Here is a 62,629-nt window from a genome sequence, read left to right as displayed (position 1 = left end):
TTTATACGAAAAAGGGGGAGTGGGGCGTGAGGGCGCTAGTGAAAGCTTAAGAAATCTAATTAGTGAATATTTAACACAATGTGTGTCTGTGTAGTCAATGTCTGCTCGACTGATTACTCTGAATATATAAAACCAATTTCTATCAGTGTGTATTTATATGAGTATTGAGTTATAGTTTGTGTTGTATAACGTTTTAAGATATAGTATGACCATTTATCATGATTTATAAAAATGTGAATGAAGTGCACTGTGTGATAAATCTTGTGCACCCAAAATTCTTTGATTATTAATATACAATACTATATAGAATCAATGCTACTCCTGAAAATTTCATACGTCTTAGATTTTGTATTTCAAAATGTGTTAACTTACAAATTCTAAATATACCGATGTTCAAAAGTATCTAAATTCAAATACTCTATAGGTATCTCTATTTCATACAAATATATACCAAAAAACCGAAGAGGAGAATAAATCTTAATAAAAGTTATTTATTATAACAATATAAAATCAGATTTGATAAAGGGACGTCTCCCCAAAATGTAAAAAATAAAAACTAATATCTAATAACAATGGAATCTAAATCCCTAATAATTTCTTGCAACTCTGTATAACAAGGGAGTCTTTGCAATCAGATTTCTAAGAATTTCCAATTGCCGTATTTTCTTGACAGAAATATTTCTTGTTATGGCAATTTAAAGTTGTTACAAAGTCAGTAAGGTTGTATAGTATGCAGTCCCAGACTTAGCGGTTCAAAGTAAGGCTAGATGAATGTTATGATACTTAGCGTATGAGTTACCTTCTCCCTTACAGCCGGTTCAGTCACTGCTGTTTTCCTCAATGCGACTGCAAACTCAGACTCGCCGCGTGTAGTCGGCGTCTGACGTCACTGCCTGGTCTTTGATCTTCTGAATCCGTTACTAAGTAACAATCAAAGTCTGGCATCAACTATAAATATCTACACTCAGGACTCACAAGTATCTTGATAAAGCTCTGAATAAGAGCGAAACGCGTCGACCCTTGTGACCCTTGGTGGCTTCCAGTGATTCCTGTGACCCTCAGTGGTACTAAGTGACTCTTCAAAAAGCTTTTATTCTAAGCAATTGGAAAACTGTTATGACAGTATAACCCGGGTTATTTCCACTACTAACAACTACCACATAACATCTTTCAAGCATCCCTTTCCTGCGTGTACAACACTAAGTGCAGGATCTTGTTGGAACACAGAGGCTCTGAAAAGTTAAAGAGCCAAATTGTTACTTAGTAACGGATTCAGAAGATCAGAAGATCAAAGACCAGGCAGTGACGTCAGACGCCGACTACACGCGGCGAGTCTGAGTTTGCAGTCGCATCGAGGAAAACAGCAGTGACTGAACCGGCTGTAAGGGAGAAGGTAACTCATACGCTAAGTATCATAACATTCATCTAGCCTTACTTTGAACCGCTAAGTCTGGGATTGCATACTATACAACCTTACTGACTTTGTAACAACTTTAAATTGCCATAACAAGAAATATATCTGTCAAGAAAATACGGCAATTGGAAATTCTTAGAAATCTGATTGCAAAGACTCCCTTGTTATACAGAGTTGCAAGAAATTATTAGGGATTTAGATTCCATTGTTATTAGATATTAGTTTTTATTTTTTACATTTTGGGGAGACGTCCCTTTATCAAATCTGATTTTATATTGTTATAATAAATAACTTTTATTAAGATTTATTCTCCTCTTCGGTTTTTTGGTATATATTTGTATGAAATAGAGATACCTATAGAGTATTTGAATTTAGATACTTTTGAACATCGGTATATTTAGAATTTGTAAGTTAACACATTTTGAAATACAAAATCTAAGACGTATGAAATTTTCAGGAGTAGCATTGATTCTATATAGTATTGTATATTAATAATCAATGAATTTTGGGTGCACAAGATTTATCACACAGTGCACTTCATTCACATTTTTATAAATCATGATAAATGGTCATACTATATCTTAAAACGTTATACAACACAAACTATAACACAATACTCATATAAATAAACACTGATAGAAATTGGTTTTATATATTCAGAGTAATCAGTCGAGCAGACATTGACTACACAGACACACATTGTGTTAAATATTCACTAATTAGATTTCTTAAGCTTTCACTAGCGCCCTCACGCCCCACTCCCCCTTTCAGGTATATCACCTACACTGCGCACTGTGAAGCGGGTGTAACCCTTACACTACCTGATCGATACAACATCATACCTGATGTTTTAAAGCACGTTATTCCAAACAATTTAGGAATGTTAGGTTATTTATGCCCTTTATGGATTAAAACCAGACTCTGCATCAACTATGTAATTTTCCATGGGAGTTTTGCCATGGATCCCCCTCCGGCATGCCACAGTCCAGGTGTTAGTGACCTTGAAACAACTTTTCCATCACTATTGTGGCCAGAAAGAGTCCCTGTGGGTTTTAAAATTCGCCTGCCTATTGAAGTCTATGGCGGTTCGCCCGGTTCACCCGTTCGCAAACTTTTGTGGAAGTTCGCGTTCGCCGTTCGCGAACCCAATTTTTTAGGTTCGTAACATCACTATTACCAACGCGTTTCAATGGCTTACACCGTCTTTATCAAGAGCTTTCAAAAGTAATATTGCTTACAAGAGTTGCACCGTTTGTATATAGAATATGTAACAGCGCATTTAGTTCTATTGTTTGTACTTGCGCTAATTTATAATTTCCGCATAATATGTACTAAACTATTTAAAAAAAAAAAGTTGTGTTTGTACTAGTTATTTGTGCCTGACTCCTTATGCTGATGTCAGTAGGAGAGCAACATCACTTGAGCTCAGAACTGGTAATCAGCAGCTTCGGAGCCTACCTAGGTATCCTTTTCAACAAAGAATAGCAAGAGAACAAAACAAATTAGATAACAAATAATCCCATTGTTGAATACACACTACACGCTGTGGAGCCAATTATGAGTGAAGGGTGTGTCTGCACAGGCCTATCAGAAGTGCTGGTCGTGGGAAACAGATCTCCTCCCATCTGGATGTACGTCAGCGCTCTTACGATTGGGGCTAACTTCCACTGATCGAAGGAAACGTCTGTGTGGTCCGATTAGGAGTGGATCCTGGATTGGGGAATAGAAACCTCCTCCCCTGAAAGCGTAAAATTTACCTCATATAATTAAGGTGAACCTTTAGGCTTCCTTTGATTTTTTTAGTTTTATCTCCTTGATGTCATATATATATATATGTATAAATAAAAAGAGCATATTTTTCTATGTGAAGAACATTGGAATGTGAATTATTTATATTTTCTTGTTGGGTTAGCGCATTTGAGAAAATGGGATTGGGATTGCATGCGAGTAGGGTGTTAGGTTTTTTCCCCAAACTTTTTTTTGCTCCATTGACTTCTATGGGGGAATAGGTTAACGCACACGCAATATTCTAAATTCAGATTTTTGCATGCATCAGGATATTTTACAAGTGAAAACTTTTTATTTTTAACTTGTAATGCATGCGCTACCCGATGCGTGCAAAAGCTTACTTCTAGTGGAGTTAGCTCAAGAAAAGGATAAAAGTGATAAATAGAGCTCCACTTGTAATATAGCCCATAGTGCTGCAGATACACGTGCACACTCCTGAACTCACCTTCATGTTTTTAGGGATAGTTCTAGACTTTGCGAGGCCTTAGACGAAACTTAAACATGAGGCCCCACTGATGCCAATAATAGAAAAAATGCAAGCAATAGAAATTAACTGTATAAATTGCAAATGACAAGCCATTAAATCCTATGAACTTACAATTCACAGTTTCTAGAATTGTATTTGTCTCATAACCAATTATTCTTTAGTCAAATATCTATAGACAAACATAGGGTATAGATAAAATGTGTGCAGCTGCACGTATGTAAATATGAAATAAATCTGTTAACGAAGGTTCTAAAGAAAAATGAATCAATCAGTTTACAACATATTATCCCCCCAGTCCCCCTGTAATATATTATGCCCAACCCGCACAGGCATAATACATTATGCGCCCCCAGACCCGCTTCAGTAAATTATGCCCCCAGCAATAAATTATGCCTCCCAGGACATGCGCCCCCAACAATAAATCATGCCCCCAGTCCCCCTGTAATAAATTATAATTATACCCCTAGCCCCCCCTGTAATAAATGATGCCCCCTTCAATAAATTATGCCCCCCAGCCTCCCTGTAATAAATTATGCCCCCAGCTCCCTGAAAGAAATTATGCCCCCAGCCCGCCTTCAATAAATTATGCTTCCCCCATGAAGTCTGTGATTATATTATTAGCCTTAAGAAAGAAAAAAAACTTTTACTTACCATCTATCCTTCCGACGGTGAACTCCTCCTTTAGCTTCAGATCCTCGTGCGGTGGATGGGGGGGGTGACGCATGCAATGTTACTCCTCATTGGCTGGCAGACAGAGAAGCTGATTGGATAAACTCTGTGAGGAAACTGAGTAATCAAATCAGAGAGGGAGTGTGACAGGGCTCTTAACGCTGCCTGCGTACAGCACCATTAAGGTCCCCTGTCACATCAAATGCAAACTAAAGAGATAGGCAAATAAGGTGGCCGCGAGGCCCCTGTGAGCACGAGGCCTTAGGCGACCGCCTAATTTGCCTAATTAAAGAGCCGCCTCTGCATGCTTTTACAGAAAGGATAACAAGAAAATGTTATAATAGAAATAGATTGAAAAGTTGTTGAAAATTGTATTTTCTATCTGAATCATGAAAAAAAATGTTGGTTTTTATGACCCTTTAAAGTTGGCTGACAGGAGGAGAGATCCTATAAGCTGCAATCAGGGCAGCTTTTGTTAGTTGTTTTGACATAATCTTGGACAAAATGATGCAGCAAAAAGAGTAAAAATACCTTTAATATCTAATCTAGATTATATTTCTATAGCAGTTCATCATTCAAAATAATAGTAAATTAATTCAGATTGCAGTGCTGACTTATGTGCTAAATTAAATGCAATACAATAGAATACAATACAATAGAATAGTAAATAATGGAAAATATAACAGAAAAAATATAATAGTAGATAAATCATTTAAAGAGTCATGAAACCCCAATTTTTCTTTCATAATTAAAGGGATACAAACCCCCCATTTTTTTTCTTTCATGATTCAAATAGAGCATGCAATTTTAAGCAACTTTCTAATTTTCTCCTATTATCAATATTTCTTTGTTCTTTTACTATCTTTATTTAAAAAGCAGGAATAGAAAGCTTAGGAGCCGGCCCATTTTAGATTCAGCACCCTGGATAGTGCTTGCTTATTGGTGGCTACATTTAGCCACCAATAAGCAAGTGTAACCCAGGTTCTGAACCAAAAATGGGCCAGCTCCTAAGCTTTACATCCTGTTTTTTAAATAAAGATAGCAAGAGAACGAAGAAAAATTGATAATTTACTTCTATTATCTAATTTGCTTTATTCTTTTGGTATTGTTTGTAGAAGGAGCAGTAATTCACCACTGGGAGTTAGCCAAAAGCCAATAACAAGAGGCATAGATGTTCAGCCACCAGGTATACTTTGCAAACAATATGAAAAATAAAATGATACTATACAACACTATGCACTATATGTGTAGATGTAATATTCTCAGATGATCTTCCTTGTAGCACAAAGACAATGGAAAGATACTGTCATAGTGTAAAACTGTTATAAAAAATTCCCTTTAAAAACAGGTTTACACTATGAGCGTTTCTTTCCAATTTCTTTGTGATACAAGGAAGATCTTCTGAGAATATTCCATCTACACATGGTGTATGGTGTTGTATAGTATCATTTTATTTTTTATATTTGTTTACTGGTTGTATTTTCTAATACTGATTATACTATTACTATTTATGTTTTCATTTTTATACTTTTCAACAAGAGACACAAAGTGAACAAAACAAATTAAACAATAAAAATCAATTGGAATGTTTAAAATTGCATGCTCTATCTGAATTATGAAAGAAAAAAAATGACGTTTCATTTTCCTTGAATTTTATAGCAAGTCGAGCATATTGCTTATCATGGCCAATCACCATTTTTTATCTGAGCAATTACAAACTGACAGAAACAAACTCCTCCTTTCAGATGACTGGGAACCTCATTGTCTTTGAAAGGAAAACATTTTCTGGATAAGCAACAAGCATATTCAGAAGAATGTTTGACAATGGCTTTTTCCCACATAGCAGTAGCCAATGCACTTCCGGTTCCAAAAGTTATCTCCAAATTCTGCATGCATTTTTTTAGACATGTGATGTAGACAAAGAACAGCTGTCCTTTGCTTGGGTAACCAGCCAGGATGGAAGTCTTCATCAAAAGTAAGTTTGCACGTCCAGTGCTTTTGATCATCTCTTTGGTTATTTTGTTTAACTTGTACGCATCCCATTTTTCAAATCTGGAAGCTTCAATAAAAATTGGGGAAAAACTTAGTGGAAGGCATAAAAACCAAGCATAGTACGTGAAACATGAGAAAACAAATGCCATTAAAAGCAGAGCGAAAAGGAGACCAAATGTTATTGATAATAATACTATTACCATTTTAGAATTAAAGATGCTATTAAAAGTGGGGGTTGCATTGAGTATCCGAATGGCTTCCTTGTACAAATCAGAGTCTTTTACAACTGCTTTGAGTGAGTCAGGGACAGAGGCATCAGAAAATATTATATTATTAGCTTCCAGATCATTTTTATTTACTGCAGCCAACGTGAGCAGGGACTTCCCATTGTAGAGAATGGATGACTGGTAATGAAACATAACGTCTTCATCAGATTCTGGCTCATTTCCATTTAAAATGGCATTGATAAGTTTCTCAAAGAACTGGTCATCTTCAGCATCTATGTAAGTAAAGTGGCTGAGATGCAGAGGCACTGGGCAAGGTTTCAACATAATGGGAACAATGGCTTTGTGCCCCAAACAGTCCTTGAACATGGAGAGGTTGGTCTCAAAGAGACACCAGTTGCTGCGCACAAAATCCGGACTCAGCACTACCAAGATTTTTTTACTTTTTTGGATGCAGTCAATCATATTATCTATGATAGTCCTTCCAGGGATAAAGTCTCTCTCATGATAGCAAATCTGAAGACTTGGCAACATCTTCTCGAGTTTATGGATAAGACCAATGACCCAGATTGAATCTCTGCTGCTGTAGCTGATGAATATATGGTATCTCTCATCCATGGTTAGAGAAGGGGCAGTCTGATACAGGACATGTTCTGGGCTCTCTGAGACTTCCATGTTGTCATCATCCAACCCTAGATCACCCAAGTAGCATGCCATTATCTCCGAATTACGCACGGATATTATGCTTTATATAAATTGGACTGGAGCTGTGATGAAATAGTAGAAATACATGTGAGAAATATAACAACGGCATAAAAAAAAAATAACAATTCTCTAACAGATATTATAGATACTGGCCAGATTACAAGTGGTGCGCTAATGATAGAGCAGGACGCGATATGCGATATTGCTGGACCACAATGACATTAGTGAGCAACTTGATATTACAAGTCCATTGTAAAGCACGTTTACCAGAAAAGGGTTAGCGCAGAAGACATCGCTCTAGCGCAATCTATGCTTTCAATTGATATCGTGATCATGAACGCGCTAATTTGCGCTCATATTACAAGTTAGTTTGCGCTCGTGCGAAAGCTGAAAGTGCACTAAAATATTTAGCGCAACTTGAGACCTGGGCCTCTATTTATGAAGCTCCGTAAGGAGCTTGAAGGCCTCTGTTTCTGGCGAGTCTTCAAACTCATCAGAAACAGCAGTTATGAAGCAGCGGTCACAAGGACCGCTGCTCTATAACGCTGTCCACCTGCTTTGAGCAGGCGGACAGACATCGCCGGAAATCAACCCGATTGAGTACGATCGGGTTGATTGACACCCTCTGCTGGCGGCCGATTGGCCGCGAGTCTGCAAGGGGCAGCGTTGCACCAGCAGCTCTTGTGAGCTGCTGGTGCAATGGTAAATGCAGAGAGCGTATTGCTCTCCGCATTCAGCGAGGTCTTGTGGACCTGATCCGCGGTTTCGGATCAGGTCCGCAAGACCTTGTTAAATATGGGCCATGAAGTAAAGTGTAAGGGTTAAAAAAAAGTTGTACAAAACACACAAAAAAAAAATCAAGTATTACACACATATATACACTTTCTATTAAAAATATATAATTTAAAAGGGTACAGTCAAAACTAAACTTTTATGATTCAGATAGAGAATGCAATTTTGCACAAGTTTCCAATTTACTTCTGTTACCAAATTTGCTTTGTTCTCTTGGTATCTATTATTGAAGAGTAAAACTAGGTAGGCTCATAAGAGCTCAGGAGTGTGCACATGTCTTTAGTACTCTATGGTATCCGTGTTTTGCAACATTGTATAACAAAGCTACAAATTCTCCTGAGCTCTTTTGAGTCTACCTAGTTTTACTCTTCAATGAAATATACCAAGAAAACAAAGCAAATTTGATAACAGAAGTACATTGGAAACTTAAAATTGCATGCTCTATCTCAATCATGAAAGTTTAATTTTGACTTTACTGTCCCTTTAAGGGATGTGATATATGGCAAGGTGTTTGACTGGAAAGGGCTCCAAAGTATATATATATATATATATATATATATATATATATATAAATAAAAATATGTGTGTGCGGCGTGTGTGTGTGTAAGTATATATTTGTATGCATGTGTTCTTATGTGTTTTGATGTATAAATATGTATGTGCACACATACATATATACACATATAAACACCTGTGTATATATATATATATATATATATATATATATATATATATATATATATATATATATATACAGTGAAAACTGTCCAAGACGGACTCTGTATAACACGGAAACCTGTCCATGTCGGAAATATCCCTTCGTCCCGGCGCTTAGTGTATACTTTCATTGTTTTACTACCTGGATAAGCCGGAAACTGTCCAATGCGGAAACGGAATGTGTTCACAGTGTTAATTGCATATACATTTGGTTCACTTACCTGGATAAGCCGGAAAATGTAATGCGGAAGGGTGTGGCAACGCTGGAACGGAAGTGAGGTGGAAACGAGACGACGGAACAGACGCTGCCACGGAAGTGATGTGAGGACGCAGAAACGGAAGTGGTGTGGGAAGGAAGCGGAAAGGGTGTTGTAAGGACACTGAAACAGAAGTGGTGTGGGAAGGAAGCAGAAGGGGTGTTGTAAGGATGCTGAAACGGAAGTGGTGTGGGAAGGAAGCAGAAGGGGTGTTGTAAGGACGCTGAAACGGAAGTGGTGTGGGAAGGAAGCATAAGGGGTGTTGGAAGGACGCTGAAACGGAAGGGGTGTTGGGACGGATGCTGAAACTTAAGAGGTGGGAATGGCTCCTAGAAAGTGCAACACTCTTACTCTCGCTGCGAAAGTTAAAGTTATTGAGGCCTACACAAAAGATAAGTTATCTGTAAAACAAAGCGTTGAGAAATTTAAGTGTGGCAAAACGCAAATTCATGAAGCTATCAAAAATAAAGAGAAAATCATGGAAGAATGGTTAGCTGGCAATGGTGAAATGAAGAGGAAAGTGAAGGCAACTGGAAATGAAGATTTAAACAAGCTCCTGTGGGAATGATTTGTAGCCGCATGCTCTAAAAACGTACCAATTTCTGGTCCTATACTACAAACACAAGCCCTCGAACTAGCCAAAGAATTAGGCAAAACAGATTTTGAGGCATCTAATGGCTGGTTGGAAAGTTTTAAAAGGAGGCATTGCATTGTATGGAATGAAATATGTGGAGAAGCAAAGGATGTAGATCAAGCAACTGTTAGCCAATGGGAAGAAAAGCTCAAAATGCTTAAGGAACCATACGCTACAAAATATATCTACAATGGCGATGAAACTGGCCTATTCTTTAGGTTGCTACCTTCAAAAACTCTAGCTGTTACACGTGAAAAATGCACAGGAGGAAAGTTATCCAAGGAAAGATTGACGGTGTTCCTCTGTGGAAACATGGATGGGAGATTGGAGAAGCCTCTTGTGATTGGTAAGGCAGTAAAGTCACGTTGCTTCAAAAACATAGAAACTACACAGCTTCCCGTTATTTGGCGTGCAAAAAAAAAAAAGCCTGGATGTCAGCAGAACTAATGTCTGAATGGCTCAGGATTTTTGACAGAAAAATGAAGAGAGAAGGTCATAAAGTCATCCTGTTGTTGGATAACGCTACCTGCCATCCGCATCTGAAACTTAGCAATGTAGCTGTAATTGTACTGTATTTAGAAGAGTTTAAGTTTGTGTACTGTATTACTGTAATTGTGAACCAAGTTGATGCAACAATTACAGTTAATCTTTTACCGGTAATAATGTTCAGTACTGTTCCATTTTCTGTTAGAATAAAAAAGTACTTTAGTACAGAACTGTAAAAATAAATCCAGATACAGTACTGTACAGTACAGGTGTACACTAAAAAATAAAAAGCATGTACATGTAGAGTACAGTATTGTACCTGTATTTTTATTTTTACAGTATTTTACTGAACATGTTATTTAAAATGTTTGCATAAGGTGTGATTACTGTACCTGTATTTGGGGGAATTGTGCACAATAGATACTGCACCTGTAGATGTTGTTGTACTGCATACTGTACAGTTTAGAAGACTTAAAGTTTGTGTACTGTATTACTGAACAGTAATTGATGCAACAAATAATCTTTTAATACAGTATTGTACTGTGTTTGTATACAATTTATGTTTTCTCACCCATTTTCTGTGTTAGAGAAAAAAAGGTAATCCAGATAAAAACAAAATAAAAGACTGTAATGATTAAGCAGAAAAATTGTACTGTCTTTGTTACTTGCATGCAAGAAAAACAAGAAATTGATTCTGATTAGGGATGCACTGATATTGGTACTTTATGGTATAGTGCTGATCCTGAGCATTTGCGCCAAAATGCTCTGATACCAGAACTGACAGTCAGAGGGAGACCTGCAATGCCGCGAGGGAACATGGAAACGGCTTCCCAGCCAATCAGGAAACTGGACGGCAGGAATCCAGTCCTATGCTCCCTTGCGGCACTGCAGGTCAGACTGGCTTCATGACCAATACAGTAACATTATTCTGCCATTTTTGAATTTGCACATGTCAAAAGATGCTCCATCAGTTACTAACTGTATAAGATGGAAACCTGTCCAAGACGGAAAATTTCTGTTGTCCAATGCCATTCCGTCTTACGCAGGTTTCACTGTATATATATATATATATATACACACACACACATATATATATATTTACGTATATATATATATATATATATATATATATTTATGTTTATATATATTCCCTATTGAGCCCCTCCCAGTCAAACACCCTGAAACATAAAATATCATTAAACAATTTTTATATGTTTTGAATAGCAATACTGGAAATTCCTATATTCCTATTGGCTGATTTTCAATTTGAAAATTAAAATCAGCCAATAAAAATGCAAGGGTACCCCTATATAAAGGGGGTACCTTGTATTCACAATTCAGTGTGAGGCGGGTGACCGCATGAAGAGGACGTCAGGGACGGAAGATTCAAATATAAGAAGAAAAGAAGATAGACGAAGATAGAAGACTGCCGCTGGGATGAATATGGGACACTGCTACTGCCATGAAGATGAACTTGATGAAGTTTGTTGAGTACCATCTTTGGGGTTTATTAATAGGCTTTTTTGGGTAATTTTTTTTTTAAAATAGGGTTTTTTTTTGGGCAGCAAAACAGATAAATGCCCATTTTCAAGCCAATTTTTAGAGTAGGTTTTTTAGATAGCCTTTTTTGAGGGGTGGGTGGGTTACTTGCAATGTAGAACAGGGTATTATTATTATTTTTGTCCAAAAGAGGGACAGTATACACTCATTTTCATATAACTGCATGTAATAGACATTACTATAAAGAATAAGATGCACAGATACTGATATAAAAATCCAGTATAAAACTGTTTAAAAACTTACTTAGAAGCTCTCAGTTTAGCTCTGTTGAAAAGGTAGCTTGAAAGCCCACTGCAAGTGGGAAATAAGACCCTCCCCCCTTCATTTGCATATGAAAAGACCCTTTACACAAACAGGAGCAAGCTGGAGAAGGAGGTAGCTGACGGTATTCACATAAAACTTTGGGACTTGGTTAGGAGTCTGAAAATCAGATCAATGTTATTTAAAAATAAGCAAAACTATACATTTAAAAAAAAATAAAAAAATTATGGGCTATATAAATAGATCATCTACAAAACATTTATGCAAAGAAAAAAATGAATGTATAATGTCCCTTTAATCACCATAGGGCAATGCCCTACAAAAAGCCATTCTAAGGGCTATAGCTATAGTGGGGAATTAGTTTTAGAATAGGCCTAATTGTTTTTGTTTTTTCTGCAATGGTAGGTTTTTTTATTTTTTTGTAATGGTAGCTTTTTTCTTCTTAAAAGGGAAGAGTCCACAGCTGCATTCATTACTTTTGGGAATTCAGAACCTGACCACCAGGAGGAGGCAAAGGCACCCCAGCCAAAGGCTTAAATACCTCCCCCACTTCCCTCATCCCCCAGTCATTATTTGCCTTTTGTCACAGGAGGTTGGCAGAGAAGTGTCGGATGTTCGAGATAGTCTCTTATGGAGGGTAGTACTCTTCGCAATGGGACTGGAGTTTTAAGTAATCCTGTCAGCCTCTCAGTGAGAGCATGGATGAAAGTTAGAGTCCGGAGATGCAGTGAGAGTCTTTCTGCGAAACCATCCCGACTCATATTAACAGCTCCTTGGTAATCAGCGTTGACGAGTTTCGCTGCCTACCTTTCTTCACTCAAGTCCATGTCAGAAGCGAGGCTACTATCTGTCACATTTGAAGGGCCGTGTTCCTGTTCCATGGCGTAGATTCCGGTAAGATTGTTTAATTTTATTTCAATATGAGATGTATTGTTAAAGGGACAGTCTACCATAGAATTGTTATTGTTTTAAAAGATAGATACAGGTGGCCCTCGTTTTACAACGGTTCAATTTACACCGTTTGTATTGAAAAGCATTGAGAAGCAGTGCATTTATTAAAATAGCCAGTAAGTGGAGCTGTCCGCTTGTGTTGCAGCAAAGCCAAGCAAGCTGAAATTAATCAGTTTAACCAGACCTGAGCTATCGAGTAGATTTCAAAGGAACAAAATCTTCCTGTCTATAAATCAGTCCAGATTGGAATGCATAGAAAAAAACTGTTTGCAGAAAAATGCAAGTGAAGTCTGTTGTGTGATTATTTTATTGGGTTTATAATACTGTTTAGCAAATGTTTTTGTTCATTTAACTTGGTTTAATTTTATATTCTGTGTTGTGTGATTATTTTATTAGGTTTATAATGCTGTTTAGCATTTAAAGTCTTCATTTCAAAGCTTTAAAAATAATGTATTAGGTGTTACTTATGACAATTTTGAGAGGGGCCTGGAACCTAACTCCCTCACTTCCCATTGACTTACATTATAAACTGGGTTTCAATTTACAACGGTTTTGATTTACAACCATTCCTTCTGGAACCTAACCCCGGTGTAAACTGAGGGCTACCTGTAATCCCTTTATTACCGATTCCCCAGTTTTGCATAACCAACACAGTTATATTAATATACTTTTTACCTCTGTGATTACCTTGTATCTAGGAACCTTCTTCCAGCCCCCGGTCACATGACTGTGACTTTTTATTATCTATTGTCTTAAATTTAGCATTGTTTTGTGCTAAATCTTAAATAACCCCCTGTGCCTGAACACAGTGTTATCTATATGGCCCACGTGTACTTTCTGTCTCTTTGTGTTGAAAAGAGATTTAAAAAGCATGTGATAAGAGGCAGCCCTCAAAGGCTTAGAAATTAGCATATGAGCCTACCTATGTTTAGTTTCAACTAAGAATACAAAGAGAAAAAAGCAAATTTGATGATAAAAGTAAACTGGAAAGTTGATTAAAATTAAAAGTCCTATCTGAATAATGAAAGTTTAATTTATACTAGACTGTCCCTTTAAAGAAACAAGGTAGGGTCCCAATGGACTCCTTTTATCTTAACTGAGGAATCATGGGCCATGGGTTAATATCTCCTGAGGGGGGTTATTGAACAGGGGGGACTTTAATCATAAGAAACATAGAAACATAGATATTGACGGCAGATAAGAGCCATAGGCCCAGCAAGTCTGCCCGATATTACCTAATAGTGTAAACTTATCTAGTTTGTAGGATAGCCTTATGCTTGTCCCATGCATTTTTAAAATCCCCCACAGTGTTTGTCGCTACTACCTCTTGAGGAAGCTTATTCCATAAATCAATCACTCTTTCTGTAAAGAAGTGCTTCTTCAAATTACTCCTAAATCTACTACCCTTTAGCTTGAGATCATGACCCCTTGTTCTTGAATTTTCCATTTTATGTAAAATACCCACAGCCTCAGTTTTACTAAGCCCTTTAATGTACTTGAAAGTTGCTATCATATCACCTCTTTCCCTTCTCTCCTCTAAGCTATACATATTTAGGTAATTGAGCCTATCCTGGTAAGTTTTATTCTTTAGACCATGTACCATTTTGGTAGCCCTCCTTTGCACAGATTCAAGTTTGTTAATATCCTTCTGAAGATATGACCTCCAGAACTGCACACAATACTCAAGATGAGGCCTAACTAATGATCTATAAAGTGGCATAAGAACCTTAATATTTCTGCTGCAAATACCTCTCCCAATACATCCAAGCATTCTGCTAGCCTTACTCGCTGCATTACTACATTGTTTACTAAGTTTTAAATCGTCTGATTTGTTATGTGGTTCTATCTGCAATGTGTAGCTATACTTAGGCTCACGGCCTTTACAGAACATAACGGCCTTCTTTTAATGAGGCGAACTCTCAAGATTGCGTGCCCTTTTTTGTGACTAGCACGGTGCACCTCGTGACGGGTGCGGTTATGTTGTTTTTCACTTTCATATGCTGACTGTGTGCGACTAAGGGAGTCTAGCTCATGGGTTGTCTGGTTCACAGTAGGTGGTGAGTGGCCCAGCCATTGCGGTGTCAAAGTGTGCCAGTTAGTTTAGTTTTTTTGTAATCCCAAGATTATGGAGGATTCTGATATACGCGACACTGATGCCTCCGATACGGAGGATGTGTCTTGTGATGAATATGATATGGCCTGGGTAATTAATGCCCATCAATTATGTTCCGGGTGCTTTTCTAGAGTACTTTCTTCTCCTGACTCTGGGAGCTTAGAGTGCATTGAGCCATCCACCTCCGAGGTTTCCATGACCCGTGAGGCGCGTGCCCAAGATCCTTTCCCGGCTATGCATGCAGGTGTCCCTATAGCCTTCACTCCTTCTCCGGCTTGTTTCCACCGGAGTTTATGGCATGGTTCCGCATGGCCATTTCTATGGCGCTTCCTCATTTATATCTCCCAAGTGAAGTATTTCTCCGATACTGTCCTTGCTCCGTTAACCTAGGTCCATTGAGCATAGGATCACCCGATTCAGTTCAGCCTTCTGGGGAAACATTGGCCCCTGAGGCTTCAGGGGCCCCAATCTCAGAGCCGAGGTCTACAGTAGATCCGGCAAGAGATGATTTTGCCTTCCGTTATAGGCTGGCGCGCCTTCGGGTTCTTTTAAGACATGTTTTGGCAATGTATGAGGATCCCAGTCCTAGTAGGCAGAGGGATCCGAGGCCTTAGTAGCTGGATAGCAAAATGGATATGACATTAGGGGATGAAGGCAATCTCCTTATCGTCTTCATTTTATGTTTTTTCGGTTCCATTTCTGAGCTTGGGTGAATGGGGCCTCTACTCGGCTGGTCCTGTTATTGTTTCATTCACCTTGGGGGTTCAACCGATGGCTGCTGTCTTTCATTTATTTGTGATCTGGATGGATGTGTTTAATTTGTTTTTTCCTTAAGCTCAGGTCTGTTAGATTTTGTTTTTAGGAATGTTCTTCTCTGGAACCGATATTTGCGACTAGTGGTCGCCTGGGCACTCCCTCGGGAGTTGCGCACTTGTCGAATACTAGACTTTTAATTTTCTAGTTCATTTATCGATCCTTCTGGACAAATTTTCTTGGACCTTGAACAGTTCCAGAGTGTCCTTATACCAGGCTGGTACTGGTAGGGCGTTTTTCAGCTGTTACCAGGGTTCATGTCACCTTTGTGGTACGGAGAATACCTCTTGGCCTATTCTATGGACTCCGGGCTTGGATCCTACAGAAGTATAAGGCCTGTGGTTTATATGCAACTTCTCCAGATGGAGGGTTCTGCGTGCCAATCTAAGTTTGGTCGGTTCGGGCTACTCGCCTGGGCTATGAATCTGCTTTTTGCAGATGACTTCTAGGTTCTTCAGGTCCCCGGGGACTTATAACTATTTTCATTAAATGGAAGTTGGGAGACGTGTGTGACCTGTTTGGTCTGGTGTGCCGGGTGATTAACGTTTGGGTTTTCACTCGAGGTTCTTCCGGACGCTGACTCTTTTGCCTATTGCGCTCTTTCTTGCGGTGGTGAAGTGTCATCCTTTCCCACTTTTGGGGAAATTGTCTGGTCAGCTGCGCGGGCATGTTTTTCTCTGTTCCGAGTCATGTTACTCTGAGAGGTGTGCAGGGATTGCCTGCTTTCTGTGGGAGCTGCGGCTCCAGCGTTTGCCTGCTTAAGGTAGTTTTCCTTCAATAATAGCTTCTTCAAGCTCTCTGACTGTCGTCTATTCCATCTAATACCCTTGGTCAGACTACGGTCTTTGACGTTCAGGTGTATGCGTCCTCGATGTTACGCTAGCCTTGGGGCTTGTCAGTAGAAGTGTCGAGGTTGGGTATGGAGGGCCGCCCTTCGAAGGTCAGGCAGTTATCCATTTTTCCTCGATACTCCGTTTGGGGTTTCTTGGGCAGTGCCTTTAGTTAATTCTCTGAGATGGCGAGCAGGGCCCTGGGTTATCATTTTCTTTCGGGTATAGATGTTACCCTGCCTGTGTGTGTATCACATGTTGCCACTTGCCTACAAGATTACTTGCGATCCATTTGCACTGCATGCTGATTATCAGACTGTTCAGGAGTCCTTCGTGATTCTTGGGTTTGAGGCTATTTATAGATCGCCAAGTCTACAGACTTTAGAAGTGCGCTCCTCCTTGGAGGGGGCAGTTTAGGGTTCTTTCGGAGATTAGATTTTTTGATTGTCCATTGTCAAGGACCCTGGACTTGGTCCATGTCTCTCCATGGACTGGTGTGGACGGTTCGATTCACGCTTGAAGTTTGTGGTCCCGTGGGCCCCTTTTGTAATGGCTGGGGCTCTGTTAAAGATGCCTATCTGATGGTGGCTTAGGCTTTAGGTCTTTCTGATGGGCCCCTACCTGTCTTCTGGTGCGTTTCCGATGTTCCTGTAGACTCCAGATGCTTTTCAACTGGGTTGGCGATGTGGCTGAGGGGTCTCACCTCTATGGTAGGGGTTTTTTCTGTTGTTTTCATTCCCTTCTCTTCCAGAGTAGGGTTTGGGTTCTCCGGGTTCGGAATTACCTTAGTATTCGAGGAGTCCTGGGGATCTTTGTCCTGCCTTGCAGGGGATATTTTCCCTTCCTGTGTTTCAAGTTCCTGGGAGGGGAGCTGTGATGTAGTGTCTGGATCCTCCATTCCTGCAGCAGGAGGCTAAGGGTTGGCTCCCATGGAGGCTTCTGTTACATGTATCCAATATATGAATGCTAAGGGTTTTGGGGGACTTCTTCCCTCGGGAAGTGTGCCCTTTGTGCCCACGACTGTGTGTAGGGGGTCTCGTACCCGAGCACAATGTTTCTCCTGACTCACGGTAGCATGCCGTTTGTAGCAGCAGTCTAACAGGGAACTGCTGCTTCTTAACTTCCGTTTCAGGTGGACCTGAAACAGCATAATCCGCTGCTTAATAAAAGGAGCCCAGTTTCTCTCTCGCTGTCTAGGCCAACCTGCCTGTGCCTACTGCATCAATTGTGTCACTGAGTGCCTCTGCCAATGGTCTACTGCATCCAATGAGGCCTATTTATGAAAGGCCTGTCAGACATGATCTGACATTGCGGATCATGTCCGACAGACCTCGCTGAATGCGAAGAGCAATATGCTCTCCGCATTCAGCATTGTGCCAGAAGCTCTTGTGAACTGCTGGTGCAACTCCGCCCCCTGCAGATTTGCGGCCAATCGTCCGCTAGCAGGGGGTGTCAATTAACCTGATCGTATTCGATCGGGTTGAATTGCAGAGATGTCTGTCTGCCTCCTCAGGCTATAACTTGTGTTTCTGGCGAGTCTGAAGGCTCGACAGAAACACAGGGCTTCAAGCTCCATACGGAGCTTGATAGATATGCCCCTATGTATGTATGTACAACATGCAACCAAATAGTCCACAGAGTCAAACAATGTCTGTCTGATTGCCAATTCCAACTTGCCTGTACCCATCCCCTATTGCATACAATGTCTTTCTGACTGCCAATTCCAACCAGCCTGTACCCATTGCCTACTGCATGCAATATCTGTCTGACTGCCAAGTCCAGCCTGTCTGTAATCAGTGGCTACTGCTTCCATTGCTTCTCACTGACTGACAATTCCAGTATCCCTATTCTTGGGGCTTACTGCCTGTAATATCTCTCTGACTCCAACTCCAGCCTATCTGTGCCCACAGCCTACTGCTGACAATGTCTCTCTGATTGTCAAGTCCAGCCTGCCTGTGCCCAGGGAATACAGCTTCCAATGTTTCTCTGACTGCCAAGTTCAGCCTGCCTGTGCCCATGGCCTACTGCATGCAGTGTCTCTATTACTGCCATGTTCAGCCTGCCTGTGCCCAGGACTACTGCATCCAATGTATCTCTCACTGCCAAGTACAGCCTGCCTGTGCCTAGGGACTACAGCTTTCAACGTTTCTCTGACTGCTAAGTTTAGCCTGCCTGTGCCCGGGCCTACTGCTACCAAAGTCTCTCTGACTGCCTAGTCCAGCCTGCAATTCCACATGTGTGGTTTATGCATTAAAATGTCAATGTTGACTTTTATATATAGGGGAGACTACACACAAAAATAAAAGATAGGATTAGCCAACATAAATCAAATATCAGGAACCCTAAAATTACTAATTTACCTGTCCCTGCCATTTTCAAGAAAAGGGTCATCAAGAAAACCAATTGCGCTTTATGGTGTTAGATAAAGAACATAAGAAAATAGGGGGGGGATAAGAATATGGACTTATATAAGGAAGCCAGATGGCTTTGAAACTGGACTCCTTATACCCCAAAGGTTCAAAAAGAAAATTCAACTTAAAATCTTTTATTTGATTTATTTAATTCTGATTTAAAAATTTGGCAAGTGTTACCCTGATGTTGAGCACTTTTTCTTCCTTTGTTATTATTATTATTCTTTATTTATAAAGCACCAACAGATTCCGCAGCGCTGTCCATGGGTACAAAGATAAAAGTACAGTACAATACAATATAAAAGACAACAGACAAAGTTTAACAAACAAATACAGGGGGAATTGAGGGCCCTGTTCCCGTGGGAACTTACAATCTAGATGGGTAGGAGGGTGGGAAACAGGAGGTGGGGACTGCAAAGGTGAGAATGATGTTAGTGTGGAGTTTGATGGGGGCAGCAATTAGGCAAGTGAAATTCATTTGTTACTGATTTGGAGATAGGCTTCCATGAACAGAAAGGTCTTTAGGGAGCGTTTAAAGGAGGAAAGGTTAGGGGAGAGTCTGACAGCTCTAGGAAGTGCATTCCAGATGGTTGGTGCCGCACAAGAGAAGTCCTGTAGCCTAGCATGGGAGGAGGTGATGGTAGAAGATGCAAGGAGCAGGTCATTGTTGGATCTTAGGGGGCGGGCTGGAGTATATTTGTTGATGAGTGAGGACAGGTAGGGGGGGCTGCGTTGGTAAGGGCTTTGTAAGTCAGGATGAGAATTTTGAATTTAATTCTGCTGTGGATGGGTAGCCAGTGAAGGGACTCGCAGAGAGGTGCAGCAGATACAGAGCGTTGGGAGAGGTGGATTAGCCTAGCAGAGGCATTTAGGATGGATTGAAGAGGGGAGAGGTGAGAGAGAGGGAGGCCAGTTAGTAGGTTATTACAGTAGTCAAGTCGGGAGATAACCAGGGAGTGGATTAGCTGTTTAGTAGTTTCAACACTCAGAAACGACCAAATTTTGGAGATATTGCGTAGGTGGTTGCGACAGGAGGAAGAGAGCAATTGGATGTGGGGTATGAAGGACAGATTGGAGTCAAGTGTAACTCCTAGGCAGCGGACTTGAGGTGATGGGGAGATAGTGTTGTCACCAACAGTGATTGAAAAGTTAGGAAACGGGGTAGTATTAGAGGGGGGATTAGAAGGAGCTCAGTCTTGGACAAATTGATTTTTAGGTGGTAAGAGGCCATCCAAGAAGAAATGCCAGATAAGCAGACACTGATGTGAGAAAGGACAAAAGGAGAGAGTGAAGGGGTGGATAGGTAGATCTGAGTATCATCAGCATAGAGGTGGTAGTTGAAGCCATAGCTACTGATAAGTTTACCCAGTGAGGATGTATAGATAGAGAAGAGTAGAGGACCCAGAACAGAGCCTTGAGGTACTCCAACAGACAGAGGCAATGGAGAGGAGTCGCCAGCAAAGGAGACAGAAAAGAACCTATTAGAGAGATAAGAGTGGATCCAGGAAAGGGCAGTGTCAGAGAGCCCAAAGGAGCTGAAAGTCCGTAGGAGAAGGGGAAGGTCAACGGTGTCAAAGGCAGCAGACAGATCAAGTAAGGTAAGCATTGAGTAGTGGCCGTTTTTTTTTTTTAGCAGAAAGATCATTAGTAACCTTGGTGAGGACAGTCTCAGTTGAGTGTTGGGAACAGAAGCCAGATTGCAAGGGGTCAAGCAGTGAGTTGGAGGACAAGAAGTGGGTTAAGTGATCGAAGACTATTTTTTCCAGGACTTTTGAAGCTAGCGGAAGCAATGATATGGGGCGGTAGTTTGCAGGAGAATTGGGGTCAAGGGAGGGTTTTTTGAGGATGGGGGTGATTTTTGCATGTTTGAAGGAAGATGGGAATGAACCGGTATTAAGGGATAGGTTAAATATGTGAGTAAAAGCTGGAGTGAGGGTAGAAGACACAGAAGGTATTAGATGTGAAGGGATAGGGTCAAGTGGGCAGGTAGTGAGGTGTGAGAAAGACAATAGGGAACTCACTTCATTCTCAGTGGTAGGGGGGGAAGGTGCTGAGAATGGTGGAGGGGGTTGCCGGGGGCGGAGATATAAGGTTGCAGTTGTGTTGGGATATTACTTCGGATGGTAATTGTTTAGTGACGTTTAGGGTTTGAGGTGTGAGTAGATATAAGAAAATAGAAGTATGTTTGCTTGGCTAAGTGAAGGGCAGAGGAGTAAGAATAAAGAATGAACTTATAGAGGAGGAAATCTGATTCAGAGCGGGATTTCCTCCCGGCACGTTCAGCAGCACGGGAGCATTTTTGCAGGTAGCGTGTTTGCTTAGAGTGCCAGGGTTGGAGCTGACAACGTGGGGTTTTGCGTATTTGGGGAGGAGCGATTTCTACAGGTGCGTTTAGTACCTGTATATTAAGCTTAAAGGTGAGCAGATGGTGGTCTGAGATGGGAAATGGGCGACAGGTGGCGTCAGAGAGAGAGCAGAGGTGGGAAAATACTAGATCAATAGAGTGTCTGTCGCGGTGAGTAGGGAATAGGGTGGATTGTGAGAGACCAAAGGAGTTTGTGAGTGAGAGAAGCTTAGAGGCAGCAGGGGCAGATGGGTTATCAATGGGGATGTTGAATTCCCCCAGGATTAAAGCAGGTGTATTTGTAGAGAGAAAGTGAGAACGCCAGGCAGCAAAGTTATCAAGGAATTGGGAGGTTGGTCTGGGGGGGCGATAGATAACTCCCACCCTGAGGGAGAGGGGGGAGAATAGTCGGATGCAGTAAACTTCAAAGGAGGAAAAGGAGAGAGATGGATGAGGCTGCAGGTGCTGAAAGGAGCAGGAGGGGGAGAGTAAGATTCCAACACCGCCACCATGTCTCTCACCTGGCCTAGGTGTGTGGCTAAAGCGGAGACCACCATGCGTGAGAGCAGCAATGGAAGCAGTGTCAGAAGATGATAACCAGGTGTCAGTAATTGCTAGAAGATGTTTGTTTTTAATGTACCTATTCCTCGTGTGCTTGATTTGGCTTTTTTTTTAAAAAAAGAAGGCCTATAAATTTGAAGGAGTTAATATTTCTTCATTTTATGCGCTGTGAGGCAAGGCCCCTCCCCCATGAACCTGAGGGATTGGTTGTTCCTAATTGATGTGAATATATAGATGTGTGTGTTTTCATTGTATTATCAGCTTGATAAAGGGACAGAAGCCCCAAAATGTTGCTGTAATGGCAGTAATAGCTGAATAAAGGTTTTCCATGTTTTTCTATTAAGGAGTGCAACTTACTCTCTTTTAGAAATTGTAGTTCAGACATCAGAAAGGCTTAACTAACTGAATTTAACAAAAAAAAATGCGGAACTCTCCAGCACTGCAAGATCTCTCTCATTTATGTATGTGAAGCAGAGACAAGCCCAATGCAATATAGCACTGCATGATATGAGAGTTTTGTTACACTTACACTTTGTGCATTGTATTTTATATTACTATACATTTCAGATCGGGTCCTTTCAGTAATATTGCAATTACTGTTTGCACTGTCTCATTTATATTTGAATACATTTACATTTTGATCTAGCATTGATTTTACACATTCTGATTATGCTTTGAAAGTTTATGTGTTACTTTAATAACTTAAAATCATACTTTGTATATTTTTGTGTAGTTTTTACAAATTACATTTCACCTTGTATTTCCTGCATTGCAAATTAAAACTGACACTTTCAGGAAGTGGGAGGGACAGGGCAGTTCCCTGAGCTAATGTCATGCCACGCCGTTGCTAGAGGCGCAGCGTCCTCTCCATGCTCGTTGCCTAGGGCTATGTCGGCTCAGGAGGCGTGCAGCGCTGACGTCATCGCCGCACACTCCTGATGCCGGCCGGTCCCTTGGCGCCATTCACAGGTATGTAAGTGGACTGATACCTTGTTGCCTGAACCCTGCCTGTCTCCCTACGCTAACTGGTTAACCCCTAATCTACTGGACTGGTTCTCTGTTGCCATTTTCTGTCTACATAATTTGCCTTGTGCTGTCCAGTCTGTGGTGAGGGCCGCTCTCCTCATTTTCCTGATTTTCTCTGCGCTGGGATATTCCCTATCTTTCTGGCTCGATGCAGGGATAACAAGACTACTGGCCGAGTCCGGTCTGATAGAGGAGTATCCCACGAGCCTCACAGCTAAACAGACGAGTTCCCAGGGTATGTCTAAAGCTCTCTCACAAGTCTTGTGAAATTTTGTAAGTATTTTAAACAAGCTGGTCTTGCTTACTTTAACAGAAAAGTTATATATACTAAAATATAGACAAAAGCAAGTTAAATTGTAGTGAAGACATTTAATTTTAATTTGGAATTGATGTAAATGGAGCCTTTATATCAGTCCCAGGTGTTCTTCAGTTACCTTCTCTCTGACACTACAATTTAACATGCTTTTGTCTATATCCTATAATATTAAAGGCCAAGTGTGTTTGTCCGAAGCTGTCATGCGCAGTCGAGACAGCACGAGGCAAACACACCTGGCCTTTGAGTCCCTAGCTGATTTGTGTCTGCGGCAGAAGTGGGCGTGACCGGGTGTGAGCGGGGGGTATGTCCGACATGAAGGGGGCATGGCCAGGCTTGAATGGCCATGCAGGGGGCGTGGTCAACCATGAAGGGGGTGTGGCCAGGAGCGCAAGATAGAGACTGAGGGGAGAGGGAGAGAGATAGAGAGGGGAGAGAGAGAGTAGGGGAGAGAGATAGAGAGGAGGGGAGAGAGATAGAGAGGAGAGAGATAGAGAGAGAGGGTGGGTGGGGGAGGAGAGAGGGGTGGGGGAGAGAGAGAGGGGTGGGGGAGAGAGAGGGGGGAGAGAGAGAGCAAAAGAGAGGGGGGAGAGAGAGCACAAAAGAGAGGGTGGGAGAGAGCGCAAAAGAGAGGGGGGAGAGAGCGCAAAAGAGAGGGGGGAGAAAGCGCAAAAGAGAGGGAGGGAGAGCGCAAAAGAGAGGGGGGGAGAGAGCGCAAAAGAGGGGGGGAGAGAGCGCAAAAGAGAGGGGGGAGAGAGCGCAAAAGAGAGGGGGGAGAGAGAGCACAAAAGAGAGGGGGGAGAGAGAGCGCAAAAGAGAGGGGGGAGAGAGAGCGCAAAAGAGAGGGGGAGAGAGCGCAAAAGAGAGGGGGGGAGAGAAAGGGGGGAGAGAGCACAAAAGAGAGGGGAGAGAGAGAGGGGGGAGAGAGGGCAAAAGAGATGGTGGAGAGAGAGAGCGCAAAAGAGAGGGGAGAGAGCGCAAAAGAGAGGGGAGAGAGAGAGGGGGGAGAGAACTCAAAAGAAATGGGGGAGAGAGAGCGCAAAAGAGATAGAGGAGAGAGAGCGCAAAAGAGAGGGGGAGAGAGCGCAAAAGAGAGGGGGGAGAGAGAGAGAGCACAAAAGAAAGGGAGGAGAGAGAGATCTCAAAAGAGAGGGGGAGAGAGAGAGAGCAAAAGAGAGGGGGGAGAGAGAGAGAGCAAAAGAGAGGGGGAGAGAGAGAGCAAAAGAGAGGGGGAGGGAGAGAGCAAGGGGTGGGACCGCTGTACTGCAAAAAATGGCCCGTGTGAACGGGCTTTAGGACTAGTTTAAGTATATATTACTTTTCCATTAGTTAAAATAAGTGTATTGGGAATTTTTAGCAGCTTGTTTAAAATGGTTTGAAACTTTCACAAGACTTGTGAGAGAGCTTCAGATATACCCTAGGAACTCCCCTGTTTAGCCCAGGGAACTACCCTGTCCCTAGGGATGGGCAAATGTGTTTATATTCGAATTTGAATGTTAGAACGAATGTTATTGTAGAAATTCGATTTACATAATAGAATGTTGATAAGAACAAATATTCTTAAAAATTCTATTATCGAATGTTTATTTACAGTTTTCGAATGTCACTTTCGAAATCGAATGTCACATTCCAATTCGAATGTCTCATTCGAATTCCAATGTCACATTCGAATATTAAATTTATAAAACACAGTTGTAGACTAGAAATACTATTTCGAATTTGAATGTGACATTCGAATTCGAATGTGAAATTTGAATTCAAATGTGACATTCGAATATTACATTTATTAAACACATTATTAGACTAGAAATACTATTTTGAATTTGAATCTTACATTTGAATTTGAGGGTGTGGGGGGGGGGGGTGCGTTGTTGCATTCTTGTACCCAGGCTGCACAATATCTTAAGCCAGCCCTGAAGTCTTAACTATAATTTCTCTCCATGTTATAGAATCTTAAAATGTCAGGGCCCCTATGTGAGCTCTGTTTATATTCCTCTCATTTTGGCTAATCAGTGCTTAAAGGGACAATAGACCCATTTTTTTTATTTCATGATTCAGATAGAACATGCAATTTTAAGCAACTTTCTAATTGACTCTGTTCTCTTGCTATGTAAATCTTAAGAACCAGACCATTTTTTGTTGAGAACCTGGGTTATGATTGCTTATTGGTTGGCTAACTTTAACTATCAATAAGCAAGCGCTATCCAGGGTGTTGAACCTAAAATGAGTTGGCTCCTAAGCTTTAATTTCCTACTTTCTAAATAAAGATAGCAAGAGAAAGAAGAAAAATTGATAGTAGGGGCTCGATTTATCAAACTTTGTTCAAGTTCTCCTTTCAGTTCTCCTACAAGTACTCTGAATATCGCCATCAGATAGGCGCACATATGCGCCGTTATTTATCATAAAATGGGTCGTATTTCTATGTTACTTTTCAAAATCGAGATGTGGCGTGATATTGATAAATCTCGCTCTTATTCGTATTTTTGCGCCATATTTATTATTAAAAACTAGTTAAATTATAGCGCATAATAGAAATAATTGTGAATTATATATTTAGAAACTTTATTTTAACTTATTTATTAGATTGTAATATATATAAATAAGATTTATGATTGTGAAATAATTTCTTATATGTTCGATGATAGAACAAAAATGTATTTTAATAAAGGGATATTAAAAAAACACAACCTTTATTTGATTCCGATAGTAAATACAATTTTTTAAACCTTTAATAAAATGTAATTATATTATCACATTCTCTGTATATCAATCACTGAAGGGACAGCATTGCAATACTGACAGGAAGATGTAAATATCTAAGACAATCAAAAGTGAAAAAAAGAATAAACCAAAAGATACCACTAGTGTTTGATATGTACTTATTAATGTTGTAACAAAGGATATTTTTTTGAAGAATGCACATTTGTACATATATTTTAATTTTAAAAGTGTCCTAAAATAAGATTGTATATCTGACTCATATAATTTTATTTTCGTCTTTCCTATCACTTTTAACTTTTTTTTTGTCACTTATTTACCATGAAGCAACTTCATATATATAAACATGTGCAATGTATTTCAAAGATATAACCCAACTCTTATATTTCCATTGTACCACATCCCCCCTCTCGACTAATATACATGTGTGAACAGTTTTATGTTTTCTAATAAGTAATAAAAAACATGTTATTATGAACAAAACACACAGACACGCAAAAAAATAAGATTTTCACAAAAATCAATTTATTTTAAGAAAAAAATGTTATTTTCACATTAAAAAATTATTATTTTTTTATTTCACATAAAAAACAAATAATAAATAAAATATGTTATTTCAACATAAAAAATATAGATTTTTTCTCTTTATTTTTTTTATTTAAAAAGATTGATATTTTTCTCTTAAGTTTTGTACTTTTATGTATGTCCTCATCAAATTATTTTCTACTTCCAGAAGGGCATACAACACTTCTTTTTTGTTAATTGTTATTTCTTGATCTTCAGGAACTGTACCAAAGAGAAAGACAAAAATAGTTATTGTAAGGAACATGACATTAATTTAATACATTTTTCATCTGTTCTGTATTCCCCTCACTTTAAAGATAATTAATGTTTTACCTAATGCTAACAGGTTCATAGACACTTGACTAATATCTTGGTGGAATGTTTTATCTACACCTCTGTTATTTAAAGCATGTCATCTTGATAATACTGTGTACATGCACACGCATCTTTATTTCCACACAATAGTCACTTTTTCAAGAGTATTTCATTAAGCAAAACATTGTAATGATACAAAAGAACTCACTCCAATCACAGCATTGCGTTGAATTTGATGAATTGGATTGCTGCTCTTCAGCTTGTTCAATGTTCTCTCCTTCATCTTGAATAGCTGTAAGACATAAACATGAATTTATAAATTGATTATACCACAAAAAGTTATTTAATAAAATATTGACTCTTCTCTCAATATATTCCAACACTATTGACTTATGTAAATTGAACAATGCTGATTTCAATCAATATCTATTTTGAATAATTATTTACTAAAATAAAAGTAATATTTTAGTACATAATAATGAAATAAGATCATAAGTGACTGAACCTACATATATTGTCTTGTGGTTGCTCGCTATTTGAAGAATCTTGCATCACATTATTATTTGTTTCCTCCTCAACAAGTATTTCTTTGCTGGCTGTTTGTATTGGATCTTCTTCAATCATGTCTATAATATGATTAGAGTCATTAACTAGAATAATATTATTTATTTTCAAGATATATGTGAAATAAATATACCTTCATTATCACATTCATCATCAATGATGGGCATTGGCCTTCTGCGACGTTGTTGCCTGATATTATTTTTTTTCCCTTTTTTTAAAAAATTGGAAAAATATTAATGTTAATATCAACTATGAGTTATCTTAATACTATACATTTTGTAAAAAGATAGTAACTATATTCCTACCAGTTGTAATTATAGCCTCAGACTCCATTTATCTTGATCCAAGGCGAAGATCCCCTTCCTTTTTTTCGAAAAATACTTTTCCATTGTATAGGTTATTATAAGTAATTCTCCTATGGAAAACTTGTTGGAACGATTCATCATCATTGTCTGTATTTATCTCTGTAACCCTTAAACTCCACCCAATAACGGAACTAATTGTGATTTTAATTGCGCAGTAAAGTATACCCATTTAAAAACTTAATTTATATGTTTAAAATAAGTAAGGAATCAACATAAAAATTATTTATTTGTAAATATTGAAGAAATATTAATAAAATCATTACATTTATTCTTATTAATTGAAATTAAATTAAGTTGTTACAAAAGGCGCAATAACGTGCACTATATTTCTACAGTTGATACATTTGTTTGCAGAGTTTCAATTTGTTTTTTGGATAGCATTGTAACTTAAATTAATACATATAAATGTTACGCTTCTTTTATATAATAGAACATCTATATAAATATATAGTTACATCAATTTGAAAATAATAAGTATTTGACCAATAATAATAAAGAAAATTGTTATTGTCCAATCAAATTCAAGATAATCATTTTATATAAATTATTGGTTTAATCTATTCATATAGTTGATAACACCCCATTTCTGTAACGTTCTCGAACAAAACTTGTGATTGCTAATTGTTCATTACGTTATTTACACTTCGACCGAAGACTATATTTTTTTTTGCGCAATTTATTGAACTAATATTGCAATGGCTACCGGACTATCTGGAAAGACAAAAAGTGGCAGAAGTGTGATGTTTACTCATCGTCAAAACTGTATATTAGTTGAAGCTGTCATAAAACATTATGAAGCTATTATCGGATATCAAGCCAAATCTATGAACCCTCAAAGAAAGAAGGCAATTTGGGAACAAATTAGTCGTGCAGTGTCAGCGGAGGGTTGTTTTCCTAAAGACGTCAGGGCCTGTAGGAAGAGGGTGAATGATATTCGTAAGAATATTTAAAAAAAAGGAACGGGTGGAGGCCCCGCATATAGGGCAGAACTTCTGGACTATGAACAGATGCTGTATGCCAGGATGGGTGATGCTGTCGTGGTGGGACTCGATGTTCCATCAGATACCATGGATTTCAGAGGTAAATATATAATTGCTTGCTGTTAAAATGTTTTTTGTGTATTCCTTTTTGAGTTTATGTTTTTTATTGTTTTAGATTTTATTTATATGTACTTTATAGAACAACATGAAGAGGCGTTGGAAACAGAAGAAAATGCTCAGGTGGACCAACCATTCGAGTCTGAGTCGACTTCTCAACAGCAACAACCCTCAACATCATGTGATATAACATGCAGAGAAGAAACTGTCAGTAAGTATAGTAGTAAAATGTATATATAATTTGTATAAATGAAAAGAATGAACAATGAATTGTAATTGATTTGTATCATACTCTAAAAATAGATTATGTTGGGGCCCCTTCTAATGAAAAATATGTTTGTTTTAAGCTAATGTTTTTAGTGAATGTCTATTAACATCTATATTAATATCAATGTATTTATTGTTACAGGTGTAAGAGGATTACTACAGACAATGCAGGAATAATCAATTACATTATTTGATGGTAATTATTGTTTTTTTTTTTGTTTGTTTTTTATACCAAAAATTGGATATAAAATTTTATTTTTTTACATTCATAGATGAAATAGAATTAAATTTAGAACCACTTGTGGAGGACTCAGTTTGTCCAGAGGATGAAGATGAAACCCAAATAGAGGGAATACATCCAACACAACTTGAGACACCACAAGTAGAAGAATCTGAATGTGAGGAAGAGATTGAGGATGCCCAACAATCTCAAATAGATCAACCAGAGAGACCTAATGAAGTTGAAAGATTGACAGATATGGCATTGTCTTTTCGCAATGAACAGAATGAATTTTTTAAGGAAATGATTGAATTACAAAAAGAAAGAAATAATTTACTTAAAGAACAGTTACATTTTCAAAAGGTGTATTATATGAAAACGTTAGAGTTCATGAACAGGCGACATCCAGAATAATAATTGTATAACCAATTTACTGCACTTTAACTTATAACCTTTGTTTATGTTTATTTAGTTACTGTTTTAATGTTGCTATTGTGTTTAATAAAGTTTTTATAAATTGTGAAATAACGTTTTGTAATTCAAAATGTAAATAACACAACAAAAGGTTTTTGTAACAAAAGTATTTATTTTTTATTAAAAAATAATATATATATATATGTATATATATATATAATCTGAATAGGAATAAGCACTCACTGGATTTCAAAACAACAAATATTTATTTGGCAGTGACGTTTCGGGGCATTCACCCCTTCCTCAGACAACCCAAAATGTGAAACAAGCAAAGTTAAATAATGACTCAAACCCCTCCCTCATCAAATTTCAGCCAATCAAAATACATCCAAAGCAATCAATAGGGGATGTATGTTAAACAAAAACAATTACATTTCTGTATAATATCAATAAAGTGTATGCTTTTACAAAGCACATGTGTGATATAACCATATATAGTGTATTGTATTAAGGTGTCAGTGACAGTGAAGTGGACGGCTGTGGAGTATGCCAACAGATAGTGCAAAATACATCTGCCTTCTTGTAATACATTCTGTAATCAAAACATAAGGAGTATACTGGACATGTTGTTACCAAGAAAAGTAACTTATTAATACCGCATGTAAACAGCTTAGAGACATTTACTCGCTTAGCTGAAAGGCAACTTACTGTGCATCAACAGCATATAAAACTTCATAGGGGATGGATACTCCGCCATTAGTTATCACGCTAGCCACTGCATGGTCGGAGGGGGCGTGTCAGCATCCGGGTTAGCATCTTGACCCGCTACTGAAAATCCGAGCCCTAAGCGGTGTTATGCGTTGCCATAGCAACCTATCATGGCGTCATCAACCACACCAGACCGAGGCTTTGCTACGTAAGTCTGTAACAGGTCACCATGGCAACCCAACAAACAATGTCACAATATAGACATAGCTAGTGTCATAATAGGATCGAATAGTGTATCACTTATCAAAAACATGCTGATGTGACAACTAGATATGTGGTTAATTATAAACTAACGCATTGGGAATTATCCAGTGATAAAAGTAACAGCGGTTATGGGAATTAAAGCTCACTGGTGTATAATATACTCAAAGAAAATCTCTAAGACTATACTGGGTGTACCCAGTTAGTTAATCTGGCCTTGAGTTGATTTAGATATATGTGGTGTCCTGGATATCTCACTAGTCTATAGGCTTAGACCCCTATTAAGAAATTACAGAAATTACAGGATTTAGAGCATCCCCAATACACTCCATGAATGTCCATTTTGACAGTAATCTTAGACCCAGCCATTATGCCGAGAGCAAGTCGGTATGTCTAGAACAGGACCTTTTTGATCCAACAATTAAGTTATATTTTAGCCTGTGTAACATTATAATACACGACTCATAATTTAGACTCGTGTTAGAGTTTGTTTGAATAATTGATGGCTACAGATCCCTCAATGTTTGATCCCCTTTAGAAGATTTGATTACACCCAGTATAGTCTTAGAGATTTTCTTTGAGTATATTATACACCAGTGAGCTTTAATTCCCATAACCGCTGTTACTTTTATCACTGGATAATTCCCAATGCGTTAGTTTATAATTAACCACATATCTAGTTGTCACATCAGCATGTTTTTGATAAGTGATACACTATTCGATCCTATTATGACACTAGCTATGTCTATATTGTGACATTGTTTGTTGGGTTGCCATGGTGACCTGTTACAGACTTACGTAGCAAAGCCTCGGTCTGGTGTGGTTGATGACGCCATGATAGGTTGCTATGGCAACGCATAACACCGCTTAGGGCTCGGATTTTCAGTAGCGGGTCAAGATGCTAACCCGGATGCTGACACGCCCCCTCCGACCATGCGGTGGCTAGAGTGATAACTAATGGCGGAGTATCCATCCCCTATGAAGTTTTATATGCTGTTGATGCACAGTAAGTTGCCTTTCAGCTAAGCGAGTAAATGTCTCTAAGCTGTTTACATGCGGTATTAATAAGTTACTTTTCTTGGTAACAACATGTCCAGTATACTCCTTATGTTTTGATTACAGAATGTATTACAAGAAGGCAGATGTATTTTGCACTATCTGTTGGCATACTCCACAGCCGTCCACTTCACTGTCACTGACACCTTAATACAATACACTATATATGGTTATATCACACATGTGCTTTGTAAAAGCATACACTTTATTGATATTATACAGAAATGTAATTGTTTTTGTTTAACATACATCCCCTATTGATTGCTTTGGATGTATTTTGATTGGCTGAAATTTGATGAGGGAGGGGTTTGAGTCATTATTTAACTTTGCTTGTTTCACATTTTGGGTTGTCTGAGGAAGGGGTGAATGCCCCGAAACGTCACTGCCAAATAAATATTTGTTGTTTTGAAATCCAGTGAGTGCTTATTCCTATTCAGATTGTCCAGTCCGTTAAGCACCCTGGTCTGTGTCTGGGTTGGCCAGTGAGAGTGCACTAAATCGAAGCTTCTGTTATATCGTGTAGCACCCACTGCCTTGCTACCCTCCCTGTCTTCAGCCATCATCACTTTTGGATACACTTGGGTGACACTTGCACTTAATTGTGGACTATGGATACACCTGTACTGATCAGTGCCTCACAGGGCCTGCCTGTAATAGCACCATCAGATGTAGAGGGGGCTGATACACTCTCCCTGACTGAGGTGGATGCAGCAAGAATTCTATTTGAACATGAGGAAATCACTACAGATACTGAATCCATTCAAACACTATATTTGAATTTATTAAAACTGAAGAAAAGAGAGGTAGACCTACATCTACATGGGGTCTACTTATCGGAATACTACAAAAAGAAAATGATTCCTAAGGGGTTCAGGATACACAGTGTACCCACGATGGGGAGAAACAACAGTGAATTTTGCAAAAAATGGTGTGCAGTGCTAAATAAATGTTCCTTGGATCTATTGTTGTTGGTGGTGGAAGAAGTTAGAGCCCTACTTAATAAAACCAAGGAAGAAATTGGGGTATTTGATACCACGAAAGGCCCCATCTTGATACAGGATCAGAGTGATAACTGGTTGAATAAACTTACAAACCAGGTCAAAGAATATAAGGACTCCCTGATAACCTTTAAAAACAAGAAATTACAACAAGTAATTGAGGATTACAGGGAGAGACAGGTATATAAGTGGCTCTTGAGCCCTGAGGAGAGGCAGAACTATAGACCTAGGCGACCCCGCCGCCAGAGGGCATATACCAGAAGACAATTGAACACTGTGGATACAAGCTCAGGTTCTGACACAGATACTCCAGGACTACATGAGTATGCAAGTCCCTCAACTTCCCAGGTGCATTTTTTAGGGGTGACTACAAGGTCAAGCCACCGAAAAAAGGAAGGAGACCACATCCAAGAAGGAGTGGGACTCACCGGAAGACCACCACGACGTGGACAAACCAGGAGAATATAGTGCTGAATCTATCTGATCGCTTGCTTAATAAAGCAGAATTAACACTCCTCAATAGAGGTTTGACATTTGTCCCTACACAGAGACCAGACGAATTTGAGACGTGGTTGGACATCCAGAAGTTTAAAAGAAATCTTAAGCTTAAAGATCATTTCAAAATGACAGAACAGCAAGAAATGGGGACCATCTTTAGGAACAAGAGCACATTTGACCCCCAACATACGGCTGCCAGTATACAAACCTACACCAGATTGGTTCTACAGGATGCTGCAACAATGCCGAAAGAATTATTCAGACACAACATCTCCAAAGAGGAACGTGTGGCAATTGAAAGTCTGGCCCGTGACCCCAACATTGTGATCCGCAATGCGGACAAAGGTGGGGCCATTGTAGTCCTGAATTATAAGGATTACAAAGAAGAAATACTCTCACAACTAAATGATGACCAGGTATACCTACCTCTCAAAAAGGATCCTACTAAGCTCTTCCAAGAACGAATTGACAATCTACTGCTTGAAGGGGTAGCGGAAGGTTGGGTCAGTAAAGATGCATATGATTGGTTGAGGGTGGCATATCCGATTTGCCCTATTCTTTATACCCTGCCCAAAGTGCACAAGAGCCTGGAGAAACCCCCTGGGCGCCCGATCGTGTCTGCAAGGGGTTCCTCGTTGAGCCCTCTGGCAAAGTGGATTGATTCATTCCTCCAACCACTGGTGAGACACATGAAATCATACGTTAAAGATTCGAGTGACGTATTGGGTCATCTCTCGCAGGTTCAAGATCTATCTACAGATGACTACCTGGTGTCTATGGATGTCACAAGCCTATATACCATCATCCCTCATCAAGATGGAATGAGGGCAGTCACAAAGGCTCTCTCTAGATATCCCTACGTCGGGCCTAGCAGCACCTACATTATCAAGATCCTCGAAATATGTTTGACTTTAAACTTCTTCAGGTTTGAATTGAAGTACTTCCAACAAATCACGGGGACCGCTATGGGGTCAAATATGGCCCCATCCTATGCGAACTTATTCATGGAGGATTATGAATCTAACATCATGAAGGTCTATGAGTTTCCTGAAATTATCAAATACATGAGATACATCGATGATGTGCTACTGGTGTGGAGAGGTACAGAAGAGCATCTACAGAGGTGGATACAAGACCTCAATGATCTACCACATCCGGTGAAGTTTAAGATGGTGGCCAGCAAAGAAGCCATTGACTTCTTAGACCTGAGAATACTTAAGGAGAATGGGCAATTAGAAACCACCATGTACCATAAACCTACAGACAGGAACTCCCTATTGTTGGCAAGCAGTAGCCACCCAAGATCTCTCATCAGAGCCATTCCATTGGCACAACTCTACCGAGTGGTGAGGAACAACTCTATAAGGAACAATGGCGAAAGACAGCTAGAAGAAATGTCAACCAAATTTCTCCAGAGGGGATACTCCTATACAACCATTCAAAAAGCCCATAAAATAGCCAAGGGTACAGAAAGGAGCACCCTACTAAAAACAGGAGGAAGGAAACCTGTTGAAAAACGGATGACTTGCACTATGACATATTCACCCAATATTGGGATTGTAGCACAATCAGTGAAGGAACATTGGGATCTACTAACCACAGACCAACAAAGAATTCTCCCCACCAAGAATGGGATATAAAAGAGGGCGTAACCTCCAAGATATGTTGATGATCACGGATCCAAGACATGCCTACATCAAGGAAATCTGGCTAAAATCGAAGAAACAGGGATGCTTTAAGTGCCTTGGATGCACAACGTGCAACTCGATGATCCAGAGCAAAACCTTCCATCATCCGCACACAAATCAGAGTTTTAAGATCCAACACCATCTAACCTGCTCTACCCCATTCGTAGTCTACCTGCTGAATTGCACATGTGGGATGTATTACGTCGGTAAGACGGATGATGACATTAAGAAGAGGATGGCTAACCATCGGAGTGCCATCAGGATTGCACTTAAAGATGGTACATCGGAACAACCGGTGGCACGCCATTTTTTACAGAGGAACCATACTGTGAAAGACTTGCGCTTCATACTTATTGATCATGTACCACCTTTGATACGGGGAGGCAACAGAAAGAAGAAACTCCTACAAATTGAGGCCAAGTGGATTCATAAACTTGGAACAGTACATCCAGGAGGATTGAACACAAATGTGGACTGGCATTGTTTCCTATAGTACCCCCCCTAGGGACACAACTGGTAGGATGTCTATAAACATCCCATTTGCTAACGAGAGTCCATGTACCTACCTACTAGAGATCATTTGTAAGACCATACTCTGGGAGACACGAAGTTCCATTCTCAGGTAGGACTTTAACGATATATTACCATACTGTCAGGCTTTTAACAATTAGTGTACCCAGTTAGTTAATCTGGCCTTGAGTTGATTTAGATATATGTGGTGTCCTGGATATCTCACTAGTCTATAGGCTTAGACCCCTATTAAGAAATTACAGAAATTACAGGATTTAGAGCATCCCCAATACACTCCATGAATGTCCATTTTGACAGTAATCTTAGACCCAGCCATTATGCCGAGAGCAAGTCGGTATGTCTAGAACAGGACCTTTTTGATCCAACAATTAAGTTATATTTTAGCCTGTGTAACATTATAATACACGACTCATAATTTAGACTCGTGTTAGAGTTTGTTTGAATAATTGATGGCTACAGATCCCTCAATGTTTGATCCCCTTTAGAAGATTTGATTACACCCAGTATAGTCTTAGAGATTTTCTTTGAGTATATTATACACCAGTGAGCTTTAATTCCCATAACCGCTGTTACTTTTATCACTGGATAATTCCCAATGCATTAGTTTATAATTAACCACATATCTAGTTGTCACATCAGCATGTTTTTGATAAGTGATACACTATTCGATCCTATTATGACACTAGCTATGTCTATATTGTGACATTGTTTGTTGGGTTGCCATGGTGACCTGTTACAGACTTACGTAGCAAAGCCTCGGTCTGGTGTGGTTGATGACGCCATGATAGGTTGCTATGGCAACGCATAACACCGCTTAGGGCTCGGATTTTCAGTAGCGGGTAAAGATGCTAACCCGGATGCTGACACGCCCCCTCCGACCATGCGGTGGCTAGCGTGATAACTAATGGCGGAGTATCCATCCCCTATGAAGTTTTATATGCTGTTGATGCACAGTAAGTTGCCTTTCAGCTAAGCGAGTAAATGTCTCTAAGCTGTTTACATGCGGTATTAATAAGTTACTTTTCTTGGTAACAACATGTCCAGTATACTCCTTATGTTTTGATTACAGAATGTATTACAAGAAGGCAGATGTATTTTGCACTATCTGTTGGCATACTCCACAGCCGTCCACTTCACTGTCACTGACACCTTAATACAATACACTGTATATGGTTATATCACACATGTGCTTTGTAAAAGCATACACTTTATTGATATTATACAGAAATGTAATTGTTTTTGTTTAACATACATCCCCTATTGATTGCTTTGGATGTATTTTGATTGGCTGAAATTTGATGAGGGAGGGGTTTGAGTCATTATTTAACTTTGCTTGTTTCACATTTTGGGTTGTCTGAGGAAGGGGTGAATGCCCCGAAACGTCACTGCCAAATAAATATTTGTTGTTTTGAAATCCAGTGAGTGCTTATTCCTATTCAGATTGTCCAGTCCGTTAAGCACCCTGGTCTGTGTCTGGGTTGGCCAGTGAGAGTGCACTAAATCGAAGCTTCTATATATATATATATATATATATATATATATATATATATAAATAACACAACTCAACCTTGGTAGCAAACTATATAATTCTTATTAAAACTGAAATATATATATATATATATATATATATATATAACAGCAAAGTTCAGTATCTGCACTCTCACCAACTCTCCACAACTGCCAGGGTGCTCTTAGTGGTATGTAGCAGGCAAATAATTTCAAGCACTCTCTGGACTTTTGACAGCAAGAGCAAAAATGTATTATAGTAACGTTTCGGGACCAAAGCTGTCCCTTCTTCTGACAAACAAACAGTGCAATAATCAAACTTAAATAGGCCCACCAGACCCTCCCCTGTGTTGCCACCAATCGCAAGTGACCATGTGCAAAATTAAGACCAAAACAAAGTCACATCATATTCAAAACACTCCACATACTATGTATTATTTGCAATCTCTATGATGGATGCGCAGATAATACATAGTATGAGGAGTGTTTTGAATATGATGTTTGAATATGATGTGAAGTTGACCTTTATATGCACATTTGACAGTTGTTTTGACTGTGCAGTAGAACCTATCAATAGTGAGGGGCGTTTACATTTCTTAGTGGTAGAATCCATTATGCGCACTCATATGGAGGTGTGAATCTCTGATATTTCTTAACCTGCAATATTTTTTAACCTGCAATATGATTTGTGTGATCAGTGCTCATTTAGTTATAGGAGATTACATAATATAAATACAGATATTCGTTATATTTTGTAACACTTTTATACATTTACAAGTACACTTTTATTTGTTGAATATAGCATCACTTATCCATACCTTACATTGGTTTGGTCTTAATTTTGCACACGGTCACTTGCGATTGGTGGCAACACAGGGGAGGGTCTGGTGGGCCTATTTAAGTTTGATTATTGCACTGTTTGTTTGTCAGAAGAAGGGACAGCTTTGGTCCTGAAACATTACTATAATAAATTTTTGCTCTTGCTGTCAAAAGTCCAGAGAGTGCTTGAAATTATTTGCCTCATATATATATATATATATATATATATATATATATAAATCAATATACACATCTATCTATTTAAAAGGTCCAAAAAAAACAATAGAAACAAAGATATTTATTATTTGAATCCAAATCGAAAATTTCCTGAAAAAGAATAAAAAAAGGTTGGAATTAATAATATTTACAAAACAATATTAACATGTTATTACAGTTTTATATATAGACTTACATCTAAAAAATCTTTCAATAATTTCCAAACGATTTTCAACTCCAGCTCTAGTGGTATGTCTTATGACAATTTCCTGAGGAACATAAACATCTTCAGGCACATCCTCCAGACACACCTCCTCTACATTTCCTTGGGAAATAGCAATATTATGCATTATGCATGACACCAGAATTATGTCATTTCATTTCTCAGGGGAATATTGCAGATCACCACCAGAATGGTCCAAAACTCGAAATCTCATTTTTAGTACCCCAAATGTTCGCTCAATTGCACTCCTTGTTGACCTGTGAGCTTCGTTAAACTTGATTTCAGAGCGTGTATGAGGAATTGGTACAGGTGTCAAGAGCCAGGGCCTACAGGGGTACCCGCTGTCACCTACAAAAATATAAGGAAATTCAATAATATATATATGTAACTACAGGTTTATCTAGTTAAATAAAAGGTTCAACAATGACAATTTCATAATTAAACAAAAAGGGTCAATAATATAAATATAAAAATTTAAATATTCACCTAATAGCCAACCGTGTGGCATGTCTCCACGTTCAAAAGCTGTAAATAAAGCCGAATGCTTTAATATGTGAAAATCATGGCATGACCCTAGAAATCCAGATCTTACTGCCCAAAATTGAAGGTTGGCATCACACACTGCCTGAACATTGAGAGAGTGAAAGTGTTTTTGATTTCTATATTGCTCCTCCCTTGAAGCAGGTGGTCGAAGTGCAATATGTGTGCAATCAATTGCACCTAGCACATTTGGAATGCCTGCAACTTGATAAAAACCAGCTTTTACTTGGTGCCATTCATGTACATTCCTTGGCACATATATACATTTATTTAGATGCTTCAAAATAGCTTTTAAAACAGTCCTCAAATGTCTGCAAAAAGAAGGCTGGCTCATGCCTACCACTGCACTGGACACAGCCTGAAAAGACCCTGTAGCCAGGAAATGCAAAACTGCCAATAACTTGAGCATTCCAGGTATTGCCATTGTTCTTCTGGTCTGTGGCTCTACATCATTCTGTATTAGAACATATAGATTTTCTGTGCTCTCCCTGCTTAAGCGAAATATTTTTTTAATCTGGTAATCAGATAATGCCTGTAGTCCACAACGGGGTAGAAAAACTCGGGGAACTCTTTGCCGTCTACGTATTGGCAAAATATGTTCATTTCGACGACTTTCATGGCCCCTTGCTAAAGAAATAGCAGAAAAAATCAGGAAATAATCCATCTTCTGGCGCTGAAAATATGGAGTAAATTGAATGTTCTCCTATCTCTTTAGGGAGAACATTAGTAGTCGTATTAGTAGGAGAACTTTAGGTTCTCCAACGGCGCAAAATAATGATAAATATATATTTTGGAGAGAAGTAGGTCGTATTGTTGAATATACACCCGGAAAAGGGCGTTTTAATGCTTTATTTGGCGCAAATGTGCGCCTAGGCGAGGGACAGTGAAGGGCGAGAATTTTGCAGTCGTATTTCCACATTTTTAGGCATACAGTATTTGTGAATGATAAATAGGAGAAAAATTACGACGCCGTGATTTTAGGCGCAAATGTAGGAGAATATGTTTGATAAATCGAGCCCTAGGAGTAAATTAAAAAGTTGCTTAAAACTGCATCTTTAAAATGAATCATGGAAAAAAAAAATGGGTTTAGTGTCCCTTTAAGCCTTTTCAGATAATCTGACATCAATCAACCCATATTCAGTAAAAAAACAACAACAAAAACATGCAGTTTATGAGACTATCAGTGACAATATACAAGGTATCAAAATACATAAACTAAAAGTAAGGCACTATGTGAACCTGATCTACAGTTAGACTGTTACATTTCACTAGGCACAAAGAGAGCACTCCCCAAGCCTGCCCTAATAAACTGCAGTCAGGGCATCATCTTATGCTAAAGAAAACATGCAACTTTATGACTATATCTACAGCAGTCTGTCGTTAGAATGTTCTCCTACACCACAAGCAAACCCAGCTCTTTATTTTGTCATCCTACCTTTCGTTGGCAGAAGAAAATAGTCAAAATATTCTTCTTTATATTATGCCCGACTATGTCCCTTCCAGTTATAGTTTCATTTTCACTGAGAAAATATGTTGTAGAGACACCCACACCCATAAAGTGCCTGAGGTTGTTTGTCAGGTCTACATTTTTGTAGACAGGAATTGTAACACAAGACCTCATCTAAAGGAAGTGAAAGAAGAGGGTATTTTTGTTTTTTTTCTTACCAATTTGATTGGGTCACATAGAGGCTGCTGTCATTAATGAGGCCTTATGGGAAATAAAAATATGATGCTCTTTTGAGCTGTGAAAAGGAATTATAGTATTGTTAGACATGTTGGAATGACAAGGGTGAATGACAAAATGGACATAGACTTTAATGGGATGTAAAATTAAAAGTGTTGAAGCAACAAAACTATGAGACATATAAAGTAGATATTTACCAGATATGTTCCCCAGGTACAGTAGCATATTCTGAAAGTGAGATTACATCAGATTATAGCTGCTTTCTATGGAATGACAAGGGTGAATGACAAAATGGAATTCCCATAGACTATAATGGGATTACATTAAAAGTGATATAGAAACTAAAATATGAGACATATCAAGTAGATATTTACCAGATATGTTCCCCAGGTACAGTAGCATATTCTGAAATTGAGATTACGTCAGATTATAGTTGCTTTCTATGGAATGACAAGGGTAATTGACAAAATGGAATGCCCATAGACTTTAATGGGATTCAATTTAAAAGTGCTATAGCAACAAAACTATGAGACATATCAAATAGATATTTACAAGGTATGTTCCCCAAATACAGTAGCATATTCTGAAAGTGAGATAACGTGATATTATAGCTGTTTTCTATGGAATGACAAGGGTGAATGACAAAATGGAATGCCCATAGACTATAATGGTATTACATTTAAAAGTGCTACAGCAACAAAAATATCAGACATATCAAATAGATATTTACCAGATATGTTCCCCAGAACCAGTAACATATTCTGAAAGTGAGATTACATCAGATTATAGTTGCTTTCTATGGAATGACAAGGGTGAATGACAAAATAGAATGCCCATAGACTATAATAGGATTACATTTAGTGCTATAGCAACAAAAATATGAGATATATCAAGTAGATATTTACCAGATATGTTCATCAGGTACAGTAGCATATTCTAAAAGTGAGATTACGAGAGATTATAGCTGCTTTCTATGGAATGACAAGGATAATTGACATAATGAAATGCCCATAGACTATAATGGGATTACATTTAAAAGTGCTATAGCAACAAAAATACAAGACATATCAACTAGATATTTACCAGATATGTTCCCCAGGTACAGTAGCATATTCTGAAAGTGAGATTATGTCAGATTATAGCTTTTTTCAATTGAATGACAAGGGTGAATGACAAAATGCAGTGCCCATAGACTATAATGGGATTACATGCAACAAGTATATATAAACTGTGCTTCCCAGTTATCACATAGTATTTCACAATGGATATAGAACTAACATATTAAAATACCATAGAAAGTAAGTGGTATATAGTTGTACGTATAATATATAATACAGAGAATATAGGGTAAAACTCCAAAGTGACCTGTATACTTATAGCCAGATCAGAAAAGTATATATCACCTCTGTTTGTATGTAAATTCCCGCATATTATGGAAGCAGAGGAAAAAGTATTTCCCAATATATGTCCCTAGAAAGAGGTGTGGACAATTCCAAGCGGCGGCCTCAGAAAATGCTGTCAATGGATGCTGCTCTAATTATACTGAAAGGACTATGATCCTTCTCCCAAATGGAACTTGAAAGACAAAAACAGAGAGCGCAAACCACTCTAAGAGTAAAAGTATTTAATACAAAATGTGAAGCGCAAGTAAAAAATATACGTACAGGAATTAAAAACAGCAAAGCATATAGTGCATATCACCACAAAAACTCAGTTGCAGGCCAGATGAGTGTTGACTTGTGCCCCTTGGTCCTTCCTACAGTCTTAGCGCAACCGGAATGCCGTTAAGACTTGGAGGTGCGGGGCTACCCAAAGTTGTAATAGCCTGTGTCTGGAGATCATGTGACTATGATATAGCTCCTCAACGCGTTTCATCAGGATCCGACCCGACTTTGTCAAGAGGTGATGTATCAACAAACCCCTTACTTCCTATTGAATTCAGCGGGCTGTCAAAGGTCAGGTACGTTGCAGCGTCTGATTGGCTGACTACGTGTCACTTAATGATTGGCTACTGAACGCCAATTAAATCCTCCCAAGCAGCTGTCATAGCGATATGTGATATAATACATAAAGTGCTAAGAAGGCATATACCTAGCTATTGGACAATACTTATATAGCTATACACACACAAGCATTTATTAAGTAACACTGAAAAAAGGGGTACAATGTAAAAAATTCAGTAAAATAAAAACATTGCAATGCAAATAAAACGCTTATGATTGAAAACATTAGAACACGTAAAAGGCAATCTGGCAGACAAAATACAAACTATCAATAGTTAATGATGTAAGTAATTGTGTACTGTGAGAAAACGATCCAGGATACTAAATTTGAAATCATATCTGCTATCAAAAATGGATGACTAATATGTGATCTCATAGATAGTTCTGAAGATTATCAGCTGCTCCCGCTAAAACACTGTCCTTACTAAAAGAGGGAAGAAATAAGATATATGGAAACACTACTCCTCTGTGATACAACATGGCGTGTTAAACCAAAGAAAATAGGTGTATGTACTTAGGGGAATAAGCTACTAGCTAGACTCCAAAAGCCTATACTGATTATGAAATGAACATTAAAAATGACACAGTGTAAATAATCCTTACAGTGTGCCTACATGCAATACAAAGTATGTGAGACATAGAGGAATGTTACATATAACTAAGGCGAAAAACCTATGTCAAAGAATCCCCCAAATCTTATCTTCAAATTTGAATGAGAACACCCAAAGTGCTGCAACATAGTTACATAAAAGCTTGAAGGTCTAAGTCTATATTAAGACCTTTACGATTGACTGTGTTCAGAGTCTGGAGTTTGTGAATCCACTATGTTTTACGCTGTCTTAGAGTTTTTAATCCAATATTGGAATATTAGGCGGAATCCAGTCAATGACTTTGATTTTTAGTCCCGTAGAATTAACATTATGAAAGTGTCTAAAATGGTCAGGTACACTATGGGTCTCTATTTTGTTTTTGATATTATAGCAATGTTCACTAAATCTAGTTTTAATAAGCCTTTTGGTTCTTCCAATATAGAAACAATTACAAATGCAAACTAGAAGATATACTACAAAAGTAGATCTGCACAAATATTTGTATTTAACTCTATAGTCTTTAGTATAATCTATATTATTGAAAATATCACCCTTTATGATATGACTGCACATATTGCAGTTACTACTTCCACACGACCATTCCCATTGGCTCTACTAAGCCAAAGTGAATTCTCAAGTTTTTTAGATCTTGGTATTGATCTTAATTTAGATGGAGCTAACATATCCTTAAGATCCTGATTCTTTTTAAAGGTTATTAGGGTCCTTTCCTGAAGGATTTTATTTAATACCGGATCACTAGTTAAAATGTTCCAATGTTTATTAAGGATATTTTCAATATCCCTGACTATATGTAGTAATGAACCTAACATTGTCTCTCTTAGCTGCCCTTTCTTGGTTTTTATCTACTGGACGGAGCATGTCCTCTCTGTTCATTCCGGATACTTTTTCTTTGACCCTATGTATAACGGTAGTATTGTATCCCTTTTCCTTGAACCTTTTATCCAAAATGATGGATTCTTTGTTATAGTTTGAAGTGTGGGTGCAGTTTCTGTGTATCCTTTGATATTGTCCAAGAGGGATATTGTTTTTCCATCTTGGAAGCTGGCCACTCTTGGTGTTAAGAAACCCATTTTTGTCTGTTGGCTTCCTGTAGTTTTTAACAGAAACCCTATTATCTTGATCCACATAAAGGAGATCTAAAATTCTATTTGATCTTTCTTGATGTTACTTGTGAATTTAAGATTCATAGAGTTGCCATTAATAAATTTGATGTTGTTAATCTGATCTTCCTGGCCTTTCCAGATGATAATTATACCTATTGCAGTTCCCTGTAGCTGCAAATAAAACTGAGAATCAAACTGAAAATAGTTGTGCTTTAAAATAAAATCAATACCTGTGAGGATGAAACGGATTTGTGAATTTGGAAGTTGGCTGTTTGCCATACTATCCTCCATGGCTTTAATGCCTAAATTGTGTGGGATACATGTGTACAAAGCTGTAACATCACACGTAATCCAGAGGAAATCTTGTTCCCATTTCATTCCTTCAAAGGCCTTAATAGTTTGTGTTGTATCTTTTAAAAAGGATTTGGTGTTTCTAATGTAAGGACCTTGCCCTTAACCAAGATGGCTGCTGTAATAGTTGTATTGAGGAAGAGAAATGCCATCTGGGAAGGGGGAGGAGTTGTTAGTTCTGAGGAGATTTCTTAGGTGTTAAAAGAAGTGTGGAGCTTTGCACAGACTTTGAAATGGGGGAAGAAAGTTGCTGTTTCCAAGCTGAAAGAAGTTATTCAGACTAATGCATGGATTCCAGAGACAGTTCAGACATTGCTACATGTGGCTGCTGAAGACAGAAGTTGGAACCTTTTATTTGTACTGTGAGTGTCAGCCATTATCTGCTGTTTTAAGATCTCCATAACTTCATGTTAACTAAATGCAAGAGAAAAGATATACTAGTCATATCTGATGTGCTGCAGAGTTGTTGTATATTAAAGAGATAACCCAGAGAATATTATAGAAGTTATTCTGCCTAAACAGTTTGCATAAATACACTAAATGGATTGCACAGCTGCATTACATAAGGAAGTAACTGAGTGTGATGTGCTGCAGAGTTGTTGTATATTAAAGAGATAACCCAGAGAATATTCTAGAAGTTATTCTGCCTAAACAGTTTGCATAAATACACTAAATGGATTGCACAGCTGCATTACATAAGGAAGTAACTGAGTGTGATGTGCTGCAGAGTTGTTGTATATTAAAGAGATAACCCAGAGAATATCCTATAAGTTATTCTGCCTGAACAGTTTGCACAAATACACTGACTGGATTTATAAAGCTACATTACATAAGGGCATAACTGTGAGATTTCTGCAGCTGTTTGTAGTAAAAGAGTGACTGACTTTGCAGTATAAGGCAAGTGGATTGCTGAAATTCAGTAATAAGATAGAGACTTATGTTATTCAGTATTTCTGAGGAGAAGTTTTCTTGAGCACTGCATCAATCACAAGCAGCGCTCTCTAGCTTCGTTCACAAGCAGCAAGGGATAATTACCTCAACTAAATTATATTAAGTATATGAAATTGCATTGTACAGCACCACCTCAAAGTATTTTACAACAACAGTTATGTTATTATTTCATGAGCTCATGAAGGACTTCTGAGTTAAAAAAATGTATACTGATGTCATAAGAAGATATTGTGATTAATATTATTATTTGTATTTGTTGCACTGTATGTTATTGGTTAAACACTTTATAATAATCAAAGCAACATTTTATTTGAAGATTTCTTGTGTGGTTATTACTTGTTTTCTTTTTGTACTAAAATCTTATAGGACCCCACACCCTATTATTCTAGGGTGTCCCCTATAGGTGGAGGCACTGCATCATACAGGCATCCCTTATATACCTGATTTCAACCCCCCTCCTACTCCCACTCTGCGGAGGCTTAGTTCTCATACACGAAACAGGTAGACAGCATTACACTATCACTAGGCTGACCATATTGCCGCTTTAAAAAGGGACACATATGAAAAATACATATGTCAGGGATGTTTTCAGGGCTGTTTAAAGAAATGTTTTGTATAAGAACCCTGACATATGTATTTTTCATATGTGTTCCTTCTTAAAGCGGCAATATGGTCAGCCTAACTATCACCCACCTCAGGGAAGGTCAGGAAAGGGTGTTACAGGTGGAGGCACTGCTGAGATTGAGAGGCAGGGCAAAATCAGAAGAGATGCATCTTTTAAAATTAGAAGAGGTGAGAGAGTGGGCAATGCAGGAAAAGGTACCAATTGAGCAGGCAGTGGCTGTGACTTGGATACCAGTAGGAACCAGTCGAGATAAACTATGTGAGTCACTCCAGAGAGCACTTCAACTAAGAGAGTACCCTAAGATAGTAGCATTCAAAAGAGTACCAGATGACACTTGGGGTAGCATATTAATAGACACCAACCAATGTTTCTTAAAAGTACCCAACCCCTCTGAGCTACAGCTACTAGGGCTACCTTCAGTCAGACTACCCCTCATTTATGCCATAAAATCAGAACTGCATATAGTCAAGGAAAATGATGTTCAGGGTGTTAGAGGATCTCAAAATGAATCTAATATGGAGTCTAGTCTATCTGAAGTTCTGAAGATGTTGGCTACAAGCATCACAGACAGCTCACATACATACAGTTACCGGAAACTAAAGATATTTTCAAGAAACCTTCCTGTACCCTTAGGAGAGGAGGGTATTACGGCATGGTGTGATCATGCTAACATGGTGCTGCAAGAATGGAGTTGCCCAGAGACAGTGAAGTGTGTCCGCCTCTTAGAAAGTGTTAGGCCACCAGCACAAGTATTGTTGCAACACCATAGAGAGGAACACCCTGAAGCTACTGCTGTAGAGTTAATCTCTTTCTTAAAGACCTTAGATAGTCTATTTGAAGATCCAGAAGATCTCTTGTATAAGTTTCAGTTACTTAAGCAGCGAGAGACAGAGAAGATATCTGACTTTCTATTAAGATTACATGAGCAGCTTGTATTATTGTTTCGAAAAGGTGTAGTGACCCGACAAGATATGAATAAACGGAGGCAAGATCAGTTCCTTCATGGCATTATACCAGACCACCCAATAGCCATCTTTCTTAGAGCCCAATTGCACTCTCAAGCACCAAAAGAATTGGAGGCCCTTATGCCTATGATAAGGACTCAAGAAGAGGAAATGAGTTTCCACACTGTGCGTAAGTCTGGTGAAGCTTGCATAGGTAAAAGTGAAACTAAAAAAAAATTAGAAGACTCCAGAAATGCAGATTCTTTGTTGAAAGAGCTTATGGAGAATGGACTGCCTGACCAAGTAAAGGCTGAGTTGGAGAGAGCAAAACTACCTGTAAAACTCCAAAATACTACTCAACTAAAAGGGAGTTGTTTCACTTGTGGAGAGATAGGCCATTTCTCAAAGGATTGCCCCAGCAAAATACATTCATATGCTGGTAATTTTTTGGGAAACCTTACAGTCCCTCAGAAGAAGGGAATGACTGATATTTCCTTTGATTTATCTGAAGATGATGTAGCTGGGCCAAGGGCTTTTATTGGAGTAAAAGTTTGTAACATTTCTACACAGGCGCTGTTGGACACTGGATCTCAGTGCACCATAATCTATCGTAGTTTTTATGATACTTACCTTAAACATCTTAAAATCAAGCCTCCCTCTCAAATTGATTTAAGAGGTGTGGGTGGAAATAGGTGTGCTGTTGATGGAGTTGTCACTGTAGTCATTCGTATAGTCCAGTTACATACTAGTATGATATACCCCATGAAAGTGAAGGCTTTAATCTGCCCAGAAACCTGCAAAGATTCCGAAGCCCCTATAATTCTAGGGACCAACACAAAATATGTACAATCTTTGCTACGGAAATTCATGATGGAGGTTGGGGGCCAAGACATAGACAAGTCATTACACCCAACTTTACGTCAGGAGGTTGAAAAGATATCTTTGAGACAATATGCTGGTCAGTGCTACAACCGTTCTGCCGGAGTGACTTACATTTCCCCAGGAGGGATGAAAGAGTTAAAATGTTTGGTGGTGTACCCTGACGGCAGACCCAAAGAGGACTGTTTTATTCTTGAAACGCCAGATGAAGAAGCAACCAAGCAGGGTTGGATTTTGGTACCTGAAATCTTACACAGAAGAAAGGATGGGCCTCCACCACAGTGGCTAAGTGTTAAGGTCCAAAATTTGGCTCCATACCCTGTTGGTATTGATTTTAATCAGACTTTGGGATATCTTTATCCAGTAGTAGACTCATCATTGGCTATTCATAAATGTTTCTCTCTCTCAAAAACAGAAACAGAAAAAATACAATTTAACTTTGAAGGATCTACAATGCCTAAGGAGGCATGTGAGCGGTTGCAGAAGGCTATGAAGGCCCGTGCAGGAGTTTTTTCTGCCGCAGAAATGGATGTAGGACGTTCAAAACATATGCTTCATACCATTCGCCTAACAGATTCTGCCCCTTTTAGGGAATGCTCTAGGAGATTGCCTCCTCGTGATGTTGAGGATGTTTGTGCCGTTTTGGCTGAGATGGAAAAAGCTGGAATAATTGTTCCTTCTCGCAGTCCATGGGCTTCACCCATTGTAGTGGTTAGAAAGAAGAATGGGTCTATACGTTTGTGCATTGACTATCGGACTCTCAATCGAAGAACTATACCTGACCAATATGACCTACCTCGAATTGAAGAGATTTTACATTGTCTTAATGGCAGCCGCTGGTTCAGTGTTCTGGATCTGAGATCCGGCTATTTTCAGGTAGGGATGACTGAAGAAGACCAAGAGAAGACAGCTTTTATTTGTCCACTAGGATTCTATCAGTTTACACGGATGCCACAAGGGATCTGTGGAGCTCCAGCCACATTCCAAAGGCACATTCCAAAGGCTAATGGAACGTACTGTGGGAGATATGAATGGACGTGAGTGTCTTGTCTATCTAGATGACCTTATTGTAGTACTTTGGAAGAACATGAGACAAGGTTGCTGAAAGTATTGGATCGTCTTCATGAAGAAGGCCTAAAGTTAAGTCCGGAGAAATGTAGATTTGGGCAATCATCTGTGACCTATGTAGGTCATGTGGTCTCGGCAGAAGGGGTGTCTACAGACCCTGCTAAGGTGGAAGCAGTAACCGCATGGCCACAGCCTAACAACATTGGTGAACTTCGATCATTTCTTAGATTTTGTGGATACTATCGAAGATTTGTGAAAGGATACTCCCAGTTAGCTCGACCCCTAAACGACTTGTTGAAACATAGTGAAGATGATCCTAAAAAGCCACTAAATGCAAAAACTCCTTTGGGAACTCGGTGGACATCAGAGTGCTCCAAAGCGTTTGAGAATTTAAAGAAAAATTTAACTGAGGCACCTGTCTTGGCCTATGCAGATCCCGAGAAACCTTATGTGCTACATATAGATGCTAGCTATGTGGGTTTGGGGGCAGTTTTACACCAAGAGTACCCTGGAGGGTTGAGACCTGTTGTTTATCTAAGTAGGAGTTTGTCTAAGAGTGAACAGAATTATCCAGTCCACAAGCTTGAGTTCTTGGCTCTGAAATGGCAGTAGTGGATAAACTCCACGATTACCTTTATGGAGTAGAATTTGAAGTTCGAACAGATAATAATCCACTTACCTTATATAGGGGCTGATGCAATATCCCGACGACCAGGACTACCAGAACAAACAGGTGATTCTCAATGGGAAATTCCTTCACTTGGTGTGAGAGCATTCTGCCAAACCAGTGTCTTCAAAGACGAAACCTCTGTTTTTTCAGATTTGAGAGCAGTAGATTCATTGGGATGTCATCCACAAGCTCTGCCTGTATATTATTGTAAACCATCTGTAGTGGAATTAGCCAGATGGTCTCGAATACCTCCTGAAGAATGAATAAATGCACAGGAACAAGATCCTTTAATTGGACTACTTCGAAAAGCTGTTCAAACTGATAGCCCACACTTACTGAAGAGAATTCCTAGGGAATGGTCTGGTCCACTAAATAGAGAGTGGGATAAGTTTCAAATTCAAGATGGACTTCTGTTTCAAGTAGTTAAATACCACAATCATCCAGATCGAAGACGATTGGTGTTACCTGCCAAACTAAGAAAACTTGTTCTGTCATCCTTGCATGATCAGCACGGACATCTTGGGATAGAAAAAACGTTTGGCCTCTTGCAGGATAGATGTTATTGGCCAAAGATGAGAGAGTATGTAGAAGACTACATTCATAAATGTTTTAGATGTGTACAGATGAAAACTCTTCCAACTCGAGCTGCCTCTATGGGTCATCTGAAAAGTGAAGGCCCCATGGATCTTGTTTGCATGGATTTTTTGTGCATTGAGCCAGATTCTCGTGGCATTGGAAATGTTCTTATTGTAACAGATCACTATACCCGTTATGCTCAAGCCTTCCCAACAAAGGACCAGAAGGCTAGTACAGTGGCTAGAGTTCTTTGGGAAAGGTTTTTCATTCATTATGGTCTTCCTAAGAAACTGCATTCTGATCAAGGTAGAGACTTTGAGAGTCGCCTCATTAAAGAAATGATGAATGTTTTGGGAATTAAGAAGACAAGAACTTCTCCCTATCATCCAGAAGGAGATGCTTTGCCTGAGAGGTTTAACAGAACTTTGCTAAATATGTTAGGGACCCTGCCAGAGTCTGAAAAGAGAACTTGGAGTCGTCAAGTAGAAGCACTAGTTCATGCCTACAACTGCACCCGACATGATTCCACAGGTTATTCACCATACTTCCTTATGTTTGGGAGAGAAGCGAGACTAGACTATAGATCTCCAGTTAGGGGTGTCATCAGATGGAGTTTCTCATAAGAGTCACTATCAGTATGTCAGGCGATTGCAGGAGAGTTTACAAACAGCTTATAAGTTGGCTGAAGAAGCTACTGCTCGATTAAATGAGGCTAATAAGCAACGATATGACAAGAGAATAAAACATCAGGATTTGCAACCAGGAGACCGTGTCCTTTTACGGAATTTAGGGATACCAGGCAAGCACAAGTTAGCTCCTAGATGGAGGAATAGTATCTATAGAATAGTCAGACAATTGCCAGGTCTTCCAGTTTTTCAGATAGCAGATGAAAATGGTGTTGTGAAGACATGGCATCGGAATCATTTGTTGCCTATACCTCAATTCCAGCATGATGTTACATATCATGAGGACCAAGGCCCAAGCATGTCAATTAATAATGAATATAGTATCCCACATGAAGACTCATCAATTCAATCGGACCCTGAAATGAGCTCTCCATTGCAAAGACAGACCTATAATGATGAGCATGCCTCCTCTGTTGCCCAACCTCTGAACCTGATATGCCATCCTTCCCTAATAGTCCTATACCAGATAGGGAATCTCCAAACCCTATACATTATGATAGTAGAAGTCCCTATAGAGAGAAAAGACCAGCAAGAAAGAGACATCCCCCAAAGAAATTGACATATGATACACTAGTAAACCCTGGTTATAATGTTGAACCCTTGTTGCCTGCTCTAACATCTGCTGTACGATGTGTTTTGAAAGATGTATACCCTAACCATAATTTGACTCATGATGAATATGTGATTTTGTTAGTAGACTTGCTAAAGAAAATGTATTGATGTGTTGCTCTTGTACCCCTTGCTGGGGACAGCAAGTTTTTTTTTGGGGGGGGAGTATGTAAGGACCTTGCCCTTACCCAAGATGGCTGCTGTAATAGTTGTATTGAGGAAGAGAAATGCCATCTGGGAAGGGGGAGGAGTTGTTAGTTCTGAGGAGATTTCTTAGGTGTTGAAGTGTGGAGCTTTGCACAGACTTTGAAATGGGGGAAGAAAGTTGCTGTTTCTAAGCTGAAAGAAGTTATTCAGACTAATGCATGGATTCCAGAGACAGTTCAGACATTGCTACATGTGGCTGCTGAAGACAGAAGTTGGAACCTTTTATTTGTACTGTGAGTGTCAGCCATTATCTGCTGTTTTAAGATCTCCATAACTTCATGTTAACTAAATGCAAGAGAAAAGATATACTAGTCATATCTGATGTGCTGCAGAGTTGTTGTATATTAAAGAGATAACCCAGAGAATATTATAGAAGTTATTCTGCCTAAACAGTTTGCATAAATACACTAAATGGATTGCACAGATGCATTACATAAGGAAGTAACTGAGTGTGATGTGCTGCAGAGTTGTTGTATATTAAAGAGATAACCCAGAGAATATTCTAGAAGTTATTCTGCCTAAACAGTTTGCATAAATACACTAAATGGATTGCACAGCTGCATTACATAAGGAAGTAACTGAGTGTGATGTGCTGCAGAGTTGTTGTATATTAAAGAGATAACCCAGAGAATATCCTATAAGTTATTCTGCCTGAACAGTTTGCACAAATACACTGACTGGATTTATAAAGCTACATTACATAAGGGCATAACTGTGAGATTTCTGCAGCTGTTTGTAGTAAAAGAGTGACTGACTTTGCAGTATAAGGCAAGTGGATTGCTGAAATTCAGTAATAAGGTAGAGACTTATGTTATTCAGTATTTCTGAGGAGAAGTTTCCTTGAGCACTGCATCGATCACAAGCAGCGCTCTCTAGCTTCGTTCACAAGCAGCAAGGGATAATTACCTCAACTAAATTCTATTAAGTATATGAAATTGCATTGTACAGCACCACCTCAAAGTATTTTACAACAACAGTTATGTTATTATTTCATGAGCTCATGAAGGACTTCTGAGTTAAAAAAAGGTATACTGATGTCATAAGAAGATATTGTGATTAATATTATTATTTGTATTTGTTGCACTGTATGTTATTGGTAACACACTTTATAATAATCAAAGCAACATTTTATTTGAAGATTTCTTGTGTGGTTATTACTTGTTTTCTTTTTGTACTAAAATCTTATAGGACCCCACACCCTATTATTCTAGGGTGTCCCCTATAGGTGGAGGCACTGCGTCATACAGGCATCCCTTATATACCTGATTTCAACCCCCCTCCTACTCCCACTCTGCGGAGGCTTAGTTCTCATACACGAAACAGGTAGACAGCATTACACTATCACCCACCTCAGGGAAGGTCAGGAAAGGGTGTTACACTAACTATAGGCTGTAAATAATGATCAATGTAAGTGGATAGGTTACTGGTTAAGGACCTAATCACAGAAACTATAGGTCTCCCAGGAGGGTCGACCAAAGCCTTGTGAACTTTCGGGAGATGATAAAAAATGGGTGTAGAGGGATTTCTTTCTAACAAAAAATAGCACTCATCGTTTGTGAGAACACTGTCTAGTTTCGCTGTGTTCAAAATGACATTGAGTTATTTAATGAATGTGCTTGTAGGATCAAAAGCTAGTTTCTTATATGTATTGACCGCATTCAGTATCCTGAAAGCTCCCTTGAGGTAATCAAATCTATCTTGGACTACCACTCCACTGCCTTTGTCAGCTGCTCTAATGATTATGTCAGTATTATTTTTAAGAGCAGATAGTGTGTGTCTCTCATGTGATGACAAATTATCATTGAATCTGTTGATCCATTTGCCATTTTTATTCTCCCACAACTTGGACAGATCTCCACTGACCAATTTGTTGAAGATTTTAATATGTTCTCTTTGTGCTCCAACTGGGAAAAAGGAAGAGGTTTTTTTTGAAAGAGGTATGCACCATACATGGCTCCTCTACATGTTCATGAATACTGAGGTCCAACAAAGATTCATCTAAGGTTGTATGTTGAATCTGTGATGGATTCTCACAGTTAAAGGGACAGTTAACACCAGAATTTTTGTTGTTTAAAAAGATAGATAATCCCTTTATTACCCATTCCCCAGATTAGCAAAACCAACACTGTTATATTAATACACTTTTTACTTCTGTGACTAACTTGTATCTAAGCATCTTCTGACCGCCCCTAATCACATGACTTTTAGTTATTATCTATTGACTTGCATTTTAGCCAATTAGTGCAGTGTCTGCCACTAGCCACTGGCGTGATCACAATGCTATCTATATGGCCTACATGAGCTTGCTCTCCCCTGCTGTGAAAAGTAAATAAAATAGAGGCAGTCTTCAAGGGGTTAGAAATTATCATATGAACCTTCCTAGGTTTGCTTTCAACTAGAATACCAAGAGAACAAAGCAAAATTGTTGATAAAAGTAAATTGGAAAGTTGTTTAAAATTACATGCCCTATTTGAAAAATTTTAAAAAATTTTGGACTTGACTGTCCCTTTAAGAGATTCTAAGGTTTGTAAAGCGTCTCTATCATTGTAATCTAGAATATATTCCCTTTGTAGTATGGGTGTTGTGCGTGGTTACTGTTTGATAAAATATCTTTTAAGGGTCATTTTACTTATATATTTTTGTAAGTCAATGTAAGTCTCAAATTTATTGGGAGCCTTTTTAGGAGCAAAATTGAGTCCCTTAGCCAAAAGGTTAATTTCTTGGTCGCTCAATTTTTTAGTAGTGAGATCATATACAATGTCCTTGCTCCTAATTAAGGCTGCCTTCTTGGATCATATTATCTCAATGTGTCCTCCTCCCCTCGCTTATTCTTTTTCTTTTGTAAGGTGTCATGTGTGCATTTGTATGTGACTCTCTTCTTGTTCTTGTCTGTTGGAGGTTGGGTATCATTTGATCTTGCCCCCACAATCTCTCTTGAGTCTAAAAAATCCTGATGTTGAACTGATACATGGGAATTTTGAAATGATATTTGATTATTAGAACTACGAGTTTGCTTATCATTTGAATACTGGTTCTTATGATAATAATTACCATTAGCGGAAACATTTCTATGATTGTCTTTAGGCTCCTTGGCCGGATAGTATCTAACATTCTGGACATAGGAATAATTCCCATAATTCTGATGAGAAAGTGTTTTATCATAATAATGATTATTATAGTTGTTCCTCCCATTTCTATTATAATGAGTCTTATTCTGTGTCAGGTTTTATTTCCCTGTTTTGTTTGCCATGTGCTGCTTGCAGCCATTTTACTCACCTCTCTTGCTGACTATGGTGCATTGTGGGGGATGCTGCTCATTTCCTGCACTTCCTTTTATGGCCAGACTGGTGTGCATCATCTGTGTGAGACAGGCTGCAGTCTCTGAATTATGATGTCATCACTTATTATTTAAAGGGCCTCTGTTCAGTATGCTTTGCCTTTGCGTTGTCTCAGACCTGTTTGTGAGAGTTCCTGTGTATTACCTGGCTGTCTGACGTCCTTCCTGGTTCCTGATCCCTGGCTTGTTCCTGACTATGCTGTTTTCCTTGTTCCTGATTCCGGCTCGTCTGACTATTTGCTTTGGCTCCTGACTCGGCTCGTCTGACTACCAGCTCTGGTTATTTAACTTGTGGACTTTTTATTATTTTTTGTTATTAATAAAGGTGTGATTATTTTTGCACTTCTCGTCTCAGTCTGATTCCTGGCACCCTGACATTACGCAAAGGCCATGAATCCTGATGATGCTAATAATCCACCTTTACCTGCCATCATTTCCCAGATGGATGAACAGGATCACCGCTTGGATCAATTTGCACTAGCCCTGCAAACCCTGCTGACTCGCACTGCACATTTGGAACAAAGTGTCCCACAAGTTATGGCTGCTTCTGTTTCCGCTGCTGCACCTAGTCCTTCCAGGAGCATGTCTGGTTCTGCACCTCTACCTCAGCGATATGGAGGTGATCCTATTCAGTGCAGAGGGTTTTTAAACCAGTTGGGCATTTACTTTGAGATGTTACCTCAGGCGTTTCCCTCTGACAGAGCTAAGGTGGGATTTCTCATCTCGTTACTCTCTGACACAGCTCTTGCCTGGGCTAATCCCTTGTGGGAGACTAATAAACCTGTGATTTCAAATTACCCTGAATTTGTGATCTCCTTTCGCAGGGTATTTTATGTTCCGCTCGCTCCTCCTCTGCTGCTAAATGACTCATGTCCATTCAGCAAGGTACAAGATCTGTTTCTCAGTATGCTATTGAGTTCCGTACGCTTGTCGCAGAGGTTGGTTGGAACAATAAAGCCCTTGTTGCCGCCTTCTTTCATGGGCTCTCTGATGCGATTAAAGATGAAGTTGCTGCCAGAGATTTACCAGAGGATCTCGAGGCATTGGTGTCTTGTTTTGATCCTTTTTGACATCAGACTCAGAGAGAGGCCCTCTTTCAAGGAGCACTTGCGGAAGCCTCCTGTTCCATTGTCTCCTACATGTTCTTCCCACCCATGACTCCCTCTCCTCCCATGCCTCCTGGTCCCGAGTCACCAGGTACTGCTGAGCCGATGCAGTTGGGATTCACACGTCTCTCCGTGGCGGAGAGGGCCTATAGGAGGAGGGAAGGGCTCTGCCTCTATTGTGGGTTACAGGGCCACCTTTTGAAGTCTTGTCCTACACGGCCAGGAAACGGTAACACCTAAGGTCCTGTCGGGGGCAGACCTTGGGTGGTTTATCCTCGTCCCCAGAACCGCTTAAGGAGAAACCTTTGGTCACGGTTGTCCTTTCCTGGGTGAACTCCTCCATAGTCACCCAGGCTCTTGTTGACTCCGGTGCTGCAGGCTATTTCATTGACAGTGCTTTTGTATCAAAGCACTCCATTTCTGTTTTGCCTCGGTCCGTTCTGCTTGGTATTGAGGCCATTGATGGCAGGCCCCTTCAGCCCACACTCGTTACTCACGAAACTGCTCCGTCGTCCATGGCTGTTGGGGCACTCCATTTTGAAACTCTCCAGTTCCAGGTGATAAACTCTCCGCATTTTCTGGTTGTTCTGGGTTATCCCTGGCTCCAAAAGCACAATCCCAGTCTTGACTGGCGCAGGTCCAAAATTTTGTCGTGGTCCCCGCAATGTATTTCCACTTGTCTTCAGAAACCAGTTAAAGTCTTGTGCACTTCTTCGGTATCTCAATTGCCAGAGGAGTACCAAGAGTTCCTAGACGTTTTTGACAAGGTGCGTGCCGGTATGTTGCCTCCTTACCGGTCTTACGATTGTGCCATAGACCAGCAACCCGGAGCCATTCCTCCTTGGGGCCAGGTTTACCATCTGTCTGTTGCAGAGAATTGTGCTATGGAGGAGTATGTTGCCGATGCTCTGTTGCAGGGGATCATCCGCAAATCCTGCTCTCCTGCAGGGGCTGGCTTCTTCTTTGTGAAGAAAAAGGGTGGTGAGTTAAGACCATGCATCGATTATAGGGGTCTTAATCGTTTTACCATTAAGAATGCTTACCCTATTCCGCTCATTACGGAACTCTTTGACTGCCTCAAGGGAGCTACGGTCTTTACTAAACTTGATTTGAGAGGAGCGTAGAATCTTGTTAGGATCAAGGAGGGCCACGAATGGAAAACAGCATTTAACATCAGGAGCGGGCCTATGTAATGCTCCTGCTGTTTTCCAGGAATTTTTTAATGATGTCCTACAAGATATGTTGCAACAGTGTGTTGTGGTGTACTTAGACGACATCCTCATACAGTCACCCACACTTGAGGCTCATCGTTCTGATGTTACACAGGTACTTCAGAGACTACGTGAGAACGGCCTGTTTTGTAAACTCGAGAAATGTGAGTTCCATCAGACTCAAGTAACCTTCCTAGGTTATCTTATCTCTTTTGCAGGATTCTCCATGGATCCTGACAAATTATCTGCAGTTCTGCAGTGGCCTCGCCCAGTTGGTCTTCGGTCTATTCAATGTTTTTTGGGGTTCGCCAATTACTATAGAAAGTTTATTAAAAACTTTTCTTCCTTGGTCAAACCTATCACAGACATGACCCGTAAAGAGAATGATCCACTCCATTGGTCACCTACTGCCATTAAAGCCTTTGATAGTCTTAAGACTGCCTTTGCTGCCGCTCCAGTTCTGGCTCATCCTAACCCTGTCCTGCCTTTCGTTCTTGAGGTTGATGTATCTGAGACTGGAGTAGGTGCCCTCTTGTCTCAAGTCCTACGCCTGACGGTTCCTTGCATCCGTGTGGTTTCTTCTCTAAGAAATTGTCTCCAGCGGAGTGCAATTATGAAATTGGCGACAGGGAATTACTGGCCATAATTTTGGCACACAAGGAATGGAGGCATCTTCTCTAGGGTACTAGCATGCCAGTGCTCATTCTTACTGACCACAAGAATTTAACTTATCTATCTGAAGCAAAACGTTTGTCGCCCCGACAGGCCAGATGGGTGCTATTTTTGTCTCGGTTTAATTATGTGGTCTCCTACCTGCCTGGTAGTAAGAATGTTAGGGCTGATGCCCTCTCTCGACAATTTTCGCCTCTGTCCAAGGAGGAGTCTGTACCTACTCCTGTTATACCTCCTGACCATATTTTAGCTACCATACGTACTAATTTGACTTCTCCCTTGGGGGAGGAGATCCTGGCTCCACAAACCAATGCACCTCCTGAGAAACCTAGTGGTAAGTGTTTTGTTCCTGAGAATATTCGAACTAAACTTTTGCACACTTACAACTATCCTAAAGCCATAGGGCACCCAGGCAAGAACCACATGATTTAGTCTGTCACTCGACAATTCTGGTGGCCAGGTCTTCGTTCTGATGTTGCTGCGTATGTTGCCTCCTGCTCAGTTTGTGCACAGAATAAGACTCCTTGAAGGGCCTTTGTTCAGTATGCTATGCCTTTGCGTTGTCTCAGACCTGTTTGTGAGAGTTCCTGTGTATTACCTGGCTGTCTGACGTCCTTCCTGGTTCCTGATCTCTGGCTTGTTCCTGACTCTGCTGTTTTCCTTGTTCCTGATTCCGGCTCATCTGACTATTCGCTTTGTCTCCTGACTCGGCTCGTCTGACTACCAGCTCTGGTTTTGAATCCTGGCTTGTTGTTTAACTTGTGGACTTTTATTATTTTTTGTTATTAATAAAGGTGTGATTATTTTTGCACTTCTCGTTTCAGTCTGATTCCTGGCACCCAGACATTCTGTTTATAATAAACAGATGTAAATTGGTTATGGGACTTATACTCGTGTTGTATAGATTCTACATGTGTGTTATGTGGTGTTTCTTGATTTTCATTCCCTACTTTTAAGTTGTTAGTCCTTTTCTCCTTCTTATATGTGAAGACGTTATTGTTTTTGTAATCTTCTAAGTCTATGTAGTTTTTGTTGTTTGGACCATGATAGCTCATTGCTCAATTTGATATTACGTGCTTGTATATTTTCATTCAGTTTTTTCCATCTCTCTTCCCCTTTAAATTGTTGTATTTTAGGGAGTAGAGTTTCTATGGCTAATTTAACTTTATTAAGTTTGTTCTCCCTATATCTGAGAATTTTAATCAAACTCATGGAGCAGTTTTGCAAGGCCTTTTCCCAGTCTGTGGTAAATTCCACTTCTTCAAAATCAAATGCTGGGTATTTGAAAATTCTAAGGCCCTTAGGGACTTCTTCATGTAAGACATAGTTATTGAGTAATAGAAGATCCTGACATTCTTTAATATCCTTATTTAACAGTTTCTCTAGGTCCCTAAATAAATCCATAGGATTTATATCCATTGTTTCATTATTGGTGGTACTAACATTATTATTTAAGATACTTATAGAGCGCTGTCTGCTGTGTCTGGACAGGCAGTCACCAAATACCTCATCGACAGAGATGTTGTTCATATTAGATGTATAAAATCAATCAACCAATGTTGATATTCAATGTAAACCACAAAATCTTCTTGAAGGGATACCATAGAAAGTAAGTGGTATATAGTTATATGTACAATATATAATACAGAGAATATAGGTTAAAACTCCAAAGTGACCTGTATACTTATAACCAGATCAGAAAAATATATCATCCCTGTTGGTATGTAAGTTCCTGTATATGATGAAAGCACAAGAAAAAGTATTTTCCAATATATGTCCCTGAAAGCTGTGTGGACAATTCCAAGTGGTGGCCTCAGAAAATGCTGTCAATGGATGCTGCTCTAATTATACTGAGAGGACTGTGATCCTCCTCGCAAATGGAACTTGAAAGACAAAAACAGAGAAAGAGCGCAAACCACTCTAAGAGTAGAAATATTTAATACAAAATGTGAAGCGCAAGTAAAAAATATACGTACAGGAATTAAAAACAACAAAGTATATAGTGCTCTTATTAAAACTAGATTTAGTGAACATTGCTGTAATATCAAAAGCAAAATCAAGACCCATAGTGTACCTGACCATTTTAGACACTTTTATAATGCTAATTCTACGGGACTAAAAATCAAAGTCATTGACCGGATTCTGCCTAATAGTTCCAATAATGGATTAAAAACTCTAAGACACCGTAAAACATACTGGATTCACAAACTCCAGACTCTGAACACAGTCAATTGTAAAGGTCTTAATACAGACTTAGACCTTCAGGCTTTTATGTAACTATGTTGCAGCACTTTGGGTGTTCTCATTCAAATTTGATCATTAGGATTTGGGGGATTCATTGACATAGGTTTTTTTGCCTTAGTTCTATGTAACATTCCTCTATGTGTCACATACTTTGTATTGCATGTAGGCACACTGTAAGGATTATTTACACTGTGTCCTTTTTAATGTTCATTTCATAATCAGTATAGGCTTTTGGAGTCTAGCTAGAAGCTATTCCCATAAGTACATACATCTATTTTCGCTAACACGCCATGTTGTATCACAGAGGAGTAGTGTTTTCATATATCTTATCTCTCCCCTCTTTTAGTAAGGACAGTGTATTAGCGGTAGCAGCTGATAATCTTCAGAACTATCTATGAGATCCCATATTAGTCAACCATATTTGATAGCAGATATGATTTCAAATTTAGTATCCTGGATCATTTTCTCATATCACAGTACACAATTACTTACATCATTAACTATTGATAGTTTGTATTTTGTCTGCCAGATAGCCTTTTACGTGTTCTAATGTTTTCAATCATAAGTGTTTTATTTGCTTTGCAATGTTTTTATATTACTGATTTTTTTACATTGTACCCCTTTTTCAGTGTTACTTAATACATGCTTGTATGTGTATAGCTATATAAGTATTGTCCAATAGCTTGGTATATGCCTTCTTAGCACTTTATGTATTATATCACATATCGCTATGACAGCTGCTTGGGAGGATTTCATTGGCGTTTAGTAGCCAATCATTAAGCGACACGTAGTCAGCCAATCAGACGCTGCAACGTACCTGACCTTTGACAGCCCACTGAATTTAAAAGGTTCTAAGCGGTTTGTTGATACATCACCTCTTGACAAAGTCAGGGTCGGATCCCAATGAAACGCGTTGAAGAGCTATATCGTAGTCACATGATCTCCAGACACAGGCTATTACAACTTTGAGTAGCCCCGCACCTCCAAGTCTTCACGGCGTTCCGGTTGCCCTTAGACTGTAGAAAGGGCCGAGGGGCACAAGTCAACACTCATCTGGCCTGCAACAGAGTTTCTGTGGTGATATGCACTATATGCTTTGTTGTTTTTAACTCCTGTACGTATATTTTTTACTTGTGCTTTACAATTTGTATTAAATACTTTTACTCTTAGAGTGGTTTGCGCTCTCTGTTTTTGTTTTACAAGTTCCATTTGGGAGTCTATTTTGTCATTCACCCTTGTCATTCCATAGAAAGCAGCTATATTCTGATGTAATCTCACTTTCAGAATATGCTACTGTACCTGGGGGAACATATCTGGTAAATATCTACTTGATATGTCTCATAGTTTTGTTGCTATAGCACTAAATGTAATCCTATTATAGTCTATGGCAGAGCTTTCCAAACTTGTTATGTTGGTGACACACTTTTTAGACCTACATCATTTCGCGACACAGTAATTCAGTTGTACTAGCAAAAAGGAGGTTAAACTAACTTGTTTTAAGAGATACGACACATACATGAATGATATAATAATGAAATGTATTTACAAGTAGCAGTATGTATGTGCAAGAATTAAAAAAAAGTTTAACACCACCAATAGCTACTTGCTAGTTTAATGGGATGTATGAGGTTGATGGGGTGAACACAATTTCTGAATATTTGGTGGAATATTAGATAAAGACACTCGCATTTCATCATCAAGCATTTTTAAGCTTCCACTTCCTTTCCATATATCAAGAACAGGAGCAGCAATGCACTACTGGGAGCGAGTTGCAAAAAAAACCAAAAAACAAAAAAACACAGACTTCAGCTCAGCATTTAAGCTGCCGCCCTCAGAGCTCGGTGAGTCCCATTGACTACTGCCCGCGCTGCAAACACACTGCTGTCCCACTCACTGACTACACATGCAGTCACAAGCCAATTAAGGAGACTACATGGGCAGTCATGAGCCAATGTGCCGCCAATGGGAATAGTTTCAGCTCCCACTGAGCTGCGCCAATAGGTTAAGATGATCTGTGTCCCCCTAGGTATCAATCACGTGTCAACCAAGTGATATGCGTAGCAGGCAGGCGGAAAGTCAGAAACCAAGAAACAAAATTTAAAAAAATGTTGTGCTGAAGCAGGGACACACCTACACACTGCTGCCGACACACTAGTGTGTCCCGACACACAGTTTG

The 62,629-nt window shown here is 39.2% G+C and overlaps 1 protein-coding gene across 1 annotated transcript; it reads right to left on the bottom strand.

The window, feature by feature from the left end:
• Positions 1 to 5,837: 5,837 nt before the first annotated feature.
• On the bottom strand, positions 5,838 to 40,430 carry LOC128639907 (uncharacterized). Its single transcript, XM_053692162.1, has 2 exons — positions 40,352 to 40,430; positions 5,838 to 7,341 (listed from the first exon to the last, which is right to left on the bottom strand). The coding sequence occupies exon 2, from the start codon at positions 7,289 to 7,291 to the stop codon at positions 6,038 to 6,040; it is 1,254 nt and encodes a 417-aa protein (XP_053548137.1). The 5' UTR covers positions 7,292 to 7,341; positions 40,352 to 40,430; the 3' UTR covers positions 5,838 to 6,037.
• Positions 40,431 to 62,629: the final 22,199 nt, after the last annotated feature.

The sequence above is a fragment of the Bombina bombina genome, chromosome 9 (genome assembly GCF_027579735.1).
Source record: "Bombina bombina isolate aBomBom1 chromosome 9, aBomBom1.pri, whole genome shotgun sequence".
Lineage (NCBI taxonomy): Eukaryota > Metazoa > Chordata > Amphibia > Anura > Bombinatoridae > Bombina > Bombina bombina.
The sequence above is the reverse complement of the archived record's forward strand: the minus strand, read 5'-3'. Positions and strand labels throughout refer to the sequence as shown.

Excerpts from the sequence above, each read along its gene's own strand:
- LOC128639907 (XM_053692162.1), bottom strand. The coding sequence starts at position 7,291 with ATGGCATGCTACTTGGGTGATCTAGGGTTGGATGATGACAACATGGAA.